This window comes from Nothoprocta perdicaria, unplaced genomic scaffold (assembly GCF_003342845.1).
Source record: "Nothoprocta perdicaria isolate Ctin4 unplaced genomic scaffold, notPer1 scaffold_124, whole genome shotgun sequence".
Classification (NCBI taxonomy): domain Eukaryota; kingdom Metazoa; phylum Chordata; class Aves; order Tinamiformes; family Tinamidae; genus Nothoprocta; species Nothoprocta perdicaria.
Genome location: NW_020454361.1, coordinates 2,058,721 through 2,128,605, shown reverse-complemented (window position 1 = coordinate 2,128,605; position 69,885 = coordinate 2,058,721). Strand labels below are relative to the sequence as shown.

Sequence of the window (69,885 nt, the reverse complement as noted above, 5' to 3'; positions counted from 1 at the left end):
TGCTCCCCGCCACGTGCACACACTACAGATAAGTTGCTGGCTGTAGGCAGATTTTGATCTAAATTGGTCATGGAGGGACAAGACAACAGCCAGCAAGGAGCGAGGGAAGCTGCAGGACGGAGGAGGGTCCCCAGGGTATGACAGTGACCGGTGCAGCGCAAGGCCGCTCCCCAGGTCTTCTCCTACCTCTGCCGAGGGGACTTCAGCATATCAGACAAGGCTTTCCCACCACACACACACTTTTCCTTTTTTTTTCTTTTTTTTTCAAGAATTATTGATGTGAGCAGTCAGAGAGCAGAGACCAGCAACAGCAGAGCGGAGCTGAGGGTGGAGGCCAGAGCTCAAGGGTGAGTATCGAGGAGGGACTGCAGCAGGGCTGTGGGGACCAGTGGGGTTCAAGATAAAAAGGGCTCTTCACAAGCCCTTCCCTGGTAGTTTTGCATAAACTGTGAAGAACCACTTGCAGTATTCTGCTTCTCAGCCTTTCAGGCCATTTCTGCAGTTGTAACTGAAACCCACAGCCTCCTCGCTGATGTATTTACCAGCTGTTGAAGTGGCTTCTTGCCACTTGTGGGTTTTCTCTGTGCTCTAAATTGTGGGTCAGACAAGAATTCAGTGTGGGGAGGTCCTTCATGCTTTTCAGACTCTTTAATTTTGTGAATCCTCAGCATGAAATCTAGACCAATTATTGGCATATCCCACATTTTGGCAACATGTCTATCAGGACATGCTTCCTTCTAGTGCTAAGTTTAGCAAAGTTGTAACCTGGCCCATCCACCTCACTGTCTCCTGGGATGGGTTTTTATCATGAGCAAGAGAAGACAGCTTTTGGATAATTCAGGAAGATCTTTCCAGCATTAGGTGTCTGATGATGAGCCTTCATGTCAAGAGGGAAGCAGGGCTCTAAATTCCTGCTGAATTCCTTGAGGCAATGCAAAACAAAGACACCAGCATTGCACCAGTTATTTCTCTTGCTGCACTGGCGCGGTGTTATGGTCTCTTACACCACATTACCCACGAACATGGACAAATGGACAGTGATAGCAGAATTGAGCTTGCAGGTGAAGCTGAGGTGCAAACTGCAGCAGGGGATGGGAAGGAGTTTTCAAGGCACAGGCTACAAAACCATGTGGCACGTACTAGCAGTGAGGCATGTGTCTGTGGGGAAGAGCAGAGCCAAGCAGGCAGCCACGGAGCTCCTTCCGCACCAGCTAGGAAGCAGGAGTTGGGAATGAGCAAGCTGTGGCATTTGCTCTTGCTGTGATGCTGTGTTACCTGCCTTAGTGCTGCGTTGCAGAGCAATGCGGGCAGGCAGCCCAGCCTGCGCGCGGTGCCGCGAGCCCGCCTGGAGCCTGCCCAGCACGCCGGCTGCCATCCAGGGCGAAGCCTTCACCTGCGTGCCAGGCAAGGATCCCAGCAGAACCAGCTGAAGGGCTGGGGTCATGGCAAGGTCCAAAAGGGATCAGAAGGGCGTCCAATGGAAATGTGCACTGAGCAAAGGCTCTGAATTTGACTTTGCTGTAGAGCAGACTTGAGGTTTCTAGCAGAAGCATGTCTAAGGTTACTGATAGTCAGGGATTCAGCAAACTCTATTCCCAGCAGCTCTCTGGGAGTTCTTGCTTTCCATTCATTATGAGAATCAGATTTTTCTGCAAAGTGGAAAACAGAGGTAGCCTTGAACCCATCTCAAATCCTGTGTGACAAGTGCTTGTCCTGAAATAGCTGCAGTCTGCATCAGAGGACCCTGCCACACAGCCATGCTATTCCTAGGGTTAGCCAAATCCACCTGATAATTTTACTTTTCATTGATTTTCATCACAAGCTGCAGAAGCCTGACAGCCCTGTAAAAAATTCTGATATCACATGTGGCTTGGAAGGCAATGGCTGAAGCTTTTTGTGATTTTAATTGGGGACTGACTGAAGAATGCAGAAAGAAAAACCCTAGCAGCTGATTCTCAGTCTGTTTTATAACACTAGGCTTCTGCTTGGAAATACCCCTTTCATTTTGAAACCAGAAGCTCTGACAATGACAAATCCATTCAAAACAGATACTATCATTAGAGGGTGGGGTAGTAAGCTCCATTCCTATCTACTGATAGAATTATCTCCACTGTGTGATCCTCCTCTTATCTATTGCTGACAGCAACATTTTGAGTGGCTGTTTGTCCCCTCAGAAAGCCACAATAGGGGGATTATTTTAAGGTGCAATAGAAGAAGGAATGCTCCTTTATGCTATCTTTATGCTATCTTTATGCTGTCTTTCTTTTTCCCTCTCAAGGCTAGATTTTCCGCTGTCGAAGAGTCTTTTCTTTGTGCATTCTCTGCATCAGGGTTTCATGTCTCTGAAAGTCATTCTGGGGACCATGGGTTCATTTTTCTTTTATCCACCTTGCCTATGGGATGCTCTCAATGTAACAGTATCTATCTCTCACTGATAAATCTTTTTCAGATAGAGAGCAAGCAGCCCTGTTTTACTAACACCAGCAATGCTACGCCAACTCTTCAGAGCTTGCTAGAAAACACTGCTAATTAAGTGCAATTCAGAGTGCAATTCAGAAGGACAGTGACTTGACAAGCAGAATGACAGACTAACTTTGGATAGAGACCCACTTGTCTTTATGACTGATCAGAGTATTTTAGATTAACAAACATTACTCCAGAGCCCTGATTACATGAAAGCATCAACACAAGGCCTAAGGGGGTGCCTCTCCCACAGTAACCAGAAGCCAAGTACCGCTTTGTCCCTCAGGCCGCATGACTGCATTGGTAGGAAACAGAAATTACAGAACGCAGCTTTAGTTATGCTTAGACCAACATATATTGTGCTAGACTGATCTTAAGTCAGCATGTTAACACTGGTACAAGTTTTCCATACTCAAGAAATACTTCTTTTGTCCATTCTAGCATTCTTTTATCTACTGTGTTTGAAATTACTTCTGGATTAGGAGCCAGAACAAAAATCATCCAATACTTACATCTTGCTAAGGGCCTAAATGCGAAAGGTTGGGGGAATTTAAAAATGGCAAGGGCTTCATAGTAACCCAGTCTAGAAATGAATTTAACCATGAAAAGTATAGTTTTTCTTTGCTGTTAAATCCTTATTTCATTCTTTATTGTTTTTGGAGCACATGTAGAAACCATAAACTTGATGTTAATACTTTTTATTTTGTAAATTTAGATAAAATCTTCTCCTCTTTCTAGGCTTCCTTTTATGCATGTGATATTAGATGGGATCCTATCTTTCTAAAGCAGAATCCCCGAAGTTAAAGATAAAAAAGAGTGAATAAATCACCCAATACAGGCCACTGTTAATATACCCTTGCTGAATTTTACTTTTATGCCTTTAATGGTCTGCGTTCCACACATAAAATTAACATACCTATTTTAGTTTATCATTGTGGTATCAAAAATAGTGTGGTTGTTTTCTTAGAAACTGGTGCTGCTGGTCACGTGAAATTAAGATCAGGGGGAGTGGAAGAAAGCAAGCAGTGCCAGCAATAAAAGTAGGCTATGCCTGGGCTTGGCCTGCAAAGAATGTACATTACAATAAAACAGTGTTACACAAAATAGATGTAGTTTAGGAATCACGATGCGTTTTTTTTTCAGAAGAGTTGTGTGGTATCAGAATTTCAGCTCTGTTTTTAGACTTGGGTTCTGAAGTATCATCATCCCAAAAGGGCACAGAGCACAGCACTATTTTGCTTTATCTTTTCCCCTCTGTATTTTTGTTGTTGATTTTTTAATGCATTGCCTCATTTAATGCACAGTCTTGCTAAAATAACTGCTTTGTGGAAATGAATAGTGGGAGAGGGGCTACATTTGTGCTTCAAGTTTGGATCGTGTCAGCCTGTGGGGGTGGAAAGCTCCCTTTCCTGCAGCAGAGGCTTTTTGTGTGAGCTGGAAGTGAAGCAGAAGGGGTTGGCTTTACAAGTTTCACTTCATTCTCCAAGTTCGCTGTTCCCATGTGCGATGGCTCGGTTGTCATGTAGTGCTACAATTTTTGCACCATTCTGCCTAGCAGTGTTGCTTCCTTGTGGCAGATGGAGGTTGGGATATTTGCAAAGATAAGAGGCTGCTGTGGTCACTTTTTTTTCCACAGAAGCAAACACATGCGGGACCCCGAGCCAGTGCTGGCAGCTGAGCTGACTTCAGCAGAGTCTGTGACAAACTACCCTGTATCTGCAGAGGCAGATTTGCCAGAGTGGTACTTTTTTTTTCAGTTAGGCTCGAAAAGTTCCCTCTTCAGTTCTTTAGGTCTGGGTAAAAAGGTTGACTTTAACTCTCAGAGGCACAGTAAGAGGTAAAATGGTGAGCCCTGACAGTAGGAATTCTGTCTTTGGCATTCATGGAGCCAGGATTTTCCCCAGCTTTTGTTAAGATACAGAAGCCCCATCCCATGTTCTTGGTTGGCATCTGTTACATAGACTGCAGTTGAACTGTTCACGTATCTGGAGTTAGGCACTTACTGTATGGAGGCACTAGGCAGTGTCTAACCCTGTGAATGCAAAACTACCACCAGGAACCAATAAAACAAATTAAATTGAGAAATTTCAACATCTTGTTTAAAGGTTACCATGCCCTTATCTCTACCCAATGCCAAATTGCTCCCCTGCCATATGTTCCCTGGGCCTTTGTCTAGACTTTCTGTGTCTACAGAGGCGTTGGTCTTCCTGAGGATGTGTCCAGACTGCTTGTCTAGGTGTTTGCTTGGCCATTTGTCAATAATTCAAGCTACCAAAACAGCTTTATAACCAAGGCAGAAAGTTTGTTTGGAGCTTTCAGGATCATTTCCAGCTGCACTGATCTTTAGTCTTTGGACAAACACAGCAGATGTTTACCACAGCAGAAGGCTGCGTCTGCTTATGCAGTTCTGTCTCACCTGAAGAAAAGCACTGGAGTGCAGAAGAGGGTGTGGATGATAAAGGTGGCTGCTAGTTGTGAAAAAGGCTCCATAGTTAACAGCAGTTTCAGCCTTTCTTTTTCCTCTCCATCTACCTAGGATGCCAGCTCAGCAAGGATCTCTTCGGCGCCTCGGAGAGCTGCAGTGCAGCACTGCGTGTATTTGACAAGCTGAGTTTGACACTCAGTGTGGCAGAGTGTCAGTTTGTCAAATACCCCAAGTGAGGCATTTGCTTAGCAGCACCATGCGGCACCAAGGACACCGGCCCCTTCCTCCAGCTCGGTGGGAAACTTCCTGTCCTTAATCTTCCCAAAGAGGTATTGAACAAACCAGATACCATTACCGAATGCTTGGCTCTGACTCCCATGCTGTCAGGTTTCCCTTCCAGCCCAGTTTTGGAAATGCCTGTTGGGATACTCATCTTATTGACACATCTCTACAAAATTGGTGCTGGAACAATTCCACTGTGAGAGGAAAGCAGAGAATTTGACATAGATTCCTTATTCTCTGCAATCAAAGACAGTGCTCTTCTCTTTTGCAATATTAAGTAGCAGGATACTAATTAAGCTCCCATTCAAGTAAAAGTTATGGCTATTATGGCTGGCTATTCCTAGTCAGTCTTTGCTGCAAGGTTGCCTATTGCTTTTGCTAAGTTTCCAATATTTTATTAAAAGAATTCCCTGTAAATCATACAAGCTGAATATCCAGTTATTGCTTAACATTTTCTATGACTGAGTTGTGGCATTCACATTCAGTTTGTGATATCTCATGCTGGGAGAATGTCACAGGGTAAGTGCTCAGCCCCATTTGCCAAGTTGAACTCCCTGGAGATCTTTAAGATTGAAAACTCAGAATCTAAAAGAAAATCCCAAGATGCTACTGACCTGCTTCAGGCCAGCAAATTTTGCAACATTTGAGAATATTAATAAATATTATGTTCTTGTTTTGTTTTCTTGCCACTATTTCTTGCTAAATATTTTGAAGAAGTTGGGATTTGCACAAAGCTGTGACCAAGGAACGTTTCGCGTTGCCTAAGCAGATTGTGTTCTGCTTTCTAAGTCATATCAGCAGGGCTTGTTGTGCGCTTCTGGACAAACCCCATCCTGCTCGTTATGACTCACACTCCCGTGGTCTCTCTCCAGCACCTACTCATGACTCAGAGACATTACCCTGATCCGTATCACTGAGGTCAGCTTCACAAGAGAACAAAGTCTATGATTTCAGGGATCGTTTTGTCCCCAAAGGATCCTTAATGTAGCAGGCAGCTGTGTCAACCCAAGCCCTTTCTACCATCACTGTCCCCACAGTTCAACAGACCTGAATTCTTGCAGCACAGCTGACTGGCTGTTCATTTTAAGCTCTACAGAAAAGGTAAAATCATTGAAACTGTAAGAAAATAGTCTTGGTGTTTGCCCTTCTCCCTTTTTTTTCTGACTTTTCTCTAGGTAGTCTCCAACTCCTCCAAGACTGGGGAGTGGGGAATAAAGAAACAAAGGGAAAGAAATTTAATTCCATCCTCTCCTGCAACAACAAACATCAGCTTATAGTGGGGCGGATTTTTCTCTGGGACTTCCTCTCCTTTCTCTGGGTTAAGAGCAACCATTTCAGACCGACTTGGAAAGTCTGGGAAACCCGACAATTTAAAGGCCAATACGTCCCCTCAAAGTACAAACCTTGCGCTCCCACCCTGCTTTGAAGCAGGGGGAGTCGCAAGTCTCTGACCCTGTACTGGTCACCGTGGAACCACATTTACCCGGAGGCTGGGTAGTTTGGGAGTGGAAGCGGAGGTTTCCCTTCGTGCGCTGGTGCAGAGCTGCTGCAACAGGCGAGTGACCAGTGCAAGGGAAGGAGAAGTTTTCTCACTTGATGGAGACACAGCACAGCAAAGCCCCCTTTAGTCGCACTGTCTTTTCCATCAGAACAGCCAATGGAGCTTCTTCCTGCAGGAGCTTCCCTCCCCAGACCTCAGGGTTCCCCAAAAAGCCACCTGGAGCTCCTCAGAGCACACCAGTGCTCAGAGGAATTAAAAGCAGGAAAAATCACGGTCTTGCACAGTGGGTGTGGGAACTCAGTTGGGAGCTTATAATGGTAGCAATGGGCTAATTGTAAACAACAATGCGCAGGGGACTTGGAAAGAAAAAAAGGGATATCCCGTCCTGCCGGCTGGGACTGCATATACTATGAGGAGGGATGGGGAAGTGGAGAGGCTTTGGTTCCTCCCTAGCACAGCTGCAGGCTTGTGCACGCACTGCAGCCTCGCGCCGTCACACAGCGGCTGTCCACGCACGCGCCGCTCCAGTCCCGTGGCGGGAGTAGCACCAAGGCTGCTGGAGCCTCCGGGCAGCCTCCGGGAAGAGGCCTGGCCGCCCAGGCACCAGCGCCCGCTGCTGTGCGGGGATGAGCTACTGTGTCCCTCGCACCACTCCCTAATGGTCTCAGCACGTGCTGCTGCAGGGCAAGACAACGGAAACGTGCCAGGAGAGCAGCGCTTGAAGCAGGTCTGGCACAACCAAGGCAAGGAGAGTCGGGTCCCCCTGCGCCCCGGCGAGCGCAGCCCCCAGCACTGCCGCACACCGTCCTGTGCGTCAGGAAACACAGCACATAGTGCCCGTACTGAGGAGGAAGACTGATCCATAATCTACTCACATGTAAAGGAGCAGCATGGCTGTAATCCAGGGCGCTAAAGGTGAGTGTTTCGCGTTGCTCTTCCAAGCGCTCAGGCCACGAGAAGCGACTTGCAGCTCTACTGCCTGCCCAAGGAGGGATGACCCGGGCACTGCTGGCCTTGCCAGGCTGGTAGGAGTCCCTGAAGGAGGTTTATATGGCCCAGATCTATTCTGATGCCTCAACCCCAACTGTTTTGACTGATCTAATAAAAAATAGTGACTCTGCCTGTAACTGTGGTTTGCTAAGGCAGGACTGGCCGACCGTTCACCAAGCAGTTGCACCTCGAGTCCACCAGGGACATGGAGCCGCGCAGGCCTGGCCGGAGGCGGGGAAGGGCCTGGGCAGAGGCCGGGCAGCAGCTCCTCGCGAGCAGCTTCACAAGGCCGCGAACCAGCGCTTTGGAGCCAGGTTCCTGCAGGAACCGCCACGCGGGGGCAAGGACAGGGCCCCGGAGTTACCCCCACTGAGAGGGAAGGGCAGAGGCGGGAGCGCCCGGGTGCCTCCAAGCAGGGCGGCAGCCGGCATGGCCGCGGCAGCCCCCGCGGTGCCAGCTCGGCGCTCCAGGCCCTGGGGCTCCACCGCTAACTGAACACGCAGGTTCTGCACTACGGAACAGGCTTCCCAGCGGCAGGAAGGGCCTGGACGGGGAGAGCGTGAGTGCTCAGGACACTCCTAGGCTCTTTTTCTGCAGTGCTTTAGGAGGGCCTTTGGTTTCCTGGTCAGCAGATGGTGCTAGAGGAAAACCGGAGTCAGGAGTCGGGGTGCGAGGCTGGTGCGGGCAGCGCAGCGGCGCCTCCCCGCGCCCCTCGTGCAGGCCTCGTGCCGGGGCTGCCCGCGGCTGGGCAAGGGGCGAGCTGCCGCTCCTCCGCATTGCTCCCTCCGGCTTTCCTTTTACTCGGTGGATGTGACAATAAATAGGGATGCAGAGACGTTTTAAAATAACTGCTTTTCAGTGCAGACCAACATACTGATGTGAATGTGTAATGGTGTGAACTGAGCTCCACAGGCAAAGCTTTCATATCATTTAAATGACCTGTCTTCTCCAGCTCCTACCCCAGCCTTTGGGGCAGTGATGGAGACAACAGCACTGCAGCATCCTCCAAGGCCACAGACAGTGACTTAGCATCTATCACCCTCCTGCAAAACCAGGCCTAGCTGAGGTCTGCAACCCTCAACCACCTGTGCCCAGCTTGGTCACTGATGCGCCTCACCAGCTCACCGAGATCAGATTTTCCACTGACTTCAGGCCTTTGGTCTATCACATTCATTTTTCCTTATATTGCTGTGCTGCCACATAGGGGAAGGTGTCTGCAGGTTGGTGAAAATGTGCAAGTGGAAGCAGCACCATGACCCTGAAACGCAGCCTTGTAGGGGCTGATGTAAGCTGCAGTCACTAGAGGAGCTTTTTATGGGCTGGTGTGTGGGCTTTGTGGCCACATGTCCTCTCCCCTTTGGAAGACAAGCACAAGTCAAACTCCCAAGGCAAGTTATGGCCATGACTGAAGTCCTAGCTGTTCCACAGTGCTAGCTGTTCCACAGAGAAAACACTGATTTGTAGACAAAAGCAATATGAAGGCAGTGGCTGGTGAAACAGTGAGAAAGTCAGAATGGGTATGCAGTCTGCTCCTTTGAAGTCTTTTGTATTTGCCCCACGAAAGAAAATACTTTGCACTAATCAAGCACTTTTCAAGACATTTTACAAACATGAAAGCTCACAGCACCCCCATGACACAGGGCCATATTCGTATTTCCTTGTTGCATCATGTTCCTCACCGTGAGCTGGCACCAATCAGCGTTGAGTCTAGTGAAGTCCCTTGCTCAATCACTGCACCAAATACCTTTATTTTCCCTCTAAGCAATCATCAAGAACACCAATATTCTGCTATACTTTTATGCTGCGATGCTTCCGGTCCTGCACTATAAAACAAAACTCTAACCTTTCTTTCAGCATCTACTTTTCCATGAGAAGAACAGCCAGTGGGGGGTTAGAAGAATCATCAACTCTGGGCCATTCTGTCTTCCTTTAAGCAATTTATTGCAGTCCGATTGGAAAAAATGACATTCTTAGGACATCAACCCACTCTATAGTTGCTTGACCATCCTCAAATGAAAAGACTTAAGGGCAAACAAGCTGTGCCACCAGTATTTGTTGTAGTACAAGTTGTAGACACTATGTAACATTCCACCCCGGGCACAGTTCCTGGTTCCCTGCAGTCTGATTCCCAACAGGAGAACACGTTTGAGAATACACCCTGTGGCTTCACTGGCCAGCAGTGCTGCAGCCAGCTACACCTAGACCTGCAGGCTAAAAGCTTTAGTGTTTCTGCTCCTCCAGTCCCTTCTTCCTCACCTTTGTCCTCCAGGCTGCTCCTAAATTTATAGCGCCATAACTGTAGATAGAGAGCCACTTGGCTGAGAGTTTCTGCACTGAGGGGCAGGACCTTAACTGTCCGAGCCCAAGAGTATGCAGTTCCCCAGGTTAAATAAAGCAACAAGACTGGAATATTTATCAGCATTGTAGGCAGGCAGGAAAAATAGTTTCCTTTGGTAGAATTCACCACTCAAGATCTGTAGCTCCGTCTTCTGCACAACTGCTCACGTGGAAATGCTGCAGATGGTCTGCTAGAAAATTTCTACTCATATTCTGATTCCATAGCCTTCACAAGGGTCTCACATTCAGTGTTTTTCCCAGTGCATATGTTGCTGTAGTCATTGCTTTTCATGGTGATAGTTTCGTATGATGCTTCAGTCCTAGAATTTACATCTTCCTGGTCCTTAGCAGTCTCTGTTCTCGTGCCATCTGCAGTGCTATGGCTGAAACAACAGAGAGAGATTAATGAGGAGGAACAAATCAGAAGCATTTGATCTAGACTCTGACCACAGCACAGCAAAATTTACACTCATCTACTAAGAGTCTAGAGGGCTCTGGAAGACTCTAGGGAGCAATACTGAAAGAACCACACACACAAAAGGAGAACATAAACAACACCAGTATCATAGTTGCTGGTGGCATCATCACGTGGGTATTCAGCAGACTTTCCAAACGTCGGACTATCACCTCATAGGGCAGCCTTTGCAAAATAACTATTAATTGCTAAAGCAGCAATTGTGGGGCCACAGATGTGTAAGGTATATCTCTGGAGGGAAAAGTAGGATGAACGGATTAAGGGCTGCGATTAAGAGGGACAGGAAATATGTTGCTATCAGTAGAAGCAAACAGGAATTGCACAAAATATTTGGATAACCACTAGGGAGTGTTTCTTAAGAAAAAGGCATGTACAGGGAGAATTTATCGTGAGAGAAGAAGTGAGGACACATGTTCTCCACTTTGTGGAAAAACACTGGAAATTTACTACAGACAAGAGCTGAGCTGTGGCACTGGCAACACAGAGCAAGGGGCCCAAAACACCGTTCTGTCATTCTAGCACCCTTAGGACGAGATCCTCTCCGTCTTCTGCGCTGACACATTAATGCCCTCACGTGGTATCGAAAGCTCTGTGAGGGGATTCAGATCTCCCCTCTCCCCAGAAATTTGGGAATTTTTGTTCAGTGAGAAAAGAGGCGTTTCTGAAACAGATGCCGGTACTGAGTCCCTCAAAATCTTCTCAGCATCAGAGGAAGAATCGTACTCACAAAGCAACTTCATAGAGAGGTTCTGGAAAGAAAAGGGAGAATCAAAGATGTACCTCAGTGAGTTTAAGGCTAACCTGACAAACAAAAAACTCAGCTGCTCCCAAGCATCCCCCGGCTCAGGATGTCACTGTCCTGCCTTGCCTCTCCCCAATGGCCACTTCCCGTCAGCACAGAGACATTCCAGAGCATCCCGAGAAAAACAGGCAGTGCTGTGCAGAGCTCTGTAGGCCACGGGCCGGTGCGGTTCCCAGCTCCACGGAGGTGGAGGCAGCGATGGGCGGCGGCTGCCAGGGCGGTCCTGGCAGAGGGTCCGCCGAGCAAGCTGCAGCCCGGCCTTGGGCCCGCACGCAGAGCGGCCGGCGCGGAGCAGCACGGTCAAGGCGGCGCCCGCCCGGACGCTCGGTGCCAGCCCTGGTGCCACCCGCCACCACCCGCCCGGGCATGCGCCGCTCTCACCGTCCTGCGCCATTGCCTTCCGTCGACAGGCGATGGCCATAGCGATGGAGACGAGCGCGACCCCACAGAGTCCGGCCAGCAGGAAGACGACGTAGAGCGGCAGGTGGCGGCGCTGCAGCCCTGGGGACAGAGCGGCCCTAGTCAGAGCGGGGCCAGTCCTGCCCGCAGCTGGGCCCGGGGCTGCTCCCTGGCCCGCAGGGCTGGCAGAGCCTGCATGGGTGTCGTGGCAGTCGCCGCCACGCATGGCCCTGGGGTGCCACACTAAGGCGAGTGCGATGGGCAAGCATGGCGCAGTTTGCAGGTGGAGCACGTCCTGCCAGGCCGTGCGGGGCTGCCCAACACTTGCAGCAAATGCTCATTCTGTTTTAAAACCCAACAGAAGCCCCAGCTGCAGCACAGACCTACAGGAACTGTGATTGCCGTGCCTGAGCTTAAGGGCAAAACCTTCAGCCCCTTCAGGACAGAAACATGGAGCAAACTTAAAGCAATAAAGAAGATGCAGAAGACCTGTGACAAGGAGGGGAGTTTCTGCATAGGGAAAAGCTGATATTTGATGGGAATTTGTCCCTGAAACAAAACCTGCTGCAAGACGCAGCTGCCGGGACCCCTGCTTGGCCAGCCCTTGCTGGGGTTGACCTCGCACTTCCCTGCCGGGCCTCTGCTCAGCGCCGTGAAGGCCTCTGCTCACCTGTGGCAACGGAGGCTCCCGCCGAGCTGGTGTCCTGTGCGGGGGTGGGCTGCGTCGTAGCTACCAGATCTGTGGAGGGGAGAGCAGGGTGACGCCTCGCGCCCCACGCAAACGGGTGGCCCAGGCGCCAGGCAGGACCTCAGGCTGGGCTGCCCACAGGAGCGCTGCCCAGGCTGCCCATGGGAGCACTGTCTGGGCCAGTGGGGCCGAGCTCTCGCACACGGGGTGTGCGCGGGGCACCCGCCTGTCCCGGCGGCGACGCCCTGTCCCACGCCTGCTTCTCCCAACCCCATGGCCAGCCCTGCTTGGAAGCAGGGAGGACACCAGACCCTGCAGTTTCCTCTCTGAGTGGCACTAAAATCATGACTCACAATCAGCACAAAGATCCACGTACAGGAAGAGGAAACCTTTTGCCTTGGTTGTCATCCACAGAGGAGATGACGAGTTCCCACCGGGACACTCACCTCTCACGGCGAGCTCCACGGCATCACTCTGCTGGGTGACCAGCACCCCAATGTAGTTCTCTGCCTCGCAGTAATACTTCCCCGAGTGCGAGGGCTGCAGCCTGTCGAACGTGAGCTCGGCGCTGCTGCCCAGGCGCCGGGCTGCTCCTCCCGGCTCCCCCTGGAACCAGCGGTAGCTGATGGGGGGGGAGCCGCCGGCCACACACGTCAGGCTGGTCCTGGTTCCTGCCGGGAGTGTCAGGCCCCACTCCCCAGCCCTGACCACGGGCTTCGTCACCGCAACTGCAAGACAAGCGCGCGGGGCCCAGCTCACAGTGGCCCGGCCAGGAGCCTCCCCGTGCTGCGCGGCAGTCGGCTTGCTGGCCCCAAGCCCCTTCCGCAGGGACAGGGCCCCCGACGTGCCAGTCACCCCTGCGCGCAGCCCAAGCCCTGGCCTCCTCTCCTTACACCAGCCAGGCCACACGTGGCCCTGCGTTCACAGGCCTGCTCAGCCGCAGTGCCCTCTGCCCCACCACGTGCCACCTTGCACGGAGGGCACTTGTAGCATCCACCAAGGCTCTGGGGAAGGGGAGGAGGCACCTCCGGCCCACACTACACCCACCTCACTTCCTGCTTGCTCCAGGAACCATAGAGACACTGGTTATGTGGACCAAAGACAACTGTGAGTGCTGTCTCCAGCAGCAGGTTCAAGCGACCCCGGAGAGATGCAGATTTGGATCTGAACTCACTGCTCCCCCTTGCCCAGTCCTGAGGTGCATTACTTACTCCTCGGAGAAGAGGGGCTGGCAGCAAGGGAGAGGCCGATGCTCTCCTGCGGAGATGCCCCACACCCGGTTCGGATGAGGGTAGATAGCGCGCTCCAGAAAACTCTGCTTGGGCTACGCGCTTCCTAGAGGCAGCCTCTTGTGCTACTGGATTTGTGAATTATTAAGGCTGTTCAAGAGCAGGGCTTTATTGCTCTATTTACCTTTCACTACTTTAACTGTAGTGGCCATCTCCTTTGTTAGCAAGTTGTTATTTTTGGAGCTCCACGTGACTTGACAAGTGTAGTGTCCACTGTCAGGGATTTCGAGGTTCTTGATTTGCAGTGTGACATCCCCTGGTCTGTTCTTTGGGACAGTGACACGGTCTCTGAACCGAGACAACAAGACATGGTCACCAGAGTCATCCCTGCGGAAGATGGTGGAGGTGCTGTAGTCTCGGGTCACACTCCAGACGAGTGTGTGCTGTGTGAAACCTTCTGAGGGTATGTAGGTACAAGGTAAAGTGGTGGATCCCTTCCATGTCCCATTGACCTGGTGGAGGCCAGACAGGTCCAGGAGGGCTGCAGGGAACAATAGTTGAAGAGAAATAAGAACGTTGCAAAAGAGAAAGTGTCCTCGGGAAAGGCAGGAATCACCTGCAGGTGGAAGTCAGCATGAAGGACTATGTTAAATGTGGTGCAGACCATGGCCAGCTAAACCTGGGCCTGTCTGTGTCCCACTGAGCACAGGGATGCGAACGGCTGCTCCAACCCCAGGGATGTTTTTACTGATTCTCTCTGGATCCCTACCAGTTTGTAATTCCTTCTTGGCACAAATCCTGCTCCTGGTGGCAGCATCACAGCCGTAGTGTTCACGAGATCTCAAAATGCACCTCTAACCCCTGCTCTCCAGCCTGCGTGTTCTGTTTCTGCTTGCAGCTGCTGAGTCAAACAACAGTGGACTTCCTCCCACCCCCAAAGATGCTGTCTGCTCTGATGACACCTCTGTAATATTTGTTCTGTTCCTTACACTGGGGAGGAAGAATGAATAGGTCAATTTCATTGTTTTACTGCAATTAAGCATATTTGTTAGGTCCAGCATTTGCACTGATAAAGGTCACTAACTTCTTTTGTAACTTCCCTGTTCACAGGTCACAGCAGTACAGCTCCGCAGGCAGAAGCACTTCCCTGCAAGTGCTCGTCCTAGGGCCATCAGGAAGGACCGTGCAAGGGGAAGTGAGGAACCGCACGCCTCTGTGCAGGACAGTCTGGTGCACTGCCGGGGCTGGACGCAGAGGCCCCGACACCGAGCTGACACCGAGCTCTCATTTTAATTTATTAAATAGCTTTGAGAAGGCAGGCACAGAATCTCACATCTCTATCAAATGCAATTCTCTGACAGATCCACTTTTGAAGGTTTTCCATTTCTCTTCTTTTCAGACTCCCATTCAGAACAATTAAGAAGGATGGAAGCTATTTAGAAAACTGCCCAGATAAACTCCCCAGGGATTTGGTTGAAGGCTCTCCCCTTAAACTGTGTTCAGCATCCAGTGTTCACCTGGACACAATTTTAGTTAAACATCTCACCAGTGCTGTTTTACACTGTTGTGTGCCATTGGATAGCTGCCAGGTCGGTGGCTCTGCACATAACTGACTGCAGCACTAGTGGGGCTGGCCCCAAAGGGGAGCTAATTGAGAGGAATAGAGAAATGCAGCAAAAGAGAAATCTCTGTCAGGGCATTTTTAAAGGAAATACTTCCTCCCAGGGCAACTTTTAAAATGGAATATAATCTTCGAAACAACATGGGTCCTCCCACCAGAGGCAGACAGAGCTGGACTGGATGAAATCTCAAGAGCTGCAGAGTATCCCAAGCAGGTCACAGGGAATTGTATTCTCTCTAACACATGATAACAGCCTACCATTTTAAACTGTAAAGTTTAAAGACACAAGAGCACAGACCTAAACCTCATCCTGGTGCTTTAGCCTCGGGGGACTTCAGACATAGCCGAGGTTTGTGGCTTCGTGTCGGCCCCAAGCAGATAAGCAAGTACCCCCCAAGCACTACCACCCACCCGGGAGAAGGGGGAGGCTAGGGAGCAGGTATTTTACAGCATCCAGCTCATTCTCATTTTTCCATCTGTCTGACCAGTGAGACCACAGTTCTTTAGAAAGTGCTCATCAAAGTGGCAATTTACCTGAATTTAGCCCGACTTGAAATGCACTGGTTTTATTAGCTGCCACGTTCGGGATCCTTGGAGAAGATCTGCTCTGGTACATCAGCTTCCAAAGCACTTTGTGCTCATGCTTCAGAGCAGATCCTCTCCAAGGATCCTCAACAATCCTGTTTTGCTCTTGCTCTGGGGGACATGGGACCTAATACTGTTCCACCCTCAAAAGCATGTCGCTGAATCCACAGCCAAAGGAGACTCCTATAGTTCCCACACTGTTTTTTCATGCAAGAAACTAGAGATTTTCCATACTTGACAATTTTTCAAAAATGAAAGCACTATAATTCCCCTGCCCTCTTAGTATTCAGATTTTTCTTTTTAATATGAGGAAACATTTACTCACCGCTGCAGCTGATGAAGGCCTTTGCAAACACCACTATCTGTAGAATTTTCTCCATTCTCTTGGAACTGCAGGTTCGTCCTCCCCCTCCCTCCACGTAGAGACCCACACTCCAGAGACCAGAACTCAAGTCAAGAACACTTCCTCTTCTTCTGTCCTATAACATCTAGGATCCAGGCTGTGCTGCTGCCCTTTTTCCTTCCTTCTTTCTGAAACATTACAAGTCCATTTCAAAGATTATAAGGATCTTTCTGCTTCCGTTTCATGTTCTCTCTTGGCCCAACCACTTCTCTTACAATTCTCTTGACTTTTTCCAATAAGTGCTCTCAGCACTTTTTTTATTCTCTTCATATTTGGGTGGTATATCCCCCCCCCCTTTCTTTCACTCCATGCTTGCAGACGTTTCATAATGGAAGAGCCTTTTTATGACTATGCAGTCAAGCACTTGGTATATGGAAAAGCAAACCTCAGGATGCTCAAGAAATACGAGCTCAGGTCTCTCAGTCGTGCGCAGTGACGTTGCTATTACTTACACAATTACGTACTGTTTTGCCATGTCCAGGACAGGTGGAATCAATTCACCAGCTGCGCTTCTAACGCTGCTTTACTTCACCCTGTCCTTCTCTGCGGTGCTAAGAGCAGGAGAACAAAGCACAGACCGACCCCGGTGGCTCCACTCCACTTCCTCCTGTGGCGCGCAGCTCTCCCACCGCACGTGCCCGTTTCTGCAGTGGGAGCTGGTGCCGACCCCTCTTTGCTCCGAGCAGCGCGCCCCTTTTCCCCCAGGGTCCGACTTGGGCAGCAACTTCTATGGCAACAGCAAGGTACATCCTCGGCAGCCCTGCCAAATCTGAAAGCATAAAAATGCTGCTTTTTTCTTCCAAGTTGCAATCTTTCTGATTTACTACTGATGTCTTAAAAAAAAAAAAAAAAAAAAAAAGGGGGGGGGGGACACAACACTGATATATTTCATTTACTTAAAAGTCAAATGTAGGCACAAAATACTATGTAACTACAGCAATTTACTGGTTACAAGCGCATTTGTATAAACCTTTCTGTTCTCATGTTCCCAGTAATGGCTGAGATAGTGTGACTAACTTTTTTTTTTGTTTAATTATTCAGGTAGAGATGAACTCTAATACAGGAGTTACCAGCTAAAATATCACCAACGTGACAACCAAAATTGATGAGATCAAGCTCATATAATAAGAAATATTAATCCTACGTAATAAGAAATTTCAGTACCTCCAGAGTAACTGGCAATTCAGAAAAAATGATTGATGCACTCCCAGAACTGAGACTGACACAACCTACAAGTCGGTGATTTTTGATACTTTTTTTTTTTTAAACCCAAAATTGTCTGGTATCTTTCATTCATTTCAAATTTAGAAAGCAACCTGAAGTAGTTTTCAGTTCATAAGAAATTCAGCGTTTTCTGATGGACCTGAGGGAAGGTTAATATTGCCACGGCTACATCCCAACACGGAGGTAATTGTTTGGTTTAGGTGGGCAGGGTTTATAGCAGCTAACGCTGCTTTCAGCAACGAGACTTCAACCAACCACTCGTACATTCTGGCCCTTGACTGGTGACAGAAGCGTGTCCTGAAAACTCACCTCCTATTCAAAGGGCTGTTAAAGAAGCTGGATGTTGGGAAAGCATGTCCCAGCACGAGCTCACAACCCAAGCTAAAACTGCTGACTAGACTATTTTCTGAACCGGACATGTAAGACTTCCTGACACGGTAATTATAGAGGATAAAAGCTGACTGCTTAGCTAAAACAAACATCACTAACTGTAGTTCCTCAAATGTGATTTACTTGACATCTTTCTTTCCTGGGGACAATGACATATCTCCCAGTTTTCTCCTCCCTGAGTCACAGTCTGCCCATTTCCTTCTTTCTAGAGGGGCTCCTCATAGTTTTGCATCTGAAAACATGAAAAAGAAGTCTCTAATGTCTCAGACATTACTCCTGTAGGATAAACAAGGGCCAGTTGGTTATGTAGTGATGGCAGCAGTGCCGAGATACCCATATCAAGCATTGCCACACTCCAGCTAAGAAATACGGTGCACGAGAGCAACGCGTTGGCTGACACAGGTCTCCATCCAGTCGCAAGGGCTCCCCAGCTTCCCCCATATCCTTCAGGGTCGACTAGCGTAAAACCCGCAACTTCTATCTCAAAATAAAGGAGGAAAAACAGCTCCCTCCCGAGATCTGACGGGGTCACGCTGCTCTGGAGAGTTGCCCAGGCTAGCCCAGCCCCGTACCTGAGTCCTGGAGCTGCGACCTCCTGGTCTCAAGGAGGTGGCACCTCCCTGCTCAGCTACTCCCTCCAAGCCTGTCAGTCAGTGCTGGAGTCCCTCTGCCGTCCTGGTGCTCCAGATATTGCTGGGCCCTAGACTCCCATTTCTGAGCTCCAGCGCACATGCAGGGCTGCTTTACAGTAACATTAATATTCTCCTTCCAGCAGGGCTCCAAAAAATGCCCCTCACTGAGGGCTGAAATGCAGAAAATGCAGCAGTTATCCAGAAAGCTCTGCTGACTTGTCATTGCCCAATCATGGCTTTTCCTGACCCCCTAGAAAACCTTCACAGCAGTAACTGTGCCTTGCAGTATGAGCACAATAGTGTTTCCTTCCTATTCACCTCCCTCCTTAGGGAAAGCAACAAACAAAAATCAAGCAAACCCACTTCAGTGTTTTTTTTTCCTTCTACGCAAGATGACTCATTTTCTATCACATGCTAAACATCTAATTTCACAAGCAGCTAATCTCACACTGCATGAGCTGAAATTCCTGTATCTTCTATTTCCTCAGCTATTGTTGGCTGCAGTCTGCAAGCATCACCTAATGAGCTCTCAGCACCAGGAGAGCATGTTCAAAACCCCAGCAAGTGCACAGCTCCTCTGCGGCCTCTTGTTACCAGGAGATGACAAGCAGCTAGGATCTGACTACCTACGTGCACATGGACATTCAGGCACACTCATGCTTCCAGGCAAAAATAAGAAGCTTATATATAACAAATAACAAAAATTTGCTAAATGCATAATCTTGATTTTAATCATTTTCATTTGCTTCGACATATAAGCTGTATACACCTGTTGATATTTCTTTTTCCAAAAAGGCATTATCACCAGTAAAAACAACTGCTTGTTCGTTCCCTTTTCACTTGAAAGTGAGGTTGCAGAGACCTGGATTTTTATCTGTACTATTAGCAAAGAGAAATGAAACCTGAGACACAGGAAGTTTAGAGAAAAAGGTATAAGAACACTTTCATGCACTGGCAAAATACCACCAAATTTTTGTGTTCAATAGTCACTGAAGAACTTTTATATCATTAATTCTTCTAATTACTCATGGACTATCCCTGCAGTTTGGATTTTCATACCAGTGCGTGAGCAATAATGTGTGGCACACTCAGTTAGGTATTGCACATCAACCATACCACTTATTTCCCCTCAGAACTGCTACTATCTGCGTCATTGCCCTATCAGCTCACCTGCTTTTTGTCTGCATTGCTTTTTATCTGACGTGGTATTGCTCTATAAGTTGTTATAAAAAGATTCTGCTGCACCTCTGCAGTTTATCTGTATCACTGATTTACTCAGGATAGTAAAACCTAAGAATACCAAAGCTTTTCACCTCCCTACTTGCCCTTTTAAGGTACAAGGAAAGCACTTAATAAGTACTGGTTATCTGCCATATGGAGTTCTTATTAATTAGAGCAGGTCATGTAAAAATACTCCTATTCATATCAAAATTTAGGCACATGTAAACAATCCTAGCCACAAGCTTAAGGAAAAGTATCTCATCTATTTCAAATATTAAAAATGCAATAAAAACAGAAAAGTTGATCTCAGAAAAAATATGATTTGTTACAAAATAACAATTCCTCAAGTGTTCAGCTCTAAAACTGACCATTTCTATTGTAATTAGAAAGTGTCTATTTTACTGCAAGTGCTCTGCAGAGAGACATACCAACTACAGCACGGTGGAGTCATAGGACATTTCTGCTCTTAGCATTGTAAGGTCTTTGAGATTAATCTAGCTTTAAGCTAAGCTGAATGGGGCTATTTAGCAAGACCTCCTGCGAAGTCTGCACTCACCAGATGAAGACTGTTTATAAAGAGAATTAAGTTCCTTTTGACCATATAAAAGAGCAAGACTACTAGCCAGCCCCCGGCTTTCTAAGGGTGAAATGGAAATCAAGAAAAGCAAAAATGGAGAGGCCTGTACAGCAGTCTACAGCTGTGAATTTTCTAAAGAGGAAATTTCTGCATTTTCACTGCAGAAATTTAAAGCTCCACAAACTATGGAAGATCAAAGACTCCATGTTAAACGAATTTTTCAGAGAAGATGAATAGGAAGGTAAATTCTGTGTCGATGAAGGTGCTCTTCAGGATTGCCCCTTGGTTCTTACACAGTGTCTCCCACTTCATACTCAGATTCCTTTGAATTTGTAGGGTTACAACATTCATTTTCTTTCAGGTTTGTTTCTTCACATTTGTTCATTCTCATGTGCTCTATCATATAATCATTTTCAGTAGAGCGGAGAGGTTCTTCATAATGAGACACACTATCAAACCTTTGAGAAGCCTCTGCTTTCACTGAGTTGTTATGGCTGAAATAAAAATACAACATGAAAGAAAAGTTGCAACTAGATAAGATAGGAGCATCCCCCAGCTGAAGAGATTCTGAGCAAGATTCTGATCTGGCTGAGCTTCATAAATCTGGAACACTGGATTATAACAGTACCCTGAAGTAAAGGATCTTAATCTCCTTACTTTACAGGTGACGGATAATGTAGGAACATTGCTACAAACTCAGAAAGAGTTTCAGAGGCAGCAAAAAAAAAAAGTACACAAGAAGTGCAGTATTTCTCTTGGAATGATGCAAGCAGACAACTGTTCTTTGTAGGACAAACACATACAGAACAGCGGAGAAGCAAGAGGTGAGCTTAACGCAGCCAACATCCACCACGTGATTATGGTAACTAATTCCTTTAAAACAAAAAAGTCAAGATAAATCTGTGGGGACAAACGCCATCACACCACGCATTGAGCTGCTCAGGACTCCACTGTTACTTCAACACGCCTTACAGGCTGGGAAGCACAGAAACATAGGGGAAACATCATTGGGACGTTGTGTAACAAGGGTCAAGCTGTCAATATTTTAATTGATACCCAGACAAGTAGTTCTCCCTGTATGTTTTGGCTAGATTTAGGCTTTTCAACTTGTCTTGCATAGGTTACAAGCAGACCAAGATGCTGACGTTTGATTTTAGAAATAGCTATAGCATCCTGCCCCAGCTATTATTAAAAGAGGGAAGTTCAGACAGGGATATTTTGGGGATAAGACCAGCATTAGATTCTTGCATCAGAAATACTGGTTGTTCAGAAGAAGGGCAAGTCCTTTTTTTTTTAAATAGTTGAAAAATTTATCCTGGATGATTTTCACTTGGCCTAACCAGGCCAAAGAGAAGTTAACAGTTCCCACTCACTTTTGTCATTCTAATATTCTAAGAGATCCTTTCTTCTACATTATAGGCTGATGTGGAAAGACCACAAAAGATGTACTAATGAGGTAACTTTTAACCTCAGCCCTACTGTCAAAGAGATTTTCCATCTTGATGAAAAGTGACTATATTTTTTCTGCTTTGATACAGTCCCCAAAGCCTCCTCAGAATGTTATATGGAAGATGATACTCACAATTTTACTTCGTAGACATGCACTGGAAAAGAACAAAAGTGTGTATCAATAATTTGCATTTTTATTCTCAAACAAAATATATCGTTCCTTGATATAAACAAGTGATTTCTTGAGAGAATAAAAACAGAAACCGAAGAAGAAAAAGAGCAATATTTGATGAGATTATTAATACTAATGAATAGCAAGGAGGTGCAGAAAGGTAATTAAGGAAGAGGAGGCACAACTATGGCCAGTAGTATTTAAAAGCAGAAGCTTTCTGAGCTCTGCTATATTGTTAAAAATCTTTTTCCACACTATTTCCTGTTTGGTCATGAATTTTCTACTACAAAGAAGATTTATAATAGAATTGGAAGATAATTACAAGATTTTCTAATAGAATAGAAGATCAAATCCAACAGGATCTAGATTAATTGGTGACTACCTACAAGCCTGGCCAAAGCACTTTGGGCAATGATTCCATCCCTAGAGTCTCAGTGAGCAGCAGCTGAGCAAACGCAGAAAGCAGCCCAAGTGCACGACTCAGGTGCAACCTTTCTGAAAAGATGCATTTTGCCAGTTTGTGCAAGAGCTTCTTAGGCTCATGAGATCCCCAAGGAAAATGGGACTTCTCTGCCCTTCACAATCTTCCCATTCGTGTATATTTCAACTAATACTTTCATGGTTCAAATAACAGAACTGCTACAGGGAGTAACGAGCACAGTACCACCCCCATCCACAAAAGCCCTAAGGAGTAAAACAAAGCTGGAAACACAGAGCACATTTGATTGTCCAGAACACACTACGCACCATTTTTAGGCCTTCTAATGCAAATGATAAGAAAGATGATAAGGAGGACAACAGCACCACAAATCACAGCGATCAGGACGATCAGGTACAGGGGCAGGCGACTCTTTTGGAAGTCTAGAACAACAAAGCACAAGACTTTCAAACAGAGAAACACTCCTGGGTTGCAATAGCAGCAGTTACACTATATTGATCATCCTCCTGGGGTCAAAAGTGGGCTGGCTGCTCAGGCAGTCTTTGTAATGGAGAGTTATACTACATGTTCTTGTTCCTGCTTTTCCCTATCCTAACACCACCTTAGCCATTTGGCTTGGAGTAAGTTTGTTTATAGGTGAGCTATGAGAAAAATCTGCCTGGATTGATCACTGAGGCTCTTCTGATCATCCAGCTTTCACACTCAAAGAAAATACCTGAATGGATTACTGTTTGGGAACAAAACATGAACACTGATAACTAATTATAAAACTGTAGCTTTTCTTACATCTGGAGTCTTTTCAAGGGTCACCATGAAACGTCATAAAAAAAAGAATCTAGATAAAATTCTTGATCGTGCTTCAAGAATCTAGATAATCCGAGAGCATCATTTGCAGCCAAGATGCAGAACATTAATTTGGAGGCTGAAGATACTGACTGGATCTATAATCTCTTTCCTAGCTTTTGTTCTGTTCTACACTTACCTTCAGTTGCATGATTCTTTTCTGAATTTCCTAACTTATTTTCAGTAGTCATTACTGTTAAGGGAAGATCTGCAAAATAAACATTGTCTCCATTATCTTTACATTACAGTGGAACCAAGAAAACCTCTTGTTCACTTTAAGACTAGAAAAACAAGCGCAAGCAAAACAAAAACTTCAAAGGAAGAAAAAAAAGCCAGAATATCCTCTATGGTTTACAAGTTGAGAAGTGGTTATTTCTAGCAACCCTCCTCAAACACATACAAATTCATTCAGACAGAAAGCTGGAGCAAAAGCATCAAAAATGTTAAGTACATTTTAACCAACAACAGAATACAATGCCAAGCGCTGGCATTAAACCTCCAACTTGACACTTTTCTGTACCATTAACTCTACCTTCTTGGCTATTTACTTCCACTAAACTCACTGCACTTGTGTTTTATCTCCCTCTGAAAGACTCCTGTGGCTGGTGGCCAGAGTTCGAAGGCCTACCAAGGGTACCTGTGAGCTCCAGCCATGGAATGACTAGGTTCGTTATCCAAGGACACTCCTACTTTAAGCAGGCTGACATCAATATGAACAGGTGGAATTGTTCTTGGAGTGGAAGATTTAAAAAAAAAAAAAAAAAAAATCCAACACTCACAGAAAGCATTCGATCTGGTGATCCAATGCCAGAACACCTTAGGGTTTTCAAGGTCTTTCTGGGTAAGCTTGGTCTTTCTACTATCAACCTTGAGAATACAGGCTCTGAACACTGCCAGTCTGAAGCCAGCCCAAAGGCTGGAGCGGTTTGTGCCACACAACACACATATTCATACAACTAAACACACCATCTCAGCTGCTCACTACATCTCAGGAAGGGCAAAATACAACCCCTACAAGCAAGTAAAATACCCTCCACAGAGAGAATTAGGAAAGCAGGATGCTTTGTACTTTGAGACAGCTGGACTAAAAACTGAGGAAAATAGTCTTTTGTTGAGAATGGCTTCCCCCACAACAGAGCTCATGCAAAACACAGATGTTAACCCTCCAGCTGCCTCCTTGTTCTTGCTATCATCTATAACCACTATTAACCCCTTACCTGTGGTTGTGTTGTATCCCTCCGTGATTTCCACGGCAGTCTTAAAAGTCACTGTTGTTGCAGACAGACCTGCAAGTTGAACAAGAATGACAGGCAACAAGAGAGTCTGACTATGGTTTCTTTTGCTGCTGTTATACAGAATTTATCCGCTTGCCCTACAAGACAATGAAAACCCTACAGCCACCCAGATGGCAGGCAGGGGACTGGTGAGCAGGGGTCAGAGCGCAGGCAGGGCCCTCGCCGGGCACTCACCTCTCACAGCGAGCTCCACGGCATCGCTCTGCTGGGTGACCAGCACCCCAATGTAGTTCTCTGCCTCGCAGTAATACTTCCCCGAGTGCGAGGGCCGCAGCCTGTCGAACGTGAGCTCAGCGCCGCTGCTCAGGCGCCGGGCTGCTCCTCCCGGCTCCCCCTGGAACCAGCGGTAGCTGATGGGGGGGGAGCCGCCGGCCACACACGTCAGGCTGGTCCTGGTTCCTGCCGGGAGYGTCAGGCCCCRCTCCCCAGCCCTGACCACGGGCTTCGTCACCGCAACTGCAAGACAAGCGCGCGGGGCCCAGCTCACAGTGGCCCGGCCAGGAGCCTCCCCGTGCTGCGCGGCAGTCGGCTTGCTGGCCCCAAGCCCCTTCCGCAGGGACAGGGCCCCCGASGTGCCAGTCACCCCTGCGCGCAGCCCAAGCCCTGGCCTCCTCTCCTTACACCAGCCAGGCCACATGTGGCCCTGGCCTACACTGAAGGCCTTTTCTGCCTTGTTGATACCATCTCCTCTCCTCTAAATCATCACTGCCAGGAAATTCTGGTATGTATACTGGTATTTGGTCAAGGAGAAATAGGAAAATCTAGGATATTGCTTTTTTTTTTTTTGGCATATCCAATGGAAATATCAGGCTATTAGATATAAGCACTGTCACGGACAAATAAGTGAAAGGCCACAGTGCATCCCGGGCCTGAATTCCCTTCCCTGAACCATTTCCTGCTTCTTAGAGGACTCGGGCTCCACTCAATGAAATGCTCCTGTACTGGAAGCAAGTAACCACTGACTACATAGTCCATTAAGTGATTAAATGCTTTCTGAACAACAAAGGCTTCTACTCTTGCACAACTTCTTTTTTAGATTTACCTTTAACCACCTCAACTCTAGTGGAGATCTCTTTTGTAATCAGGCTCTTGTTGCTGGCTCTCCAGGTGACTTGGCAAGTGTAGGTTCCCCTATCAGAGAACTGAAGCTTCAAAATATGGAGAGAGACATTCCCTGGAGAGTTCTTCGGGACCTCAACCCTATCTCTGTACTCAGACAGCAGAACGTGATCACCAGATGTGTCCCTCCGGAAGATGGTGCCTGAACTTTGGTCATGTACCACAGTCCAAGTAAGTATTTGCTGCAGAAAGTCATTCACAGGCACATAGCTACATGGCAGGATGGTAGTTGCCTTCCACACTCCTTCAATTTCACTGGGGCCAGACAGGTCCAGAAGAGCTGGAGAGAAAAAAAATTAAAGAAATAAAAAGAAAAGGAGAGAACAGAGCTGTCCACCCCACCCCCTTCAAAAACCAACCAAATGAAAAACAGGCCAAGAGAACTCCCCTGCCATGGTGAACTCCTGGACCATGAAGTGATGATGAGAACCTCAGCAAGTGGAATTCACCAGATCAAACACTGGCAGGCAATACAGAGCAAAGGGCTGTCTTTCAGGGCCTAGGCTAAAAACTTAAGACAACAGATGGGAGACAGCTGATTGCGAGAAGAGCTGAAATATGGCACATGTGCCTGTGCTCTGCCCATTGCTTACAGGTTTTGACCCATTTACAGCTTTTTACCTACAAATAGCAGACAGAGCACAGAGGCCATGTTTAGCTTCAGAAAGAGCATGCCATCAGAATTAGAAGGTTTAAACTTGAGTGAGGTGGTTTGTCCTCAAACCTAAGTCCCACAGCTCCCCAGCCACACTTGGCATTTATCCTTTCACCACTTAATTTAATTTTCAGGGCTTTTGTGGGAAGCGCTACACGTTAACAGCAAGTTATAAAGAATTTTAATGTTATCCTTCCCTCTTCCTTACTCTTTCTTATTGTCTAAACAATCATCCTTTGCTTTTCCATACTACCCTGAACTTAAGCATTACAAATAATAGATAAGTCTAAAACTGCTTCAATTTTGCCATTAAAAAAAAAAGTTTTTTTTAGACAGACACCTTATCAGAAAGCATTAGCCTTTACCTTTCCTCCTGGGTTCCAAACCTCTCCTTTGCTGGTGCCATCCTACCAATAACGTGGAGACACATCTAAGGTCAAACAGGATGGCTCTATAAATCTAAGTTTGGCTGTCAGGTTCTTTCCTCTTCTTGCAAGTAGAGGACTAGCAGACCAGGATGCAACCCAGAAGAATTGTGTGCCCAGCTACATCTCTAGCCTTGTGGTTACAGCAGTACGTCTTTCTCTTGCCCCCACCGCTCAGTTTTAGCGGCTGTTCATGCTGCTCTTCACAGGGAACTTTCTAAATACAGACATGCCAGCCAGAGCACAACCCCTCGGCAGTCTCTTTAGGTTCCAGCTCGACGAACATCAGAGCAAACCAGATGCCTGCTGTGCTGCTTGCTACATTCTTTGAAAGAACTCACTGTGCCACATTCAAGAGCTTTGCATTGGGCAGCAGGCTCCACTTTGTACTGTCACGCTCTGCAGCCACTGGATTGGGATCAACTGAACATCCAGCCAGAAGCACAGCAAGGAAGCCACATTTCTGTATCTGAAGCCCCTGTGGAAACACTCACCTACACACACCTGTGTCAGGCACAGCACTTCCTATGAACATAAAAGCTTTTTCATTCTTACCGTTACAGAAAAGAAGGGCACTCATAAACACGGCAGCTCTCACCAGCATCCCCATCCTTTCCAGGTCTGTTACTTCTTCTTCCTTTCTAGTGAAAGAGACCTGCTCTCTGAAAGTCAGTGGGTAAATCAGCAACACTTCCTTTTCTTTATTCACTTTGTCATCTAGAACTCAGAACAGCTGGTGATTGTTTTTCCTTCCTCTTTTTTTCTCCTCTACTTAACAAGTATGTTTTAGTGATGGCTGTTAGAAACATGGGCAGAAAAATCTTAGTAGAGAAAGAAAAGAAGAAAGATTAAGTTATTTCCACCCTAGTTTATATTTCCTACTGTGTTTGCTTTTCTCCCCTGACTTTTTAAAGTCAATTTAAAAATAACTGCTTCCTTTTTTTAATTCCTTTTTTTTATTCCTTTTTTATTATTATTCGTGAGCACTTATTTCCTATTAAAACAGTCACATTAACACAACAAGATCATATTAACTCCATCTAGAGATGAGGAATTTAGACATATATAACTGAAAACAAATGATTTCCAGAAACTGCAAGTAACTGGTTTGACCATCCAACTCTATCACAGATTGAGTCTCCTTTCTCACAAAGCAATTCAGATGTTTTGATGAATAACTGATTAATTGCATTTAATTAACAATACAGATTAAGGACATGGGCACCTGGATTTCACTATAGATTACTGGAAGACTTTACACACATTGTTATTCTAGAGACCTTGTTAATTCTGCATAATAATGGTGCTCGAAAGCATATATATATATTGTTTTGACTATTTATTATTAATATTGATCTAATTATGGTAATATTATTGGTATGAGTTTGAAATTTTGTTCAGGTTCTAATATTTTTATCTATGTTCCCCTGAAGACTGTGATTTCACTATGCGTGCACACACACGCACATACACACACACACACACACACATGCACACACACACATCAGTTTCCCAGCTCTGGAATCTCCTTACCTTTATTTGAATAAAATATCTTTATAAACTTGTGTTGTAGTCACAGGCTGGAGAAACACCAGTTTAACTCATTTCTTATAGTCTATACATTTGCAGTTTTATTTAAAGAGGGCACCTAATCAACCTAACGCCTATCTGAAAACAAAATTAAAAACGTTAGTTAGCAAGAGATTTTGGGGACCTGATTTCACATGCTGCTTCTTTGCAGCCCTGTTATTTCCTGCATCGGAAATTTTCCATGAGATGCAATTCCTGTCTGCAGTCACTGAGAGGGAGAGGAAGAAGTTGTTGCAAGCTGGTTGCAAGGTTTGCAGACTTCTTGGTTCCAAGACAAAGAGGAGAAAAGAACACGTCAAGTTCAAATGAATGAATCTGCTTCCATGGCTGGCTGGGCAGAAAGGCAAAAGCATTGCTTAACTTAGACTAAGTCACCAGGGGACCTACTGCCATCAGTGTATGTGCCATCCTTGAAACTGTCAGACTGAGAACTACCTTGGCTTGATGGAAAAAAAGGTGTGTGTGTGTGTGTGTGTGTGAACATATACAGACATATTTACATTTTTGGTTAGTGGAGGACATGGGCAGGAGAAATCTCTCAAATACAGTATATAATGCCAGTTAAGTACAGACACCTGTACACAGAGACGGAGCTGGGCAGTAGCCCTGTCTCCTGCTTGGGGGAACTAACTGGACAAAGTGTTTTTCAAAATGGCAAACCCTTTTTAGAAGGCAGCAAAGTATTTTTAGCAGGAACTGGATGAGGTGGCCTCATACAGGCCAGGAAAGACTAGAATCAAATTTTGTTACTGGAAATATGGAAGACCATCATGAGCTGAGCTGTCTCTCTGGTAGAGCTTGCAGAAGAGGATTTATCTAGCTTTTCTTAGACTGTGGTATTTCTCTTCAAGCAGCTGAGGACATCCCATGCGCACTGCAGGGCTCACTTTTCTTTGCAAGCCTAGGACTAATACCTATTCTGGAGAGCTCTGTGTGAGCAAGTACAAGCGGTGTGAGATAGCAAGGGTTGGGTGAAGTGCTGGTCTGAAAGTGCACAAGAACTGACGATGAAAGCGGCACGTGATAGGCACGTTGGGTTTGATCACGCTTTGCTCATCAGACCTGGGTGGGTTCTGATATTTTCACCGCACTGCTGTCAAGGGAAACCAATCCTTCCTTTCCCAGCTGCTGCAAAGCAGCACACTAAAACCAGAAGCCACTCACTGGTTCTGGGCATTGACACCAGAGAAGGAAGGAAACTTGCATCACGATGAAGCAACGGTGGGTGGTGGCAGAACGTGTTGTGCATCAGGTTGCAGGGGTGAAGTGCTTTTAGCCCAACACTATCTCGTACGCACAGTTATACGCAGGTTTGTGCTGTGCTACACAGCCCTTCGCCACAGGCCAAACGCAAGTGAACTGCATGGCAGAGGCAGGGAGGCAGCTCCTGGGCGAGGACACCCCAGGCTGACACCGTCTTTTATTGCAGAAGCAGCGTTGAGAAGCAACATTATGTGACACAAAAGTAGAAATAATGGAATAGTTTACTTCTATGAAAAGAGTATAAAACTAAGGATAACAGTGCCAGAGAAGCTCAGCAGATGACCCAAACACTGATCACGAGCTCCTCAGTATCCCAGCCAAGCTCGAGGAAGAAGGGCCTATTTAAGGTTTTAGCATCACGAAAAGAATCATCATCCTACAACCTGTGGCAATCTGAGGTAAATTTGGAAAACAGCATCTGCTGTGGCGAGCTGGATGTGTTGTCTCTGCCGTTCTGGTATTCAGCATGCAGACAGTATTCTGGCAAAAAGGTCAGCAAAAAGAAAACCACCCCACGCAGCTAAGGGTGCGGTGGGCAGAGCCCCTGCTGCCTGCCCAGGGCTGGCCACAAGCGACGGGCGCTGCCCAGACAAACTGGGCAGCACTGGCTGCAACTGGGGAGCCCAGCAGCGGCCACAAGGGCAGCAAGAACTAGCATCTTTCCCCCATGACCGCTGCAGCCTGGAGCCCACAGAGCTGCCTCCAGCCAGGCATCCAAGGTCACCCTCTGGCACATAAGAGAGCTCCAAACAGAAACTGAGAGGGGTGAGAAACTGGGGCAGAACAAGTGCGCGGCAAGATTCACTTGCTCCCGGTCTGCTGTACGGTCACTGTCACACATTGTCTGCAGCAAACCCAGAGCACAACGCAGGGAAAGCGTCCAAGTGTCAGTGAAAGCGTTCCTGTATGGAAAGGCACCGGGTACCTGGAGCTTGTGGTGGACGTCGGAGCCTCGGCACGCGAATGACTGGGATGACTGGGAGCAAGAGTCACCAAGACACCAGTTTAAAGAGCAGCCAGAGCCGCTGGCTTGGGAGAAGTGGGGGGGAAAGCTCCTGCACGGTCTCCCTGTGTTCGGAGAGCAGCTCTGCAGAACTCCAGCCTAGCTGTTGAATTCTGACATCAAATAAGAGAGATTTGGACTCCCAACGCAAATGGGTTCAGAACACCTTTTCTACTGAAAACAAACACGTCCAAAACAAACAAGCAATCCTTTCAGAAAAGGGATGCTCATTTTAACAAAATGGGATAAGAAAAACCAAAATACACTGCTAGTGATCTGAAACTATTTAATTTCTTTTCAAAGTTTGACTAAAATAAATTCAGAATTTTTCATTCCAAGTACTTCTGCCCTTCACCCCACCATTTCAAATGCTTCCCTTTAGTTAAAATTTCTTATGATCCTGATTTTTCCTAGACATTGATATTTTCACTGGGCAGTTTCAACAAATAGTATGTAGAAAGTTATGCTTGTAATTTAGTCCTTCATCACACTGCAGACATGGGATTATCCTATTCCTGCTACTTGCAAGAGGAAACTACACTTTTCATAAAGTAGGCTCACAAGGAAAAACAAAACAACAACAAAAAAAGCAAACAAAAAAAGCACACAAAAAAACCAGGAAATGCTTGCGCAAGTTGCACCAGCTTCTTTCATCTCTTTGCTTTTCGGAAATGGCATTTCAAGGCAGTTTTTTTTTTTTTTTTTTTTGTGGTTTAGCAGGGAAAGAGCTGGGGAGTTCCACAAAATCCACTTAATGGGACACAGCCTCACAGGCTCTGCATTCACCTGCCCATCACCCCTATGCAAAGAGGTTGTATAGGGGTGCAAAAAAAAGCCCTGAGCACAGGGCTTTTCAAGAACAACTGCAAGTTAAGCACCAGGGAGCTGGTGGCACCCAATAAACTGCACATTAACCAACCTAGGGCTGTTTCCTCTGCCAGGATTTTCTCATAGAGCCGTCATCCACACCAAATTATTAAAGGCAGCAGGTATTTCCTGTGTCTTGGCAGCACAGCTGATTGCAGCCAAATTATCCCACTTCTATTGGAGTTTTCAGTCCTGTCTTTCATCTTGCTCTCCCCCTTTCACTTCCCATGCAGTGTTATATCTCCTCTAGCATCAAGACTACTTGGCTCCTTTTTAACAGCAGTAACATTTATTTTTCAAAGTTTGGGGCACAGTGATTTATTCCAGCAACTGTCTGAAATTAAAAATACAGCAGCTTCCTGAATTGTCTACAGGGTTGGAATTGCCATTTTACAGCACACAATCTATTAGGACGTTCAGTTGTCAACTAGAGAGCGCTCTACTACAAGTCCCTCCTCAAGAACGCTGCAATAGAGTGTCCTGGACTTGTGCACCAGCCAGGAGGGCCAGCACCTGGCAAGCTGCCACCTACAGATGTACAAACTCCCAAGCCAGCCTGGCCCTACACTCTCAGTGGCGCTCAGTCCCATTGCCAAAAGCCTTCATTCCACTGTGGTTGCAAACAGGTTAAGAACAAGACCAATCTTCCATCTTCTGCAGGCTGGCAGATTGAAAACTCAGGTGCCAGGCTCCAGTTCAATGCAAATCGATAGCAGCAGCTGCTTAAGGAGACTCCTTGAAAAGCAATACAGCTCTTGCAGTAGCCTTGTTTGGGAAACGTGTTAGCACACACAGACAAAAGATAATATACAAGAAACAAGCACTGATTTTGTAATCCATGAGTTTAATTGCTTTAGCTTGTTTTTTTCTTTGCTGTTTAGCTGTCCCTTTTCTATTGCAATCTGTTAGTAAACTTGCATAAATACACACTTTTCCTAAACCAGTACATGAACCAGATACAGCAGCATAAGTTCCTATCTGCAGTTTTCTAAATCTTGGTTTCCTATCTTCCTAAGAGATAAAGTGAATTTAAAAAAACTATTAGGTAGTTAAATATCTGACAGTGAGCTGCAGTGTGATGACTCCATCATGGAACAATATGATGAGAATCCACAGCAGGAACTACATTCCCACCTAGTTTCTTCAGGAAACGGAAGCTGCAGAAGGTCAGCCTAGTGCAGAACTTTATTCTAGCAGAACAGGGTAGGAGAACAGCATAGGAAGGAATTTTGGGGAAAAGGGTTTTTGGTTAAGCAGACACTATTTTTTGCAATTTATTGCAGTTTAACACATCTTGTAAATTTATCCGTAAGACCCCACAAGCAGAAAATGCAGTAAAGTCCAATGCTCATATAGGGATAGGTAAACAAGTAGCAACTGCAAGCAGAAGAGAAGTCTCAAAATCCTGTCCTATGTCAAAGCAAATTACTCCATTACTCCTTTTTCTTCACTCTAGTTTCAAGGACAGCTGCTGGACTTTGGTAAGCATCTCCTGAAAGGATCAGTTCAAAATTATTGAGAACAAGTGGCCTGTGTGCTAACTGCAAGTTACCCTAGAAGAACTGCCATGCAATGTGCATGAGAAATCCGCTTTATGCAGGATGGAAAGCATTTCCTACCATAACAGCTAAAATCCATGGCAATGGACACATGTCAGCATGTTAAAAAATAATATTCCACAATTAAAATGCATTTTTCCATAGGAAAAAATGTTGCCAGTACCTAGGAGCTAGTCTAGGAGTAGGAAAGCGCTCTAAGCAGGTGCAAACATTATAGCCACAAAATATTAAAAAAAAAAAAACAAAAAACCCTCAGGATTTAAAGTAAAACAGTCAAACAAAAGCTACACAATTTGTAGACAAGCCACATATTGAAAGAGGCTTTCGGAAAGAATAAAACCTATTTTTAAAATACCACACACCACACTACTATCCAGCTAACAAAACAAAAAACAGCCAAACTTTACAAACAGCATACAAACAGATTTCCTCTTGCAGTTGCAGTAAGAGTATCAGATAAAAACAGTTACAGAATACATTGCAATAATGTTTACAGGGAAGTTGTTTCTCCCTCCTCCCAGTGCCTTCAGTCCCATTAGTTCTTGCTTTGACCTTGATTTCATCTTTTCCCGGCTTGCTCTCCGCTTGCAGAAAGAGGACCTTCTTTTGCCTATACAGAGTATGACACCCAAGAGGCAGGAGAGGAGAGAGAAGATGAAACTTCTCGCTGATCCATATATCTTTGTTACCTATTTTACATTGCTCAGCCAGTTATAGATGTTACACAAGTTCAGGAAGGTTCTATCTCAGAGGCCTCTTCTATGAAGTTAGCAACAGGACTGAGCATCAAAAGTGGAAACAGTTTATACTCTCCATTCCCATCCTCTGAGAGGAGAGGTGGATCACCCATTCCTACGGCATCAAGAGGCTCAGCCTGGTTTGCTGGAGCTGCTAATGGCAAGACAGTTTCACTACCTGCTCTCCATCTTCCTTCAGCTTTCTCCTCCAGGGGAGCCAGTAAAAGGTCCTTTGGATCTTCTGTTTTTCCCACTGCTTCGCCCGAGGATAATTCTTCAAATAATGAAAGCAGAGGATTGGCCTTGTACTGTATCAGCTGCATATCTGAGGAAAAACAAATAACTTAAACTCTGGACTGGAGGGAAACCTGAAGAGGCTGCTTCAAAAATTCATTCACTAAAAAAACAGAGAACAGCTGTGCTCTGCCCGTCTACATTCACAGCAGCAAGAGTCTACGAACTACAGTTAAGGCTCTCGTGTCTGTAAGAACCAGTGTTTGAAGCAGGCCTCAAGCCACCGACACACAAGGCACAAAGCAGCAGCACTCAAGCAGCAAAGCGAGGTGCACTGCACGCATGAGGTTTTGTAGCCCATACAGGAGACACGTCTGCAGTCAGATTTGCGGTTATGTTTCCTACTGTGGCACTCTGCCACATGTAATAAAACGGGAACAATCCATGTGCATATGGGCCACAGGATGGAGCTGCAAGATTGAGGCACAGCTCCATTAATATCAGTGGTATCTGCCAGTCTTCACAAACTGCGGTACACTGTATTACTGGCTAGAAAAAAATAAGAACACACAATTTTGAAAGAGTTTGGAACTCCTACAGCTCTCAAATTGTTTCCTGCCCACCTTTGTTTCCTGCTGTTTCTCTCTCATTTGGTCCTAGATCTTCAGTGCTGTCTGCCAGGTTTGCAATCTGAAAGCAAATAGTACACAGGTAAGGCAAACTGCTTAACAACACCCCCTTGGCACATGCCTCCCAAGTCTCTATTGCTCCCAGTCTCTACTGCTGGGTTAACAGTATTAAAAGTGAAGGAAGGAGGTAAAAGGAAGAAACAATTGGCCAAGGCAAACTTCCGACCCTAGAGACACATTATTGTTCACAAGGACCAACAAACAGGAATTCTTAGAGGGAGGCATGGTGAAACATAAACTTATCAAAGGGAGGGAAGGGAGGTTCAGTCCCAGCTGAAGTATTATTTCAGGACTATAAAACAAACAAGTCACACTTGCCAGGATTTCTGTAGCATGGGAAAATTTTAGGTACTAGAAGAAGAGCACTTGCACAGAACTTTAGTGTGTCCCCTCAGGAAAGGCCATACAGCTGTGCTCAGAAAAATACAAGGTACTGCATTGTATTTTTTTCCTTTAATATCCTCTCTTCAGTCTTCAAAGAGACTAATATATACAATTTAAACTGAAATATAGTCCCCAAAGCTAGTTATTACTTGGCAGAAAGGCATCCTGTAAATCTCTGATGTGAGGAGAAACAAGCTAAGGAACTGCACTCAAATACTGAACAAAATACGACATTTTCTTAACCTCCTCATTCTCAGCACAGAGAACAGAATTAATAGTTAAAATATTCTCACAGACAGTTGAGTGAACCAATTTGTTTCATTTTTCCTTATGCATTCAGACGTGTTTAGAAATCAAAGAATATGTTACTGAAAGCAAAGTAACGCTAGACTGAACACGTATTTAAATTGAGTATATTACTGTGGCTAGAATCTTAAAATTATTTTTAATAATAATAATAAAGGAATTAATAATTCTATAACATATGCCTACAATGATAATTGAAAACATTAAGACAACAAGATTAGACAAAGGAGCAGTTTTATGCTGTGCTATCAATCAGTTCCCACCCTTCAAATTTGTCAGTCAAAATTAGTTCTCTGTATCATATTAATCACAGAATCAGAGAATGGTTGAGATTAGAAGGACCTCTAGAGATCATCTAGTCCAACCCCCCTGCTCAAGCAGGGACACCTCCCCATCATAATTAATCCTCCCCATCATAGGAGGAAAAAAAAAAAGTCTCACTCTTACATTTTCCATACCAGGGGAAGTTTCCATCAAATTCATATCCAGGGCTGGCAGCTCAGGGTTAAATGTCTGAAAGTAAAGAAAGACCATATGTAGGAGAACATGTCTTATAAAAGGCTCTTAAAACAGAACCTCAGAGAAATCCTGGCATGACAGGAGCATCTGGCAGATCCACTCATCCACCACTGAAGCAGACGAGCTGGCTCTGCTCCACAGGCCTACAGCAAGTTACTTTAAACCAGAAAATTGATGGTCACAGAAGAGAAGACCACCACATTTCTCAGCAGTTCAAGGGACATGGCTGAGTTTTCATTCTGTATCACAACATGGAATGAAACCCATAATCAGGATGTCACAGTATGTGAAAAGGCTGAAGACAATTCAAGAAATTGAGTTACATGCAGGACAGAAACTATGTGAACTAGAAAGGGCTCTTGTGTTAACTTAACCTTTGTTAGATTTCTAGAATGACTACGTACCATTACTATCCACTATTATTTATTTCTCAAGATTTTCTTCCCTTTTGTCCATTACAACATGGAATAAATCAATTAAAAAAAATCATAATACAACCTAATTAATATCTTCTAGAAATCCGAATATGTTAAAAGACACTCACTTCAGTGAAGGCTTCAGAACCAAGGTTATACTGCTTGGCAGAGAGCATTGCTTGGAGCTCTTCAAGGCTGGCATCAATGCAATTTAGAAAATCCTGGATTTCTTCCCTAAAAAGACAAAGTGTCACTGTATCATGAGAAACAGTCAGCAATTAGGGCTTTCTTTTTTACCACAGTGTAGACAAACTGCAGCAAACGATCTGCTAAGTTCTCGGTTATTACAGCTGTTGGGGCAAAAGGAGAGTAAGGGCGATAGACCAAGGCTTGCAGAACAGGTTATACAAATACAAGAAACCACATTCCTGTGTTGCTTCTCATGGCCTGACTATTTGCAGAACAGGTACAAGCAAAGCCATCTGAACAGCATGTATACTAATTGTTATCATTAAAAAAATGAGTTCTTCCTTCCATACATATTTTCTCCTTATTTTATTAACTTCTGAACACTCTCAGATGCCAGCTTCTATGTTTAAGCAGCAGTTCTGATGGCTTTCACATTGGAACCAAGTGTGATAAGCAAAGGACTGGGAATAACCTATATCTAAAGCAAGATTGCTTCTCTGGTAGCTACAGTAACCCGATTGCTGCAATGTTTCAGTTGTTTCTCAGGACAATAGGTAGGACATGAGACAAGCAGAAAGGAAGCTGCATGCATGGCTCCCCTGCCAAGCTTCTTGCTGTGTTGCAAACTATCTCCTAGACTGCAATACTTAGCTACAAACAACATAAAATTCCAAGTCACTACCCTGTATCTTGCTGTACCAGTAAGGCAGGATAGTATAATCTGGATGTTCAGTGCTAAGTACAGTCACGCAGTTATTCCTAGCTGAAGTATTTGAAAAGTTAATTTACTGTGGTCTAATAATATTCTCTAAAATTTTGATATAAAAGCATTTAATACAAATATCCCATACTGCATAAAACAGTTTTCAGAAAGGAGTTAGTATAAAGATCTACAAACCTGTCCAGTAAAGGATCATTTTGGTTTCCAGAATTGTTTTCATTCAATATGGAGTCAATCACTGACACGGGGTCTTCTGGAGTATTAGTTTGTGCTGTATGGAGCTCCACAGCATCACTTCCTATTTCACTGGAGTTGTTAGCATCTTTTATCTGAATAGGAGGCACAGGTTCTGCACAGTTCGGCTCAACCAGCTGTGATACTTGACAAATAGGTAAGCCTGGATCCAGAGTTGTTTGTGTGTCTCTATAAAATATGACAGACATTTTATGTAATATATCTCATGCAGGAAGAAGATGCAGGAGAATTCAGCAACTGTATTGCTCCTTGCTTGAAGTTTAGTATCTTAATACCTAACGAGGTCAAACCCACCAAGGGTTCAAATAATCAACTGGTCTTTCAAAAAAGAAGGAAAACGAACTTTCTAAAGACAGATGTTGTTACAGCTTATATGGTGAGCATGTATGAGAGCAGAACATTCCATTCTACCACAGTAAAGAGGATATGAGAGGTACATTGGCATGTGGTGGGAGGGAAACCCATCATACTATGTCCCTCAAAATAAAAGATTCCAAACTGCTGCATATTTGACTCTGGATATTGTCAATCAAATAATTCTTTTACAAGAATATGAGGGCACAAAAAATGTTTTACCTTCAGCTGCACTTAGTAAAACATCAAAAGTAAAGCTTAAAAACTTTAAGCTAGAGCAGTACTGGAAACTTTTGTAAGTGTCAACCAGCTTGCTGAGAATACGGGCACTCTCAAAGAGATATGAACTCCTTAAAAGGCTTTGCTGACCCTGGCCAATGCTGCATGCTGTAAAAAAGCCCATCAGGTGCAGACATAATAAAGAATTCAGGGGCTATTTCCCATTATTCATATCAGTCACTTTAACACAAATACTTACTTAATGACATTTGCAAATACTTCTCATCCTTATACATACCTGGCTTTGCTACTTGTATGGGCCAGAGCAAGAAGCCCATCAGTGGCATTATCCAGAGTGTCAGTGATATCTCGAATGATAAGACCTGTACCATTTCCATCTCCACCATCCAAACTATGTTCAGAAAAAGTCACCTGCAGGATACAGCAAACAATGAATAATGCAGAATCTGTATTCTCCCTGCAGATTTTCTTCCCCATTAGGATTTCACCTATGCCAAATTGATGGAATGTGTGATCTTGTGGACAAGATAATGCTTTAAATTTGTCCACCTCAAAATGGACTGTATTCGATTACAAGACTAAGATATTAACAATTACAAGGAAGACTTGCAGGGAGTGGGAGAAATCACGGCATGGCATCCTCCGTGCTGCAGCATTTCAGCCCCTGGAATACTTACTGCTTGGCCACTCTCCACAGGAATGCGAACATACTGGCGACTGTATTTGGAAGGGGAAGCACCTGCAGCGTCTGTCAGAGACCTGAGAAGAAACATGGCCTGAGGGTACATTTCAGCAGTAAAAACTGGGGGCAATGCCAAATAACTGCAGTAACAGGAAGAACCACTGTATTTCACTTTAAGAAACCTTGCTTTTTGAGACTGTTTCTATTAAATGTACTGGAGATGTATTACATTCTAAAGTTATAAAGAAGAAGAAATCTTTATCTCATGTTTTCTACCTCTATCGGCATTCTCTATGAGTGCCCTTCTTGAATGAAAGAACACAAGTGATAAAAATTACACTTAAGTATGTTTCTTCTAGAATTTGATTTGTCCCCGTAACGCATATCTGGCACTAATTTGTCATCTAGCCAGTAATTACCTTTTTCTCTTGACCCCAACAATATAATTTCCTCGCATCAAACTTAGTATAAATTGAAGAATCTAAAAAGAAAAAAAAAAAGTAAAAGAACAAGTGATCAGAACAGCAATCCCGATACTTTATTATTAATTCAGACTTAATTCAGCTTTTAGTGCAAAATTTTTGTAGTTACGTGATTGAAATTAGTAAGTATATTAAATCTCCATTTGTGTTCTTGTCTTAAAAGGTTACAAATGGCACTGAAAAAAATGAGCCCACTAAGATTTTTTTTAATCCAATATACCACCAAAAATCACTACAGAAGATACCAGACCAGAAACAGCTGAGAGAAACCAGAGAAAAATCGATGCAGCAGCACGTACAGTTTGTGGGTTCCAAGTTGACTTCTTGAGTGGTCAAAATCTGATGTGGCCAGAGATATTTCACAGAATCCATTCCAGCTGCCTGCCATCTCTTTCTATGTTCTTACTACCATTCACTGCCTCCAAGCCCCACACTTACCCCCAAGCCCAGTGCTGAATTCTTAAAAAAAACAAAAAAAAAACCCCTTGCTTTACCCATTTCTCTCCAGATAATTTAGCCTCATTGAGCTTTCAAACATACTGAAATATTTAGTATTTTGCTTGTGATTCTTTTTCTAATTCCTGGACACTTAGGAACTGTGAACATTTTGTCTATGCTGCATTAATATAGCCTGTTCAGCTCTGTGTCATTTGTCATTCTACATAAGCAAAGAATGCCATCAGATATCATAGAGGCAGGAATAAGGATGGTAGCACTGAAGATGCTGCAATGGTACCTTAGACAGCAGCTTCTGTTGTTGACTGTGCTTCTGCCTTAGAACTGCCACTTCTTTCCACAGGGCCTTATTTTCTCTGCAATGCAGAATAAATCAGAAGACAGAGGATGAACAGAGTTTACTTTATATGATCTAGTTCCACAGCTTTCAAACTTTCACAGCACCTTGTAGGACCAATGGAAAACTCCATCTCTGTGTGACTAACAATCAGTTATTCAAATCCAACAGTTACGGATTACATTAGCTTCATACTCCAGCAGGCAGGACCAAACACTCACTAATAAGGATGTTCTCATCATCTGCTGCTCCACCAATAATCTTGACATGAGATATTCCAATGCCTCAGAATAACTAGTGTTTGGAAATAGCCTAAGTATAACACACATCACCTCAGAAGTTTAAAAAGGATTAAGGGAAAAATAAGAACAAACTTAGAAAGTTCGCTTAGAAAGAGCGAACGAACAGAGGGTGTGAAGATGTGTTCTGAGCTTTGTTTGAGACCTGCCTGCATGCCAATAGTCACACTGAATTCCCAGTATTTATTCAAAAAGAACCTGAACCAACAGAGATGAAGAAATACAAAGCTCATTTCCAGTTAATAAGAAAGCGAAGCACTAACGCTCACTGCACCTAATCCTATTATGTGTTTGGACAGGAAAGGCTGTGGTCCCCCTAAAAAACTACAGATGCTGGAAACCAAAATGAAATCTCAAGCAGTCCACAAACACTCAATCTTAGTCTCTGGTCTGTTATTGAGTTATATAAAGAAATAAGATTCAGAATGTTGCATGGGTGGCATGGGGATTCTTGGAAAAATACAGTGCATATAATAAAATACATATAATCTGTTTTCATTTCAAATGCAACCCACATTTAGAGTCAGGCTCCATTAGACATAAACCACACTCAATACAGGAGTGCTTCTGAAACAGACAGAGTCTACCTCTTCATATTAGCCAGTCTGACATCCATGTTGTTCTGCTGCTCTCGCATTTCCTGGACTTCAGACAGCACTTTGTGTAAATCCTCTGCACAGACCTTGAGATCTTCGGTTCTTACTGCAGAAACCTGCAACAGGATCAGATTACATAAGCTTTACTAAGGACTGGGCCTTCTAAAGGAGGAGTTATTAGCCTGTAGATGAAAAGTACCAAACTTCATTAAAAGATTACATAAGACTTCATGATTTTTGCATATCACAAAACATGGCAGTTGCTACAGGTGCAGTCCTTAGAACAGTCTCAGCTGCATGAAGGCTGCATCACTAATTCAAAACAGCATGATGTCTGGTACATCACATATATGAATGTTCAGATTTTGTGAACGTACCTTAAAAAAAAGAGGTAGAAAAATTGGCCGGACAGAAGTCAACCTACATTGTTATAAGAGTCCATCACTCCATAAGGAAACAGAACAGAACTATTATGTAAACACTCCACAGAAGTAACTAAAAGGTTTCCTAGTATTTTCCAGTACTGCAAAGCATGGATCCAGTGCCCTGATCCCTTTCTGTCTACATTCTTTGGTATCTCTGTACTTGTTGTAGAGGGTCAGGTGCGTACTGTGTACCCCAAATGAAATCATGACTGTCTTTTTCCTTTTCAACATAGCACCTGTACAGGCAAGCCACCAAAAAGATGAAGGCAGACCAAGGAAATTTCAAATACTCTCAGCCTGTATCTAAGAAAACAACAATCAGTTCCACCTCAGTGCCAGGGACTGCTCTCTTCACACTCTATAGCTAGTGAGGGCATCAAGACAGATGCACAGCAGCCGAGATCCTAGTGCTAACTCCCTAAATAGGGATTTTAACTAAAGGAAGTCCTGCATTCAAACTTGAATTCCTGTTGGACTTTTGACACCCAATTCACAGTAAGTGCTGAAATTTGACTCCACTGCAGACCATAAAAGCAGAGGAAAAACTCACAGAGGTTTGACCCATTACAAAATCACCAACCCTTCATGTGCAATGAAGAATACATTTCACAGCCTACTCAACAATGCCATGCCAATGTCCTTGGCACTAAATAAAGCTTTTGTCTTCTTCTAGGGCACTCCACCCAAAGCAACACTCCTGGGATACCTGCTCCATACAGAACGTCATCAGTTGACTGTCCCAACACACCAGAACGTGAGGTGGGCAAGCTAAGACAAGATGGTAATTACAGTGTCTGGGAAGATAGGAGGAGGCCTGACTCAGAGCAGCAACTGTACAGCTATATTTGATCAACTGTGATTTGGAGCACAGATAGTCCAGTGAAGGATCAATCAAAACGCAATTGTGACTCTCCAGCTAATCCTCAAGCCTACACGGTGCTGTTATTAATGTGGGCAATAGAGCCACCACATTATGATGTTCCAAAGAAAAGACTCTGCAGGTCGAATGTCAGCAGGATTTATCATGAGAGTCTCCTCTGGCAGCAAAGATATTATGGCTTGCCATGAGCAAATAGAGGATAAATTCTTGTGTCAAAACAGGTCAGACAAGACTCAAATTTACAAGTGAAAACTGGAAAGAACTAAAAAAGATGCAGCTTAGTGGCAATACATTTTTGGAGGGACATCATCATTTACACAAACCCAAATGAAGTGATTTCTATTGCCCTGGCTGTAGCTTTTGTTCTCAGTGTTATCAGTGAGCAGAAAAGGGGAGTGTATTTCTTCTCATTCTTTCACTCTAAGACCCTTTAAAATTCTGCTACTCCAATAAGATTGAAGCCATAATTGTGTATGTGAATTTGGATAGAGAAGGGATCTAGTTCGCTCACTGTAAGGACTGGGATCTTCCTCCAGTGCTTTCTTAAAGAACGTGGGGAAGAGTTTTGTCCAAGAGCTTATGTAGGGAAGCCTTGCCAAGGCTCAGGCCAGGCATTCACAGAATTCAGAGGAGCTACAAAACATGTTACTGCTCAGCCTCAATGCTCCCCTTGGTTCACACAGAATTATTTGCTTTACAGCACTAATGGTCTCTGGACTTGCTCTACATAACCTGCTTTTCATACAAGGAGAAGAAAAAAAAAAAAAGAAATTCACTCTTGCATTATACCTTGCGCTTGATGTTTTCCAGTAAGTGTGCCTTCCCTTGCTTGAAGAAAGGATGCTGGAACTCAATGACCGAATTTTTCTCCACTGTAATCATACCATTCTCCAGTGCAATCACTTTCCTGAATCCATCTGTGAAGAGAGATTAAATATATATATATATATATATATATGTAAAGCTTCAAAGTAAAGCTGACATAACATAGAACTAAAGAAAAACCCCAAAGTATCAAAAAAACCACTGTAATAGTTTTTAGGAGTAGGAACTATGCAAAAGCAGCTACACATTTTTTTTAGTGCTCGGTCATTCCAGCTGTTGTAATTCCATTGCTGGGGAATACTTCTGCAACACTGCCCAACAATCTTGGCAAAGGCTGCATGAATGGCATGCAAGGCAAAAGCCTATCAGCAGTATCCCAAGCCAAGACAGGGATGTCCAAACAATCAGGGAAGTTAATCAGAAAGGTGAGTTATTAGGAAGTCATGAACAAAGCCTTGCCCCAATGGAAGAGATGCAATTTTGCACCTTCCCTTCCCACTCACAAAATAAATATCATGTACCAATAGGGTCTACAGAAAAATTTAAGGAGTAGAAATTAGATCTCAGCCTTATCTTTCCATAACATCCAGACTGTCTGCATAAAAAAAAAAAAAAAAAAAAGCACATTGCAAGCTCTATTTTCAACACTGTAAAAGACAGTTGACAAAGTAATCCATATCTCTCTCCTCACTGAAGTTTTTAAATCTCTCTCCTCACTGAAGTTTTTAACATATTTAATGTATCTCAGGTTCACTGCATCTTGATATCACTACCATAGATAACATTACTCAAACCCAGGATAACCAAGCAGGAAAGGAAGTCTTCCGCACCACTGCCTGTCTTTACATGTCCTCACCATTTAATCTCGCTATGAGACAATTGATGTTGCTTGTTTACATTATCCTCTGACACTCAGGCATTGGAATCTCAACTCCTGACACAAACAGTAGCATCTCCACCATGCCCAGAGTCTAAATGATCTTTCTCTATCTCACATCTGAGATGGAATGAACATGCAGGAGCTAGAGACTAAACAAATTCACTCGCCAAGGACCTCCCCCTCTTCTCAACAATTTCCCTCAACTAAGCCACAGCATTATCATCAATGCCATCAATGCAATGCTGTAAATTAGCAAACTTCAGCAAAGCTCTATGATGAATTCTACAGTTCACCCCTGTTGAGGTAGTAGGAAACATTTCTATCCTAATGGAAAAGAATGAGTTTTGGGGGGGGGGGGGAAGAGAGCTTTCATTTGTACTGAAGAAAGAGATACAGAATATCTACAAATAGTTGGTTGCTGAAATACCTGAAATACCCAGCTTAGCTCACGAAGAGCTGTGGTTCATACCTACAGCATCTTTCTGATCCTTTCGTTCCCTGAAAAGAATTTGCTTAGTCACATAACCCCCCCTCACCTCAAAAGGACTTGCTAAATGAAAGGGCCATTTTCTATGCGATTTTCACCTCTACTTGGCCCATAAAATATCTATTGCAAAGCAACTATTTCTGATGTGCGTTTCAGCCCTGCATACTGTACTGTCTTTGAACTACCATCTCACTGTTTGCCTGTACAGGTTGTACATTTACAGTATCATGTAACTAATACTACATCATGCTCAGAAGTACATCACAGAAAATATAAATGAAAAATTTAGTCCAGGTCTATCTATCAGTACAACTGTTCCTGTTTTAACACAGCAATGCAGGCAACAGCACAATCCAGGCAACTTTCTTCACACACTTATTGCATGGGGGTAAGATACCACCTTTGCTCCTCCAAACATTTACAGGTTTGCTACTAATTTGTTGCTACCATTAACATCACTATTACAGCCAACTAAACTACTTAACCTTTATGTACATATGAAACAATGTATGTTATTGTTATGTACAATACGAAACAATATGTTATTGTTATTAAAGAGACCCAAAGTTAAAATACAGAAAACAAAGACTAAGCCAAGGTCCGTTATTATCGATCCCTTTTTCAAAATAAGCTCAAGATCAGAATTCAGGTTTTCAGGGATCTGCCAAGTTAATTGTTTTGATTAAAGAAACACAAATGAATGCTAAGTAGCAATGAGCTTGGCAGAAAGAACCTGTGAGAACAAGTCATACTTACACATGTTAAGCTGACGTATGAAACTGGAGATATTGTTGTGTTTGAAGTATTTGGGAAGGAGCTCCTTAGCAAACCTCTGCTCATCCAGAATACAGAAATTTTCACCATTCTAGGAAATAAATCCAAGCAGCAGTTAGAGAACATGCACAGTATTTCTAAGACTACTCATGTGTGAAGATGTAAATTGACAGAGAGAGCTCCTGAAACACGAAAGGGCAAAACATTTAGTGAGGAACTGCCTGCATGGGCACTTCTGAGTAATGAGGACTGTACTAAAAAGTATGAACCCAAAAATACCGTTACATGCAACTTTCCTATTGAATAAGGGCCTTAAAGGAAAGAAGGAAAAAAAAAAAAGTTTTGAGCTTAAGCCAAAGGGAAAAAAAACACAACCACACAATACATATTTGCTTCTCTGCTGGTTCCCAGGAGACATAAATATTGCTTAAACACAGTGGAATTCATGCCACTAGAGGGCTTATATCTTGCTTGACCAGTCTGATACCCCTGACAAGGTTCTTCCACTGCGTACGCTATGTCACCACCAAAAATAACCAAGTTACATGGCAGAGCCACTACAAGTTCGCACAGCACAACCCAGCAGTGAAAAGGGGTAGCTACGGCACAACAGCTTTGGATTCGTCATACTCTCAAGCCCAAGTTTCCTGGAACTGGGTAGGTATACCTCATGTTTCAGTTCTATTCACAAAAATGATGTTTGCCTTCATCTTTGCAAATGACCAAAGAAGTGAATACTAAAAAAAAGAACAAAAAGGAAGAAACCCGCGCGCTGAAGAACCGCCCGGCACTAAGACGAGCGCGGCCTGCGTGCGTCCCGGCGCCCTACGCGCTTGCCCGTGTCTGTAATGTTCCACGCCCGCAGGCACAAGAGGCCAACAAGGGCTATTTTCCCAGCCTTAGGAAGACAGGATGAGAAGTTAATTACTTCGTCAGGAGCCTTTTCTCGCGGGTGCCGCCGCTTTTCGGTAATTACCGACGCGCGGAGCCAGGAGCGTTCCCAGCGCGCGGTCCCCCGGGGCCGTGGCTCTCGGCCGCAGCAGCGGCGCAGCTCGCACCGGCCCGGCCGCCAGCCCGCGGGCCGGGGCGCTGCCCGCACCGGCGCGGCCCTGCTGCGGCGCCGCGACCCCGCGGCCTACGCGAGGCCCCGCGCCCCCGCCGGCCCCCAGGCCTGGCCCGCCCTCGCGGCCCGCCCCCCGCGCGCGGGCCCAGGCCGCGGCTCACCCGGCTCCAGCAGATGACGGCGTCGCTCGTGGGGTCCTCCACGAGCGCCCAGAGCTTGGCGAGGAAGCCGGGCACGGCGGCGGGGGTGCCGGGCAGCGCGGGCGTCTCCCTCATGGTCGCACCGCTCCGCGGGGGCCGCGCGCTGCGGGGCCGCGCAGGGGCGGCCGTGACGCGGCGCGGGGGCGGGGCCGCTGCCGCGGGGAGCCCTCTCATTGGTTCTCCCGGCGAGGCCCCGCCTCAGGCCGCCTCGCGCGTGACTCTTGTTGTGCTCCCGCCGCGGAGGGCGGGGGAGCTCGGCCCGCGCGAGGATCGCTGGTGACGTCACGGGCGTGCCCAAAAGGGCGCGGGGCGCAAGCGCGCGAGCCCCGCCCCACGCTGCAGGTAGGTTCGCGCGACGCCCGCCGCGCCTGCGCACTGCAATCCGTGCCCCTGGGTGCGCGGGCGCGCGGCGGCCGCCTCAGGGAGGGCCCGCGCGTGTCCCCGGCTTCACTCGTGACCGCCCCGCAGCGCCCGCGCGTGACCCGCGGCCCCCGCGGAGCAGCAGCTGGGCGAGAGGCGACCTCGGGGCGGCCCGTTCCGTTCTGCGGGGCGGCGCTGTGCGCCGCGCTCCCCCCGCGGGCGCGGCCCCCACGCGGTGTCCGCGTCACGCGGCGCCGCCCGCCCCGCCCTCGCGGGCTCGACTTTGTCCCGCGGCGGCGGCGCCCCGCGCGCGGGAGGATGCGCTGAGGGAGCGGCACCGGCGGGACCCGCGCAGCACCGTAAGGCCCGGCCCGCGCCCCCGCCGCCCGCTCCCGCTCGCGGTCCTGCGCTCGGGCTCGGGGCGAGCGGCGCGAGCCGCGCGGGTGCGGGGACCTGCGCCTCGATCAATGGGGGGAGTCAGCTGGCAAATAACGCTGAAATCTAAATCTTCTTTTGCTTGCAATTCCTGTGTTGTGAATGAATCAAAATCCTTCCAAAAGTAAGGAATTTATTATCGTATATAAAGACTTATGGATGACCAAAAGTAGGTTGGCACTTTTTACTTTAATAAGTCTTTTAAAAAATGCTTAACTCTCTTCAAGTTCCACTTTTGGAGTGACTTGGTGGCGCTGAGTCCCTGTGGGAAGGAGCTGGGAGCGCAGCGAGGAGCCGCGGGTGGGTTCCAGCCACGGCGAGGCCTCTGTGGGCACCGTCCCCAGGGTTCTCCCATGGGTTTTGCCCAAGGCTGGAGCAAATTCATAAGGTGTTGTGATCACCATGTTTTCTGGTCTAGTTTCACCAATTAAATATGGTGATGTTGCCTTACTTGAATTTAATGTCTTAAGTAATGACCTGGTTGTGTGAAAGCAGTGGCCTGACCCAGCGGGAGAGGTCTTTCACAACAAAGTGTGTCTGCCGGAGCTGGGTGTGAAGCCGAAGCCTTTCCGTGGTGTCTCTGCAAGGAGCCTCACGTCACGGTGAGGGGTACGCGGGCCCAGTGGGAACGTCCCGGGAGCGGCGGCTGCCCGGGAGGCGCTGGGAGCCGCGCTGGCCAGGGGCAGCTCTTTGTCCCCTGGCACTGCCGGCCTGTCCCCTGGCACTGCCGGCCTGTCCCTTCTCCCCTGGTGTCACTGCTGCCTTTGGGTGCTCGTCACGGGACGCGGATGTGGAGCGGTGTCGGGGCAGCTTCCCGAGCTCCTCGCCGTGAAACCCCCGGCTACAACGGGGCGAGTGCCTGGGGGACTGTCGCCCCCCTGGGAAAAGCACTGCCTGTTGCAGCAGCAGAGGCGGGCGCTGAGGTCGGGACGGTCATCGGGCAGGATTTCGGGGGCTCGTGTTTTGCCATGGTCCCTACCCCAATGGCTTCATGCGAAAAGAGCTGTTCTCTAGCAGAGTTCCTTCAGGGAACATGATGCTGGCCTCCTTTACCTGCTGCCCCGTGGAACTGCTGGGTAAGGGCTGTGCTTGACAGACTGCAGATAAGAAATCTGTCTCAAGCTTTGAGATTCCTTAAGTAGCATCAGATTTCACAGCTGCTCTGAGAAACCATTTCCAGCGTGGTGTCATGTGCATGGAAAGCTTATGGAATACCCAGCTTTGCTGCAAATAAACCTGTTTTATTCCTGCGTTTATTACCAAAGATAAGGAAGAACAGATAACCACAATCCTCTTTATAGAAATCTTTTCCATGTTTGAAGCAGTGTTATGTTGCAATCTTCTGCTCCCTAAAGCTAAGTGGAACTGATACCTTCATCCTTTCTTGATAGAGCACATTTTTTTCTGATTCTCCTACTTGGTTGCTGTAAAAACAGATTTTTAAATCTTTTTTAAAATAGAAAAAATAGATCACATTTTTTTTTTCTGACAACTCCAACTAAGTTGCTTATGTCCATGTCTGCTGTAACAAGAACTGAGCATTACTTTTAGAAGACAATTTGATCAATGGCAATAGAATAGTTGCATCCAGTTTTAACTACATCACTGAATGAGGTCTAGTTTCAGTATCTTCGTGTGTGGTTATATGTGTTTTTTCTTCCACTTTAACCTCAAGGGTGTGTGTATGTGTCTTTTTCCTTTTTTTTTTTTTTTTTTCTAATTTTTTTTTCTCCTCTTAGCCTCACTTCTGGTCTTCTGTATTGCACCACTTCCTCCTTGTGTTCATACAATTTTGTTTTGTTGACTTCAGACAGTCATTTCAACCTGCCACATTGATTTTTAAACCCTGCATCTCTGCAGAGTGTTTCTGGTTCTTATTCGCACCCAGCTGGGTCTCAGTCGGAAATTCGATGAATAAGCTTCTTATTTTGTGATCCAAATCATGGGGAAAATATTTACTGGAGCTGGACTAAGGGAACAGCCTGATACAAACCATCTGAGAAGTGGTCTGTGGTTAGAGAACCACTCTTTAAGAGGGACCTTTTAAAGAACTTAAATCATTTTGTAGTGGCTAAATTGGACTTTCTCAGGTGCTTGAATAGAGTGACCTTGGCAACAATTCAAAATAAAGTTGTTTGCTCAGGATTGTTTTCAGTAGCTCTGGTCCTGTAAGATGATTTGGGACATCAGAATTAATATATTTCGCTTGTGATTCCAATATACTTGTCACTCTTTTAGTCTTGGGTGACCAGGACACCCTAAGAAGACATTTACACAGCCTAGAAAAATACATATGCCTTTTTCTGCCAACATAGTGCTGTTGATTTTGTTAGGGGACCAATTTCCGTCTTAAATATAATAGTGTATTTTTTAAATGCCCTTGTAGAATATCTAGTAACTTCAAGCCAACTTATTTTCCACGAAGTTATGAGGTTGCATGGACAAATTCCATTTATGATTCATGACAATTTTGTTTTCTGCCAAATAGGCTCGTTCTCCGAAAGGGCCTTTACCTGAGGCGATGATGGGGTCGCTGTGCTGGTTCACGTTTTACATCCCTTTGCTATCGCCCGCTCTGGCTGGCGGTGTCACCCGAGTCTATTACCTGGGGATCCGGGAGGTGGCCTGGAACTACGCTCCGTCAGGAAGGAACGTACTTGCTAATGAAAGCATTGAATATAACCTGTAAGTATTTGGTCCGGTACTGCCTTAAAATAGTTGTCCAGATAGTTTCATGCAACTATTCTGGGGCATCTAAGTAAGCAAGAGACATGATTATGTACTTCATCTTTATGGGCTTAATGGTTAACTTGTTTTATCATAGGAACATAGAAACTATATCACTGGAAAAATGAATAGTCTGTTCAATTGAGCATGCAGTGACTAATGCCAGTTACATTAGAGGAAAGTGCAACTACTCTGTAATAGAGCAAATTGTGCAATATGCAAAATTAGTTTTTCCTAATTCCAGATGGTGACCAGCTCACATATCCTGAGGCATGACGACTTTTAGTCTTGATGCAAATGACGAGATGGCTGGGTTTTGTTTAAATGGTACTTCAGCCTTAGGCTTAATGGGAATTTCTGCATGAAATATTAGGGATGATGAAAATTGCTTTGTGGAGAAATAAATCCGAATTTGGTAATATCTACTTAGAGTGACTTCAAAAATACATTTTATTTCTGTTTACTTTCATTAAAGAGAGATCTTTGCTTCTGTTCAGCACATTTTTGACATTTTGCATTTTTACTTCCATTTTTTATGGAGACCTATAGAATCTTGATGTGCTCTGAGTTATTTACCTCTACTCTCCCATAATAACACTGAGGTGTTCAGATATCTGCATTCTGAAACAACCCAGCAGGAGAGGTTCGCAGAAGAGATTCCAAGAAAAACAATAAGCTCTGTCAGCTTAGTGTTGATAAGTGTCTTCTATCTGGAGGTGCTGAATAAACTAAAATATGTGTGTAGGTATATATTTTTTTTCTTGGAAAAATGAAGAATTCAAGAAAGTAGATGTAGAAATTAACTCTTGCAGTGCTAGTAAACACTTCCTTGTTTGTTTTCTTTCATAATAGATGAGCAGAAGAAAATGAAAAAAAGTGCTTCTAAACTTGAAAGCAACTTGTTTGCTGTGACAGAATAGTTCTTAACTAATGGGACTGATTGTTACTAAGATCATGAGACAGAAGCTTTCAGCTGTCACTGATACCTGGACCATGATTCATCTCTTATCTGCTAAGAAATAATCATAGAAAGTAAATACTCTTCGGTGTTGACCTTTAGTCCTTGTAGGAGGCTTTAACTCTGAAGTTGGTTTATGTGCTGGGGACATATCTCCCTGAGCAGGCAGGCTGTCATTCTACAAATAATCTGGAATCTGTTAGCTAGTAAATCACCTTTTAGACTGAATTTTGTCCAAGAGAGCTCAGCATGTTTTCCCTTGTTGTAACTGAGCTACAAAGTCCACGAGGCATTGGGTTTTCAGAAAGTCATTTTGATGACAGTAAAAAAGCGGTGAGAAGGGCCTCAGTCTTCCCTCTTTCACCTTGTGCTTGTCGGCGGGAGTGGCAGCGCCTGTCGCGTTCTCCGCTTGTGCAGCGTGAGCCCTTGCCGACAGGGCTGCGCTTGGATCTCTTTTGCAAAGAATTCACTTCCCTTGTGACTTGTCTCAGATTTCCAGACTGCTAATTTGTTCATGTCCTGTGCATTTTGCATTCTCAGAAAGCAGACAAATCTAAAGGCTAGTGCTGTTTATTTTTTTTAGTTAGGCTCTACTGTGTGTCTCACCACAATCACAAGTGGGAGAAGTACGCTGCTGGCCTAGGGCACACCAATGCACAGCATTGAATGCCTTGTATTGTGCCAGAAATTTTAGCTTAACTTGTCATTGTCACTCTACTGTGTCACAGATCAGCTGTTCTATGAAATGTGATCTAATGGTACCTTTCCCTCTTCTGAATTTAACAGCAAGTCTTCAGTGTTCCTCCAGCCTGGTGCAGACAGAGTGGGAAGCACGTACAGGAAATCTGTCTATAAGCAATACACAGACTCCACATATACCACTGAGATTCCCAAACCTGCCTGGCTGGGCTTTCTTGGGCCCATCATCCGAGCAGAAGTGGGGGATACCATTAAAGTACATCTAAAAAATTTTGCTAGTCGGCCATACACAATCCATCCTCATGGCGTTTTCTACGAAAAGGACTCTGAAGGTAAGTGAGCTGCTACCGTAATGGAGGCTGTTTTCTGATTAGGAATTTAGAAATATGCACAAGGATTTCTGCAAAGAAGCCAGAAACTTGGTTAGCCCGAAGCTACACTGCCGGAAAGCAACTGTACTTGGATTTACTGAAGTCATCTGATGCTGAGTTAGTAGATTGATGGGTCTGGGAGCAATTTCCTGACCTAGGCATTACAGTTCAGTCTATATTTCTTTTCAAATTTATTAGCATCACCAAAAGCTCATCAGTGGGAGAAGAGCATAGAAGGAGAGGAATTAATTGTCATTAAAATGCTGTAGTATTATAATTGTGAGTATGATAAGCCTGAAAGTTTACAAGAATGATGAAATATGAGACCAAAGACGTGTTGTTTGGAGCAATCCTAGAGATTTTAGAGAGATTTGCTGCAGAGCATTAGAGTTGAGGGCAAAATAGCAATTGGCAGAACAGGAATCATCTTCGTGACTCTGTTGACCTGTGTACTGAGCAAGCTGCCTTACAGTAGCTCTGTTCCTCGTTACTCATTGAGAGAATGATGATTAAACACTCTCTGAATGTGGTGAGTGTTTATTGCCAAAGTATATATGTGTAGCTGTTTCCGCTGAGCCTCTCACGCTCAGCATAGTATAGAGTTGCATGTATGGATTCTGCTCTTCTTGAACGGTTGTTGTGATTACTCAATTGTTCTAGGATCCCTGTATCCCGATATGTCCCCCCAGGATCAAAAGAAGGATGATGCTGTTTTCCCAGGAGGGAATTACACCTATACTTGGACTGTCCCCGAAGATCACAGCCCAACTGCTGATGATCCGAACTGCTTGACCTGGATCTACCATTCTCATATTGATGCACCAAAGGACATTGCATCTGGATTAATTGGGCCACTGCTAACATGCAAAAAAGGTCAGGGAAAGGCAGTTTAGGGCTGCAGGGTGGAGAGGGTGGCGACCAGAATGAGCATAGGAGGAGGGGATGCTCCAGTTGTGCTGCATTCTGCGAAGCTGGGAGCTGCCTGCTGGAGACGTGTGTTCTAGCTGGATTCTGATAATTACCCTGTGTTTCTTGCCTACCGGCTGCATGGCCGAGCTTCTAGGCTGCTTTGCCCAAGAGCGTCGTCTAAATTTGCACTAGGAGCAAGTCTTTTCTAAGACATGCATTGAATATTAAAACAGAAAGAAAAGAAAGAGAAGAAGGGAGAGAGGGGAAAGAAAAGGCCTAGGTTCAAGAATTATAAGGGCACTGAGGGTTTTGTAACTCGGAATTGTCAAGCAGTGTTAGGGCTGCTTGGAATGAGAAATACATTAGGAGGGAATGCAATATGAGTATGGTTGGTAGAACTCTGCAAAGAGCTGGGCTAGAATCACGAGGAAAAGTGTCAGTCCCTGACTTGTGTGATAAATTATTCTTCTATGGATGGGTTTAAACTCTTGTCTGATGTCAACTTTTCTCAGTGCTGAGGGTACTCATTCTTCTTTCCTTTGGCCTTAGGGATACTTACTGGCAATTCTCAAAGACGCCAGGATGTGGACATTGATTTCTTTCTGATGTTTAGTGTGGTGGATGAGAATCTAAGCTGGTACCTGGATGCGAACATAGCATCATTCTGTACAGATCCAGGCTCTGTAGACAAAGAAGATGAGGAATTCCAAGAGAGCAACAAAATGCACGGTCAGTGTCACCTTTGTGAAGCTGCTGGCTTTGTATGTATGCTCCAGGGATGGCATCATTCTGGTATCCTGAAATGCACTTTCTGCTGTTATACCAGGGTATGCTTAGGGGGAAGAAGGGCACTAGCAAACTGTGAGATAGTTTAAGCCAACAGTGTCACAGGGACAGTGCAATAACTCTAGAAAAAAATACATGTGCATTTAATTTAGTCTTTGGCTTTATAGAGCCCGTGTTAAGGATTTGGAGGTGCTGAATATATTTGTGAAGCAGTGCTCTATAGAACTGGAAAGGAGGACAGATTCTGGTCAGATCCATCCTCTAAACATCTCTACTGCAGGCAGAAGTTCTGAAGACTTTTTCTGATATTGCTTTTGGCTTGTTTGGTTTTGCAGCTATTAATGGCTACGTCTTTGGGAACCTCCCTGAAATGGCGATGTGTGCTGGGGATTATGTTGCATGGCACCTCTTTGGGATGGGCAATGAAATCGATGTTCACACAGCCTACTTCCATGGGGAGACGCTTGTTATCAGAGGCCACAGGACAGATGTGGCCAGCCTATTCCCAGCCACTTTTGTCACGGCAGATATGATTCCCAGTAACCCTGGGAGATGGTTGCTGAGCTGCCAGGTCAACGATCACATACAAGGTAAGGCAGAGGCTGGAATCTGTCCTGTGTTCTGTGGCCTTCCTTTTTGCCCACTCATGGTTCCCTGGCATGCTAGGGGACAGTACCTTGGGCACTCTTCTTGCTAAAGTGACCCCAGGTGAAGGGAGTGAATCTGTCCTTCATATACTGGAACAGATTGGTCAGTAATTCACAGGCCAGATGTGCTAGGGATGACACCTCCCACCCTACACTGTTCCATGTTGATCTGTCCTGAACACTTCAAGTCTGGCATAGCTGGATGTTAAGACAAGGCAGTGTCCTAAAGAGCTCTAACCTGGTAGCAGGCACTTGCATGGTACATCTGAGGGCAGCAGAAGGCTCTACTTGTGTTCCATCCATCCTTTCTCATTTAGTATCTGATATCTACGGCAAGAAGCTCTGTTCACCGGTTTCCTTTCTGTGGGGACCAGTTAATCTCTCTCTCCCAGCCATGGGACTTTGGAAGCAATAAAGGAGGAGCAGCCAGTTCATAATAGGAGAGTTGGCCTGTGTTCATTCCCTGATCAAACTGGCAGATTCTTTCAGCCTGTGTCCACTCTGTTTTGGGCAGCTGGAATGGCGGCACTCTATGAAGTCCGACCTTGTTCCCGGCAAGCTGCAAAATCCACCCTTAAAGGGAGAGTTCGGAAATACTACATAGCTGCAAAGGAAGTGCAGTGGGACTACGGCCCCTCTGGGCTGGACCGAAGCAGCGGGAAGCAGTTAACTGAGGCAGGCAGGTGAGTTAAAGACTGGGGTGCTTGCAGCTCTGTTTGGGGGCCTCTGAGTGATACAGAGGCTGCTAAGGAAAATGTAGAAGGTCTTTCTTAAAATACGTGAGCCTGCAATTCACATGAAATAAGGTACTGAAGAAAACGCATCAGCCTAGCTACAAAGGTAGGCTGCTGTAGCTAAACTGTAGTAGAACCAGTGCTAGGCACCTTGGGGAATTGTACATGGAAGGTGCATGGTGTGTGCAGAGCTACCTGCAGGCTCCAGGGTCAATTCCGCCTTGTGTAGGGTATGAGCTGCATCACCCCTGTATCACGTGTGCTCACGGTGCCTGATCTGGAAAGAGACCTGCAAGTCTGAACTTACTAAGAAGGCACTTGGTGGAGCAGACATAGGGTGGCAGAGCGAGCCTGTGGATGTGCTTCAGTGTTGGCTTGCTTCAGCAGGCAGATTCTAGGAAATCAAGGCTGATGACCTTGGTGAGTGCTCCATCCCCCGTGTCAGGTGGTTGTGAATAGCAGTTGGTATGTGGCTTCCCTTTCAAAGCCTAAACAAAGAGTGAAACAAAGACATTCCCTGTGAAGCCGTTAGCTGTAATGTTCTTCTTCCAACTGGGAAAAAATAGAAATGCAGAGTTTTAGTTTACCCAAAGCCATGAACCACCTCTGTTGTAGAACTTTAAAACTGGAAGTTTTCTATGTCTTATTTGTCCTTATAACTGAGCTGCCTCTCCTGCAGAGCGGGTAATATCTGTTCGGAGAGCATGATGGCAGTGGAAGTAAATCTTCCACTGTCTTTACAGCTGTTGTTCTCAATTGTGGTTGCATTTGCTATTTGGGGGCTGAGTCTTGGCCTGGAAGGAACCCAGCCTTGTCACCCGCTTTTTACTGCAGTTCTGTTCGTTGTCCACATCCGCACATCTTGTGCAGAGCTGCTGTTCAAATTTGCACTGCTGAAGCCAGCTGCGCTAGCCTCTGTTCCCTGAACACAGCTGGTAGATGAGTCTCTGTGATGAAAGTAATTCACAGACAAATTATGCTGAGTTCTACAGGGTCATTGCAAACCTGACAATACCCTCTTTGGAAAGGTACTTAACTGGGAGGTGTGGGATGGAGGAAGAATAGGACTTCCTATGAAAAAAAATCATCTAAAACTTCTTTTTTGCACCTAGCCCCGCTGAACAGTTTTTCAAGCGTAGCCATTACCGAATTGGGGGAATTTATTGGAAGGCAAAGTACGTGGAATACACTGATGAGACCTTCCGTGAGGAAAAAAAGCAATCAGAAGAAGAGAAACATCTTGGGATACTGGGTAGGAATCATCCAAGTACACAAATCTTCTTGATCTCAGTGAGAATATGTTGGTGTCTGAAATACTGGTTGACTGTTACTATCCTGTCATTTCTGGATGTGATCCTTTCCTCTGAGGTGGTATTTGACAGTCTTTAAGAGTAAGATGGACAGAGCCAGGATGTAGAATCACAGAGGAAAAGGAATTGTTTTTTGACAGTAAAATCTTTGGAGGTTAATAGTAAGGGCTAATAGACCCATTATTTCTGTAATTCTGGCTAAACAGGCTGTAGTGTTAGCCTCTGTCTTATGTCTTTTTGACCGAGCATCTTCAAGACGTGGTCCTAACCCCACTTTCTCACTGAAAGCTTTCCCTCCCAAGAAAGCTCCCTGTTATAGCCAGGTAATGGTGAGGGCAAGGAGAGAAGAAAACAGTCTGCAGAGGAAAACAAATTACCTGTGATAGCTGTCACTTACACAGCAGGAGTGTATAGGGCTGGTCCAGCTTCCTCTGTCAGCAGTGACTAGTGACACCAGAAACCAGCAACAGCAATCCTAGCAAAGACCACAGAAGGAAAGGCGATTGGAACACCAAGGAGAAGGATGCAGAAAGTGAAGAGGAAAAGGAAGCATAGGTGGGAGGGCTGCAGTGGGACTGACCCTTTTTGTCAGCCACAGATTTTGAGAGTCAGCATTGGGCCTGTTATGATCCCACTAAACTGTAGGGGGTAGTCCAGGCCTAAAATTGAATTCAAAGAGGAAAGGAGCATAGCTCCAGATCTGAGAGTGGTGCCTCTAAAACGTCAGGAAGGCCTAATGCCACATTAGTCATGGAAAAATAACGGTATAGAATGAAGTCTGGATTGTTTTGGTGTTTTATTTATTTTTCTTCTTCTGAATAATTGTATAATTGTTGTGCCATTCACAACAGAAGTGCTGAACAGTCTTCTGAGACATGAAGTAGATGCTGGGTAGCTCAAGATTAGTGCTGCCTTTAAAGCATTTTCATTTTGGGGACCCCAGCATGTCACGGCACAGATCTGTACAGATTTTGTCTGCCTGGACTTCTAAATAGTGGCCTGGTTTTTTTCAATGTCTCACAGACTGTTAGGCGTAATCTGGACTCTCATGAGTCTGCAGACCAGAGGAAAGCCATTGAATATTTTAAAAGCTGACAGTTTTATTTATTTTCTGGCTGGTGCCATGGTTCAGGGGTGCTCTTAACTGTTAAACTGAAATGGGGGTTTCAGGCACCTCACCAGTCTTAACACACTTGCCTGAGGTTGGAAGGTTTGGGGGATTTTATGCAGTTGTGGGAGAGGTGTAAGTGCTTCCCAAGGGCATTTCAGCACACTTGTCCCTTCTGCTACTCCAGCTGTGAAGCCTCTCCTCTGCACTCTCCTGCTGACTTACAAGAATTACTTGAAAGTGCTGTAAACTCCCCTGTTCCTTTGCCAAAGTTCAGTTGTGCTGTGCATCACAAGCATGTGCATGGAGTGGGGATTCTGCTTCTAAGTGAGCTCTTCTGAGCCCCGGATAAAAAATAGCCGTGGCTTCCTTTGTTTCCACAGTCATCTTGGTTGACACAGTCTCCTACTGTTTATACAGGTCCGGTGATAAAAGCTGAAGTTGGAGATACCATCGTGGTGACATTTGTTAACAAAGCCTCCTGGCCCTTCAGCATCCATCCTCATGGAGTGTCTTACAGGAAGGAGTGGGAAGGAATGCGCTACCATGATGGTTTGTGGCTTGTTTTTATTGAGTAATTAAGTTCTAATCCAGGTGGTGGAGCTGCATGGTCTATATTGCCTCTGCAGGGAGGGGAGGTTTGAATGAGCTCATAAATCTGCTGGAAGTCTGTCCGGTGCTCTAAGCCTGACTGAGTCGTCAGTAGAGCAGAGCTTCTGCTGAACTGGTGTCTAAGGAAGGGTAGCAGGAGGACTAGAGTGCCAGAAGTGCTGCTGTTCTGCATGAAAATTATAACCCAAAGCTCAAACTATTTCCAATTATTTGAGACTTGTGATTGAATTAACATGGGCACTGTACTCCAGCTTAAATAACCACATTCTTCCAACAGTCATCTTGCTGCGTGTAGCTGTACCCAGTTTACTTCCTACACCTATCTCTGCTATGACACCGAAAACGACTCTACAAAATATCAAGAACAGCTGTATCTGAACACATTGTAAAAACTACTATACTTTCCTCAGATGTCTATTTCTTAGAGATATAAAGTAAAGCCAGTGTGAGTGTAAATGATGAGAAGATGTAGCAAAGCTTGTAAATGAGTCTCAGGAATAATTCCGCCGATCTCTGTTTCAAAGGTGTGTCACAGAATGGGTTTTCTGTTCAGCCTCTGCATAACTTTACATACCAGTGGACAGTACCGCAGCATGTAGGGCCCATGCCTAGCGACCCTCCCTGCCTCACCTGGATGTACAGCTCTGCTGTGAATCCTGTCAGAGACCCCAGTTCAGGCTTGGTGGGCCCTCTGGTGATCTGCAAGCCTGGGACTCTGGATGAAAACAACAAGCAGGTAAAACTGATATTCCTGGCACATTCCTATCTGCCTCTTCTAGCGGCATGAAGCATCAGCAGAGCCTTAGGAAATAAAACGTTAATAAACAAATGCAAAGGTATGAGGTGAAGAGTTAAATCCAAGTCATAGGTGAGTTATAGCTGCTTCTTACATCAGGACAGCTCTGTGCCCTGGGTTTTTGCAGGAAAGGCTGGCACGTTGAACTCCCAGGAGTTCTAATAAACTGACTTCTAGATTTGACGTTAAATCTCGGAGACAATTTCAGTTGAATGCATATGCCTTGGATGTGACTTCATAGGTCGCTGTTGTCCTGAGACATGGGTAGCAGACTGCCCTGTCTTGCACACCAAAATGTTATTCATTTATTTACAGACGAAAATCTGCATGGTTTGCTTGAATGTTGGGATGCATTAGGGTTGGGTGAGTCTCCTGCAAAATCAGCTCATTTTCAAGGAAAGCTCATTACAGAAAAAGCATGCAAAAATCCATTTCATTCTGTATGCTTTTGATGAAAGAGCTGAAATTTGAAAGGTGACTAGAACTGCCTCTGGGAATTTTGTGACGGGATATTCTTCTCTTTCATCTCAGGCAGTAAAATTAAACTGTTGTGTAAATGAAGGACAGATTAACAGGGCGTTCTTGTCAGAGGAGAGTTGATGACAGATGATCAGCCTATCTACCTTGCAGTCTAAAATGGGTTGTCACTGGAAGATCTGGAAGCAGCTTCTATTAGAGCCTCCCTAGAGGAGCTTCTCTTTCTCCATTTTCATTGGTGAAGTGATGTGCCTAAACTGGGAGTTGAGATCAACAAGTCCAATGGGATATAAAGGTGAATCTTCTGAGCGGAGAGGGCTGTGAGCCTATAAAGCCTGCCGCATGAGGGAGATGTGAACTCTTACAGATGTTGAAAGTCTAACCAAAACAGGCTTGTCTGGAAAGGCAGAACAGGGAGAAATCACCTAAACTACTTAATTTGGAAGGGAACAGAGCTACTTGTCATACAACCATATTCTGCAGACTGGAAAATGCTTTTCAGCCCCCTCTGAGTATAAGGAAGCTCTTATGAAAATGAGAAACTGGACAATATTGAAGGGTTTTTTTTTTAACGGAGGAAATACACAGTGCTTTGGAATGCATTTCTTAAATCCCTGAAAACGTTACTGCTCTTGTAAATTAAAAAAAAAAATCAAGACTGCTGTAGGAGAGGAACAAAGCAGTCACTGAGCTGCCTTGTAGGCAGAGCTCTGATCTGAGTTCTGTTCTGGACAGGTAGTGAAACCTGGCACCTTAGAACTTGACTGAATATTGGTTCCTTATGTGGAACATCAGGGCACATCTGCAGTGGTGCTCCTGGGGAGTAGAAAGGGTGATGCATCCTGAGCAGAGGGACAGACCCTTGGCCTCGCAAGGGCTGGTTAAAGGAAAAAGGGGAAAATAAGAGCCAGACAACACAGCTTGAGCTGTAAGGCTGATGGTTAATTGGTGTGTTTTAAAAATTAACAGCCATCATTGTGATTATATCTTAGAAAGGGATCGACAAAGAATTTTACCTTCTCTTCAGTGTGTTTGATGAGAATCTCAGCTGGTATTTAAATGCAAACATTAAATACTATTTGAGGATGGAAGAGACTTCAGTGAAAAAGGATAATGGCTTCGAGGAATCGAACAGGATGCATGGTATGGCATGATGCTGTCCTGCAGGCAGCAGGAGTAAAACTGCAAGACATGGGTTGGTGTCCACCTAATCTGGGCTGGGAAACTGGAGTGGTGATGTGTTGTGCTGGCCTGAAAAAAGTGAGTATAAAGGCAGAGAGTGGGACATGGGACATGATGCAGAGCTGCCTCAGGATGTGCACCCTGAGTGTATTTGGGATGAGCTACAAGGGAGATGCACTTTCACAGACAGGCCTCAGCTTTCAAGGTGTGTGTAGAGAATGAAGGCTCTGACTGATGTCTGACAGTTAACTATTCTCACCTTTGCAGCCATCAATGGGTTTATGTTTGGTAACTTGCCTGGGCTGGATGTGTGTGAAGGAGACAAAGTGTCCTGGCACCTACTGGGCTTGGGTACGGAAGCGGATGTGCATGGAGCTGTGTTTCGGGGCAACACCCTGCAGATGAATGGGATGCGAAGGGATTCCACCAACCTGTTCCCCCATACGTTTGCTACTGCCTTTATGCAACCTGATAACAAAGGTAATTACCTGCACATCTAATTTAGCACCAGGAAGAGGTTCAGGTTGAAATGTTTGCTCCTATGGCTGCTGTGTTTAGCACTGCGTGAACTGTTACAGTGAGTTGTGCTTTAGACCCCATTAGGCCCCATTTAGGAGGGCAGAGGTCCTGCCTTTTGAATCTCATTTAAGGGAGGAATAGAAAATAGTAGATCTCATCCCATATTGTCCCAAACTGGTTCTTAGGGCGGCCACATCCTGTAGTAGTGGTCCTAATGGACATTGTGACTCATAGAAACAGGCAAACACACATTTCAAAACAAAGTAGCACCAAGTTGTCAGGGCTTAGTGTTCTCGTCCGTGCCTTGAGGAGATGAACACGTACATCAGATCCTGGCCTTCCTGATGGGAGGGTTAGACGTGCAACACCATGCCCCCTACAAAGGGTGCTGAGCGTGTTGGCAACCCTCTCCTTTCCCCGATGTTTGTAGGCTTGATCTTTTGCTTAACCAGCATCTCAGCAGTGGTAACACAGTTGTCCCCTAGCAGGTTCCTTCATGCGTAATGAGCAGGTTATTGTGTGTATAAGGAAACCTCCTGAGATGATTCCTGTCTAGAATTTAGTGCTTTTTTTTGTTTGGTTTCTCTAAAAACTCTTTTGAATCTCAGCTTCTGGCAGCTAACCTCCCTAAGCAAATGCATAGATGTGTACAACACACAAAGTTTGTGTCTGTGTCATGGCATGGCTCTTGAGCTTTGTGTGAGAAGCAGCTTGTTTTCTGGGATCTTCAAAATTTTCTAATTTCCTTGTCTGTGCTTCCTCCTCCCTCAGGGATTTTTGAGATCTACTGTCAAACAAGCAATCACTTCCATGCTGGGATGAGGGAGCACTACTCGGTTTCTAAGTGCGGCCAGAGGGACGCCGCTCCTGCACGCCGCTACGAAGGGGTGCGGACCTACTACGTGATGGCTGAGGAGGTGGAGTGGGACTACGCGCCCGAGCGGCGCTGGGAGCGCGAGCGGCACAACGGCTCCGCGCAGAGGTAGAGCCCCGGCACCGCTCCGCGCCGCCGCTGAGGCTCCCCAGGGCTTCTGGCCCTCTCGTCTCGGGGTGCTTACGCTGCGGCTGGAGGTGCTGAAGGGGGTTACAGCCCCCTACGTCTCCCTGCCCCTCTTTTCAGCCAAAATAAGGGAGCCCTTTCAGCCCCCGGGAGGTGAAGCTCGTTCAGTTAATGAGCCCCCTAATACGGGCTAGCTGTTTATGCCCTGTAAGCATTAGGCTAACACAGCAATTCTCTCTGCATTTTTCAGCTATTCCAATGTATTTTTGAGCAATGAAAATGGACTGCTTGGTTCCAAGTATAAGAAAGCAGTTTATAGGGAATATACTGATGGGACATTCCAGACCCCGAAGGCCAGGATAAATGGTGATGAACATCTAGGAATCCTGGGTAAGGAATTCTGCAGAGGGTACATTTCCCATTTGTTTGTGCAGGGCTGGGTCTTAGACTGTGAGCTGTGATCTGATGCTTCCCCCAGATACTCAAGTAGATGCTGTCTTCTCTGCAGGTCTGGAGAAAAATCAGTAGAGTTCTGAATACAGCCTGCAGCAGAACAGGCTGGATTCTCATGCCTGCCTTTGCTGCTGGCTGTCTTTGATATCACAGTCAGACTGTTTTTGTACACCTGCATATTTCAAAGTCTAGAACAAAAATAACAGTTAAAACTTTTGGAAAGCTGTTTGAGAGATACAGCTGAAAATTTAGCTGTGAAAGAAATACTTTTGATGCAAAAGTAGTTTTGAGAAATAGAGGAGTGCTTTAGAATGCTGAATGGGATATGAATCCGGGACAAGTGGTGCCAGGCCAGCAAGGTGAGGTAATGTATTTCATTTAAAATAACAGTTTGTGGCTCTGATTTTTAACACTTTCAAGCCGCACTGAGTAATACGAAATTATCTGAAGCCAGCAGTGGGTGATGGTAAAGATGAATATACATTTAACATAGCGGTATTCAGATATCAAGCCTTAGTTACACTGGGCACAGTGAAAATATGCAGCGGACTTGACTTCTGCCTTGAGACAGGCAGTCTGGTTTTCTAAGACTTGATTTGGGACCAACCTCTGATTCTCTTTTTGTGGGGCAAAGATGCGGTAAAGAATGAAAGGGTTGTCCTAAGTGTTATTAAAGGAAAAATACCTGCGAAGGGGAAGATGGTGATAGGTGCAAACATCCTTTGGAGACATGTTGATAATGCTTGCTAATGTTAAATATGTTCTTTCTGTCTCAAGGCCCTTTTATGTGGGCAGAAGTAGGAGATATTCTCAATATTGTGTTCAAGAACAATGCAACACGACCCTACTCCATCCATGCACATGGAGTACTGGAAAAGGAGACAGGACAGCCACAAGCAGCAAACCCTGGTAACTCACTGTGTTCTCCAATTCTATTTCAATACAGATATATGAAGCTTACTTTAGCCTACAGTTAGGCTTGTTTGTCTAAATAGGCTTGTTTTCTTGCAGTACAGACTTGGAACTGAATAGGAACAGCTTTTGACTTCACTATGGTTTTCTTAATTATCATTTGTGTGTTGGTAGTGGTCTGGAGGATTTAATGTTCTCTGACCTCTGGGATCGGCATAGCGCAGATCTCCCTGTGCAGCCTTCTCCTGCACAGTGTGCCTGGCCTGCCTGCGCAGGACACGTGGTGACTGTTCAGAGCTCTTCTCCCTGGCCCTGTGACGGGCGACGGCCGCCCCAGGGACACAGAAAGCTGCTTGCCAGGACCCGGCCTGAGCTTGGCCAGTTGTTTCACTGTCCAGCTGCCAGTCCTGGCAATGTTTGCTCCCTTGTGCATTCTTCAGGACAGGCTCTGTCTGCAAAACAGCCAGCCTTTCAGTTGGGTCTTGCCTTACTAAGAAGTATTGCTAATACCTAAAACAATAATTTTAAAAGGAAATTGGAATGAGCATCATAAATTTACCACTAAGAGTTCACAGATTATCTCAAGCTCCATCTATAATGAAGATAGATGGAATTTCTTTTGTCAGGGGTAGTCTTGAAAGTAGCAGATAAAACAGTTGTGCTGATACCAGTAGTGTGTGCATCCTGTGACCTGGGCCCCCCTACACTCCTATTTGCTTGTGAGAGGGAAGTCACTGTTCTGCTTTTCAGTATCAGTGGGGAAAAAACGTGTAGTGCCTGACAAAGCCAGAACTGTATTTGTGGTTTGGAGTCAGAAGCATCATTTTGACCTGCTTTTGAGTAGTGCTCAGCAAACTGAGGACTTGCTTCATCACACAAGAGCTAATGATGCTTTTCTGCTGTTCAGGTGACATTGTGACATACAGATGGGAAGTTCCTGAGAGATCCGGTCCAGGGCCGAATGATTCAGCCTGTATCCCTTGGATCTACTACTCCATGGTGGACCCCATAAAGGTAAAATCTACTTGGAATCTTAGATGTTAGAACCAGAAAAGCCCAGTTAAACTAATTATATATGTGTGTGTGTATGTATTTGTGTATTTTTCCCTAACACTGTATAAAACAATGAGCTTGGTCCAGGTGAGAGGAAGAGGAACAATCTGACATATGCAGCATTCTCTTCAGAGAGGGAATCTTCCAAATTCATCCTGATGCTTATCCCTTTTCTTTCTAAATGCACGTGCTTGTAAAGCAGTTCCACTGCTCCCTTGACAATAAGCTTTTTTCAGTTATTTTTAGGATATGAGCATGATTCCTAGTGAATCAAAGTTTCTATTAGTTGGAGTAAAATCATTGTCTCAGAGTTTCTCCTCATTCATTCCTATTAGGATATGTACAGTGGTCTGATTGGACCCCTGAAGATCTGCCGGAAAGGTGTGCTGCAATCCAATGGGATTAGGAAGGATGTAAAGAGGGAGTTTGCCCTACTGTTCTTGGTGTTTGATGAGAATCAGTCCTGGTACTTGGAGGAGAACGTGGAACGTTATGCTCATAGGAATCGCAGAGAAATCGACCTGCTGGATGACATATTTGTGGAAAGCAACAAAATGCATGGTAATGCCTATTGGGTACCTTGACACTCATTACAATCTATGCAAAGTTGATGTTCATTCTGTGACCTCCTTTAATTGTCAGAAGTCCAAAAGCCAGGAACCTTATACTCTGTGAATGCCCTCACCCTTTCCCTTCACCAGTGGCACAAACAGAATTAATATCTTGTTCTCAGCCCTGTAGCACACATAGGACACAAGTCTTAGATCTGCAAGGAAGGCTGATCATTATCATTATCCCAACATGCAGTGATTTTTTTTTTTTTTTTTTTTAAACAAATGATCCGTGTGTAAAGCATGGAGCCAGCATGAGACATAGAATGCCAGGGTTGCCTGTTGGCTGGATTTACCTGTTTTCCTTGCTTAGTAAGTAAATATATATTCAAAGGTTGTGTGCATGCGCATATGTGCACAAACATATGCGCTTTGCTTTCGATCAGGAAGACATTTACCCTTCCTGACTTCTAGAAGCAACTGTCTCCACTGGCTGGTTTCATGGTTTCAGAAAGAACTAAAGCCTGAGCTTTCTCTGAGCTAAGCTGCAGTGTGGCCCTGGACAGAGGTCACCCTGCCTATCTGTTAGCCCCACTGGGGCTCAGATAAGTAACTGCGCTGGAGACATTGCCAGCTCTTCTTGGGGATTCATATGGAAGAAGCTAAATGCTGATGCCTTGGCTTTTAAATGAGCTTTCAGACCTCTAACTTGCCATGCATGTTCTGCTGAGACAGTGCAGCATCTTTGCCACTTCAATAACAGCCATTTCTACTTCCCCATTGCTATTTACTGCTCAGCAATCAATGGGCGGCTCTATGCAAACTTGCCTGGACTGACCATGTTCGAAGGAGAGTGGGTGAACTGGTACCTGCTGGGAATGGGTCAAGAGATTGATGTGCACACAGTCCATTTTCATGCTGAGACCTTCACATACAAGGTAAGAATATTCTGCTGTTCGTAAAGCAGAGACTGACCACAGGTATTATCACTTTTGCTTGACTGGCTCGGAACTCCTTGCATGAATTCACAGCAATCATCTAATTTCTCTAATCAGGGAAGAGACGTGACTTTACGCAGTGCTGATGCATGTAGCTAACCCTTGGGATTAGGCATTACTAGATTATATTAGCTTTCCTAGCTACAGGCCTGGAATTGCTTTTGGAAATCTTTTGCAGAGCTTCTGTAAACTCTACAAAGTACTCTAAGTGGTAGAGGTCCCTAGTGACACTAAGAGATCTTCACTTCTCTAGACTGTTTTTCAAAAGAAATGCATATTTCCAAAGTGCTGCATGCTAACAGCCTCTCTCCCTTTGACAGAATGGCAAAAGCTACAGAGCAGATGTTGTGGATCTGTTCCCTGGGACCTTTGAAATGGTGGAGATGTTGCCTGGGAATCCTGGCACATGGCTGCTTCATTGTCATGTATCTGATCATATTCATGCTGGCATGGAGATACTCTTCAATGTCTTGCCCAAACCAGGTAGGGAGCAAGTGCCAATTGTTACCATAAATGTCTAACAACGCTTCTTACTATTACTGCTAAATTCTGAGTGTTTACATCACACTTGCAAGTCCTTTACCTACTATAAATAGGCAGGTAAATTACTAGTACTTAAGATGTTTCCCTTTGAAAGTTGTAGTAGCCGCAGCTGGAGTTGATTGCAATTTGGTTTCAGGAGTTTCCATTGCCTGTGGTATTATGAGGTTTACTTTAGCTTGTGCAGGGGAAGCACTATTCAGCTGTCAGGTAGTAGTTGTCCTTACCAAAATGTTACCTGTGATCTAAATGTACATCCTAAAGCTTCTAACTTCACCAGGAAATGCTAGAAGGTGCTCAAAGGTTTTGACCATGCTTTTCTTTCAAAGGCTGTAGAGTTGTGCGATGGGAGTAGGTCTGCTCTTGAGGTAGGTAATTCAAAAGCCTTCTTGATTTAATGTGGGAGAATGAAAACTTCTACAAGAGAAAATAAAGCTACAGGCACTGGAAGACCATTCTGTCCAGATCTGAACTTTGCCAAAAGCACTGTGTCCTGGGCTCTCCCTCTTCAGTTCAACACTTTGTCACCCACTTGTTGTTTCCTTTCAGAACCAGCACCTGAAGTTGTGAGCGACAATAAAGGTATGGTACGCGTGGCCCTGCTGAACAGTGTGTGTGTGTGTGTGTGTGTGTGTGTGTGTCCCTGTGTGTGGACATTACCCCATCTCCTGTCACTGGCCATCACTGAGAAGAACTTGGCCCCTTCCTCCCTGTATTCCCCCTTCATGTACTTATGCATATTAATCAGATCCCATATTAATCAGATTTTCAGACACCCAATTACTATCTAAAGGGCTGTGTCAAGCATCTCCCTGGTCTATATTGCCTGAATATGTGTTGGGGGCCTTAATGTTGTTTAAAGAACAGATGTGAGAATATTTGATTCAGCAGGATGAGGGAGGAGTAGTAGGTAAGACGCTTCTAAAATATCATGAGAATGGAAGTTTAAATAGTGTGTGGTGCTGACTCTTCCTGATTTTTCATCTCTAGATTTTTGTTTTATTCTGCTATGAATAGATTAATCTGGGCTGATTTCAGAGACAGCTTAGGCTGAAAATAGACATCTATCTACAACTCTTCTGGTTGTGTATTTATTTTTTTCACAATGATGTTTTCCTTGGTCAAAAAAAGGAGCATTAAGGAAGATTAGGGAATGTGTTAGAGCAGCAGTGACAATATGAAGTAATTCAAAATTAAGTAATTTTTACACCAGACTCAAGGATCAAGTGTTCACCAGGCAAAAGATGATTGATAGTTGTTATCCATGCAAATAGCCCCTCTTATCAAAAGGATTCTGCTGTCTTGCTCTGGAAGCATAATAGTATCTCATGATAGATGTGACTGAGCAAGTACACTTTGAAAAATTATGTGGCAGGACAACACATGCAGGATGTGCTTGGAAGCAAGTGGGGAACTTGCAGTGGCTCCAGTCCTGGCACGTGTTCTCATCTCAGTTCTTCTGTTTCTAGCTCAGCTCTTTATTCCCCAGCTATCCTGAGTGACAAAGGATTGAGGTTAGCAGTGATTAGCTGATAGGACTGAATAGCTGTGAGATGTAGTGAGACACAGTTAAGTTGTGGAATGGAGAAGGGGAAGAACCATTTATTCTTCCAATTCTTGTATGACCTGAAGGAAGGTGTCTACTGAATGAACAGCAATTGGGTCTGCTTTGATTTGCTTTGGGTCTGTCTTTTACCTCTTCATATTAATCAGACCTTTTCACTTGTGGTGTTTCTAGCTCTCATTGGCTCTGTATTTTTGTTTGCTCTCAGAGACACCACCTGAGGATGAGTCCCAGAAGGTGATGCTATTCGGAGCTAAGTTGGCTCCAGGGCATGTAGAAGCCACAGTCATCATTCTAGCTGTTGCAGGAATAGTGCTCTTCCTGGTTGCCAGTCTCCTCCTGGGAATGGTTATCCATCTCGAGAAGCAAAGGAGGTTAAGGCGCAATAGGAGGTCCATTCTGGATGATGGATTCAAACTCATGTCTAAAAAGAATCATGGGATATAAGACCCATGTACAGATTTTGGACCGTGTACGTGGAGCAGAAGCTGGATCGCTGTCCACACCAAGATGTTGCAGCATCATTTCTGTTCCACACTAGACTTCTGGAAAGCTAAAGAAGAAAGCTGGAGTTCTTTGTATATCTTTAAGAACTCAATAAAGAAAAAGACCCTTCAGGAGAAATCTGAGGATCAACTGAAGAAAAGTAACTTTTCTTTAGGAAAGATTACTGTAAGGCATTCCTTTGTCCCAAGAAAGTGCAGAGATGTTTTCTGCTTTCTCCAAAAGACTCTACTTGATTGTTTTTGGTAAAAAGAACTTTCAATCCAGATTCCAGTCTTGCTCTGCTGTCAGAACTGGTTTGGGGACTCTCTCCCTGCAGATCTGTAGAACTGTGAAACTTTAAACACTGTGAAGGAGGAAAATAATATTTGCTTTTGTGTGAATCAAATGAGAATACAGAAGAGGAAATATTAATTTAGACTTAGATCACTGCTGTGTGTTTGTCATTGTTTTTGTGTTTTTTTTTTCCCCCCAAATAACTGGTTGGATATAAACTCATGGCAGTCACATGTCACAGTGCCTGAGAACTTCGTCAAGAGCCATGACAAGAGCTGTGCTTCACCCTCACACTTGCCTGGGTCCATTCACCTACCCCGGGGAATATGTTTTGGTGTCAGGCATCCTGTGCCTTTCACTGTGAAGTGAGGCTTTTGCATCACTGGTGCTGCAGTATCTCCCTGCCATTAAGTTCTGTCCTTTTAGCATAATGTGTTGCTCCTATAAGCATCTCAACAATCCCTTTTGTCATAGGAGGAAGGATGGAAGGATGCTCTGATGTTTTGTGATGTGATTTGCCTTTTTTTTTTTTTCTTCTCTTCCCCCCCAATATATTTTTCTGAAGTTACCTCCAGCGTTCGGCTGTTTCCAAGTTATTGCTGTGAACGAGGCCAAGGGCTCAGGTATGTGTGAGGTGGGTTTGTGGTTGGAGCAGAAGGACACGGAGCTCTTCCTCCCCTCATGGCACAACTGCAGTTTACCCCTGGCAAATCTGGCATCTGAGGAGGAGAGAAAGCTGGAGCGCCAGTGTGATTAATGGTGTAGAGCAGGCTTGCCTGCAGTCACTGAGGCGCAGGGTAGTGCAGGCCTGAGATGAGGGAATTCCTGCAGCGAGGAGGGAATGTAAAGGGGGCTCGGGCCTTTCAGCCACCATAAAATTAAAAGCATCGAAGAGGAGAGGAGAGGGCTGCCTTAAACGGACGGTCCCCGGGCACCGCTGTGGCCAGCTCCTCCTGCTGTCCCCGCGGGGAAGGAGCGGCGCTGGTGCTGGGTGCGAGCCGGGGATTGCCGCTCTCCCCGGCCTCCCGAGGGGCAAGGTGCCGGGGCGGCG

General features: G+C 45.2%; 4 protein-coding genes across 6 annotated transcripts; 1 reads left to right on the top strand and 3 right to left on the bottom strand.

Moving 5' to 3' along the window:
* Positions 1-9,673: 9,673 nt before the first annotated feature.
* LOC112942304 (V-set and immunoglobulin domain-containing protein 4-like) lies at positions 9,674-16,461 on the bottom strand. The gene is made up of 7 exons (XM_026033205.1): positions 16,123-16,461; positions 13,776-14,132; positions 12,809-13,090; positions 12,345-12,413; positions 11,657-11,776; positions 11,201-11,222; positions 9,674-10,381 (listed from the first exon to the last, which is right to left on the bottom strand). The coding sequence occupies exons 1-7, from the start codon at positions 16,175-16,177 to the stop codon at positions 10,201-10,203; spliced, it is 1,086 nt and encodes a 361-aa protein (XP_025888990.1). The 5' UTR covers positions 16,178-16,461; the 3' UTR covers positions 9,674-10,200.
* A 2,877-nt stretch (positions 16,462-19,338) lies between these two features.
* On the bottom strand, positions 19,339-27,284 carry LOC112960380 (V-set and immunoglobulin domain-containing protein 4-like). Its single transcript, XM_026054617.1, has 8 exons — positions 27,197-27,284; positions 25,485-25,841; positions 24,617-24,898; positions 24,365-24,433; positions 23,287-23,355; positions 22,613-22,726; positions 21,827-21,848; positions 19,339-20,738 (listed from the first exon to the last, which is right to left on the bottom strand). Exons 1-8 carry the CDS (start codon positions 27,249-27,251, stop codon positions 20,534-20,536), a joined length of 1,173 nt encoding a protein of 390 aa, XP_025910402.1. The 5' UTR covers positions 27,252-27,284; the 3' UTR covers positions 19,339-20,533.
* Positions 27,285-31,736: 4,452 nt separating this feature from the next.
* LOC112960421 (heat shock factor protein 3) lies at positions 31,737-46,428 on the bottom strand. 2 transcript variants are annotated; one of them, XM_026054665.1, is made up of 13 exons: positions 46,315-46,428; positions 45,073-45,181; positions 42,914-43,041; positions 40,811-40,935; positions 39,868-39,943; positions 39,069-39,130; positions 38,645-38,726; positions 38,245-38,378; positions 37,296-37,541; positions 36,337-36,442; positions 35,721-35,786; positions 34,518-34,584; positions 31,737-33,985 (listed from the first exon to the last, which is right to left on the bottom strand). In XM_026054665.1, the coding sequence occupies exons 1-13, from the start codon at positions 46,426-46,428 to the stop codon at positions 33,654-33,656; spliced, it is 1,647 nt and encodes a 548-aa protein (XP_025910450.1). In that variant the 3' UTR covers positions 31,737-33,653. The 2 variants fall into 2 exon arrangements, with proteins under 2 accessions (XP_025910450.1, XP_025910451.1); XM_026054666.1 differs by lacking the exon at positions 31,737-33,985 and adding an exon at positions 34,273-34,443.
* A 2,454-nt stretch (positions 46,429-48,882) lies between these two features.
* On the top strand, positions 48,883-68,932 carry HEPH (hephaestin). Of its 2 annotated transcripts, XM_026054661.1 has the most exons (20): positions 48,883-49,833; positions 51,620-51,864; positions 52,564-52,776; positions 53,362-53,541; positions 53,934-54,188; positions 54,760-54,928; positions 56,092-56,231; positions 57,818-57,949; positions 58,534-58,745; positions 60,275-60,425; positions 60,732-60,944; positions 61,755-61,965; positions 62,234-62,373; positions 63,214-63,345; positions 64,256-64,362; positions 64,737-64,962; positions 65,751-65,890; positions 66,271-66,433; positions 67,040-67,072; positions 68,263-68,932. In XM_026054661.1, the coding sequence occupies exons 1-20, from the start codon at positions 49,670-49,672 to the stop codon at positions 68,499-68,501; spliced, it is 3,465 nt and encodes a 1,154-aa protein (XP_025910446.1). In that variant the 5' UTR covers positions 48,883-49,669; the 3' UTR covers positions 68,502-68,932. The 2 variants fall into 2 exon arrangements, with proteins under 2 accessions (XP_025910446.1, XP_025910447.1); XM_026054662.1 differs by lacking the exon at positions 48,883-49,833 and having other exon boundaries at positions 51,788-51,864; positions 52,593-52,776.
* Positions 68,933-69,885: the final 953 nt, after the last annotated feature.

Coding starts and splice junctions, on each gene's coding strand:
- LOC112942304 (XM_026033205.1), bottom strand. CDS start 16,177: ATGGAGAAAATTCTACAGATAGTGGTGTTTGCAAAGGCCTTCATCAGC. Junction 14,133..16,122: donor GGCCTTCATCAGCTGCAGCG/GTGAGTAAATGT, acceptor TGTTCCCTGCAG/CCCTCCTGGACCTGTCTGGC. Junction 13,091..13,775: donor TACAGTTAAAGTAGTGAAAG/GTAAATAGAGCA, acceptor CTTGTCTTGCAG/TTGCGGTGACGAAGCCCGTG.
- LOC112960421 (XM_026054665.1), bottom strand. CDS start 46,428: ATGAGGGAGACGCCCGCGCTGCCCGGCACCCCCGCCGCCGTGCCCGGC. Junction 38,379..38,644: donor CTGTGGAGAGTGGCCAAGCA/GTAAGTATTCCA, acceptor TGTATCCTGCAG/GTGACTTTTTCTGAACATAG. Junction 35,787..36,336: donor GTTCTGAAGCCTTCACTGAA/GTGAGTGTCTTT, acceptor CTTTACTTTCAG/ACATTTAACCCTGAGCTGCC.
- HEPH (XM_026054661.1), top strand. CDS start 49,670: ATGATGGGGTCGCTGTGCTGGTTCACGTTTTACATCCCTTTGCTATCG. Junction 49,834..51,619: donor GAAAGCATTGAATATAACCT/GTAAGTATTTGG, acceptor TGAATTTAACAG/CAAGTCTTCAGTGTTCCTCC. Junction 51,865..52,563: donor CTACGAAAAGGACTCTGAAG/GTAAGTGAGCTG, acceptor CAATTGTTCTAG/GATCCCTGTATCCCGATATG.